The 71,826-nt window shown below is 46.8% G+C and overlaps 4 protein-coding genes, 1 long non-coding RNA gene and 2 pseudogenes across 7 annotated transcripts; 1 reads left to right on the plus strand and 6 right to left on the minus strand.

Moving 5' to 3' along the window:
* Positions 1–9,182: 9,182 nt before the first annotated feature.
* On the minus strand, positions 9,183–9,903 carry LOC125527820 (cation/calcium exchanger 1 pseudogene; annotated as a pseudogene).
* LOC125527821 (U-box domain-containing protein 75-like) lies at positions 9,709–10,848 on the minus strand (annotated as a pseudogene).
* A 2,094-nt stretch (positions 10,849–12,942) lies between these two features.
* On the minus strand, positions 12,943–14,007 carry LOC147973703 (putative glycosyltransferase 6). The gene has a single exon (XM_087522210.1). The coding sequence runs from the start codon at positions 14,005–14,007 to the stop codon at positions 13,063–13,065; it is 945 nt and encodes a 314-aa protein (XP_087378336.1). The 3' UTR covers positions 12,943–13,062.
* Positions 14,008–14,076: 69 nt separating this feature from the next.
* On the minus strand, positions 14,077–14,388 carry LOC147973704 (putative glycosyltransferase 6). Its single transcript, XM_087522211.1, has one exon. It carries the CDS (start codon positions 14,386–14,388, stop codon positions 14,077–14,079), a length of 312 nt encoding a protein of 103 aa, XP_087378337.1.
* A 9,158-nt stretch (positions 14,389–23,546) lies between these two features.
* On the minus strand, positions 23,547–25,809 carry LOC147973705 (uncharacterized). The gene is made up of 4 exons (XR_015603678.1): positions 25,619–25,809; positions 24,981–25,100; positions 24,317–24,885; positions 23,547–23,817 (listed from the first exon to the last, which is right to left on the minus strand). It is a non-coding gene; the product is annotated as an uncharacterized LOC147973705 (long non-coding RNA).
* Positions 25,810–29,201: 3,392 nt separating this feature from the next.
* LOC125511345 (butanoate--CoA ligase AAE1-like) lies at positions 29,202–31,468 on the plus strand. Of its 2 annotated transcripts, none has more exons than XM_087522212.1 (2): positions 29,202–29,800; positions 29,903–31,468. In XM_087522212.1, exons 1-2 carry the CDS (start codon positions 29,303–29,305, stop codon positions 31,367–31,369), a joined length of 1,965 nt encoding a protein of 654 aa, XP_087378338.1. In that variant the 5' UTR covers positions 29,202–29,302; the 3' UTR covers positions 31,370–31,468. The 2 variants fall into 2 exon arrangements, with proteins under 2 accessions (XP_087378338.1, XP_087378339.1); XM_087522213.1 differs by having other exon boundaries at positions 29,677–29,808.
* A 2,231-nt stretch (positions 31,469–33,699) lies between these two features.
* Positions 33,700–39,234, minus strand: ATSERAT3;1 (Trimeric LpxA-like enzymes superfamily protein). Of its 2 annotated transcripts, none has more exons than XR_015602999.1 (10): positions 38,708–39,234; positions 37,493–37,690; positions 37,328–37,387; positions 37,153–37,248; positions 37,053–37,077; positions 36,430–36,524; positions 35,415–35,598; positions 34,427–34,500; positions 34,162–34,221; positions 33,700–34,082 (listed from the first exon to the last, which is right to left on the minus strand). XR_015602999.1 is itself a non-coding variant. In XM_048692329.2 (10 exons), exons 1-10 carry the CDS (start codon positions 38,927–38,929, stop codon positions 34,066–34,068), a joined length of 1,014 nt encoding a protein of 337 aa, XP_048548286.2. In that variant the 5' UTR covers positions 38,930–39,225; the 3' UTR covers positions 33,700–34,065. The 2 variants fall into 2 exon arrangements, 1 of the variants encoding a protein (XP_048548286.2); XM_048692329.2 differs by having other exon boundaries at positions 35,415–35,581; positions 38,708–39,225.
* Positions 39,235–71,826: the final 32,592 nt, after the last annotated feature.

The following is a 71,826-nucleotide window of genomic DNA, read 5'->3' on the forward strand; positions in this document are numbered from 1 at the left end:
CCCAGAAGAGCAAGATGAGGACTTGGATATCTATGCCAAGAAAAAGATGGATCACAACTCCATGTCCAACATGTACAAGGAGATCCTGAATGAAGCGCTCGACACGTTCAAGTTTGGCTCAGTGCACTATCTGCTCTCAGGATTGCCTACGATCAATTGGATACTAAGGCACACTTTACTGCCCAAGTCTGGAGATCACAAGATGATCAGAGGTCACGCGATCAACCTGCTTCATGTCTTTGACGTGCCTCAGAAATTCAAGGTCATGAGTCTCATTGTGGAAACCATTAAGAGGACAGCTGCAGATCAGAAGAGGAGCTGTGGATATGCCCCTCAGATTCAGGAGCTCATCAACTCCAAGATGGGCACGGGCGTATATTTGTTGGATAAGGAACACCTGCCCATCCGTCCAGATTTTGAGAACAATGAAGTTGTGATGACAGAGAATGAGCCATTGTCTGCACAAGCTTATGCAAAGAAGGAGAAGGCAAGGAAGGAGAAAGCTGCCAGGATGCCTACTCAAGCAGAGGCATGTGAATACTTCTTGAAGACCAAACAAGAGCAACTTGGTTACTTGATTGCGTCCACTCTGCGGATTGAGCAGAGTCTAGCCACCCTGACTCAGAACCAGGCGAGTTTAGAGAGGGTCATGGAACTTGGACATCAAGGTAACAGAAGTTTAGTCTGCAGTGGAGCAGCTCCAGGAGGACATGAATGAGAGGAGAGGCAGGACCACGACTCATGCATTTGCAAGGGTGCCACGAGGTCCGAGGTCGTCTGCACTGCCAGTTGCTGACACCAGAGATACAACGTCTGCACCAGCCACAGCCTCAGCTCCAGCGTCTACCTCAGCTCCAACTCCAGCGACTACTTCAACATCTACAGAAGCCTTCGTCCTTGGAGTGATTCGGACTCCACCACCACCTGAAGATCAAGCCTGAGCGACGACTTAGCACTATGCATTTTCTAGGAACTTTTTGGTAACTTGTTGCCAAAGGGGGAGAAGATGTATAGATCATAGGCTTCGAGAGAGAGAGTGTTCTCTCTTGCTTTATTTGGTGGTCTTTCGAACCTTTTTCTGCTTTTGAGTGCTTGGTACTATGTCATTATTTGTGAGACATCGATGATCATGTGTTTGATCATAAGCTACACTTAATGTCTGCTTAATGCTTGCTTAAATATTATCATGCTATCTATCATTTGTGATCATTCACAATTCTTGGTGATGAGTGCATGTATTTCATTCTTATCATTTTGAGCGCTCCACCAAGATGTATGTGACATGGAAGAGTAACCCATGACTCTAACTCTTTGTGCATTTGCAGTCCAAAGCAAATTTTAAATATGCACAAATTTAGGGGGAGCTCTTACTTATCACATACTTCTCAAAGCGACGATATACTTCATGCTTATTATCATTTGTCGAAGCTTTGATCTATATGTTGTCATCAATTACCAAAAAGGGGGAGATTGAAAGTGCAACTATCCCTAGGTGGTTTTGGTAATTCATAACAACATATAGCTCATTGAGCTAATGCTATTCCAAGATGATTATTTCAGGAAAGCTCAATGATTGGCATGGCATGGATGTGAAAGTGGAACCCTCAAAATGCTAAGGACAAAGGATTGGCTCAAGCTCAAAAGCTCAAGACTCTTCGTTTTATATTTTTAGTGATCCAAGATCACATTGAGTCCATAGGAAAAGCCAATACTATCAAGGAGGGATGAGGTGTTGCTTAATGAGCCTCTTGCTTCATGTGCTTAATGATATGCTCCAAAACCCTCAACTACTTTCCCATATCCACATATGACCTAAACTCTAAGCCAAACTCGGTCCTACCGATTTTTCCTATCCGGCGCCACCGAGTTTCAATTGTCATTAGCCACTGCCAAACCCTAGCAATTCGGTCCTACCGATAAGGATCTCGGTCCCACCGAGATGGGGTTGCAAACTCTCTGTTTCCCTTTCGTAACTTTTCGGTCCCACCGAAAGAGCGAATCGGTCCCACCGAGATTGCAATGTAAACTCAGTGTTTCCCCTTTATAACTTTTTGGTCTCACCGAGTTCCACTCGGTCCCACCGAAAGAGCAAATCGGTCCCACCGAGTTTTCCTGACCAACTCTCTGGTTAGCTAATTACCAAACTCGGACTCACCGAGTTTGTGTAATCGGTCTCACCGAGATTACGTTATGCCCAAACCCTAACCGAATCGGTCCTACCGAGTTGCATGTCAGTCCCACCGAAATTCCTAACGGTCACTAGGTTTACTACTTCGGTCAGACCGAGTTTATTTATTCGGTCCCACCGAGATTGGAAAACTGTGTAATGGTTGGATTTTGTGTGGAGGCTATATATACCCCTCCACCTCCTTCTCATTCGATGAGAGAGCCATCAGAACACACACATCATTCCTACTCATATGTTCTGAGAGAAAACCACCTACTCATGTGTTGAGATCAAGACATTCCATTCCTACCATATGAATCTTGATTTCTAGCCTTCCCAAGTTGCTTTCCACTCAAATCTTCTTTCCACCAAATCCAAATCCTATGAGAGAGAGTTGAGTGTTGGGGAGACTATCATTTGAAGCACAAGAGCAAGGAGTTCATTACCTACACACCATTTGTTACTTCTTGGAGAGTGGTGTCTCCTAGATTGGCTAGGTGTCACTTGGGAGCCTCCGACAAGATTGTGGAGTTGAACCAAGGAGTTTGTAAGGGCAAGGAGATCGCCTACTTCGTGAAGATCTACCGCTAGTGAGGCAAGTCCTTCATGGGCGATGGCCATGGTGGGATAGACAAGGTTGCTTCTTCGTGGACCCTTTGTGGGTGGTTGCTTCTTCGTGGACCCTTCGTGGGTGGAGCCCTTCATGGACTCACGCAACCGTTGCCCTTGGGTGGAGCCCTGTGTGGACTCGCGCAACCGTTACCCTTCGTGGGTTGAAGTCTCCATCAACGTGGATGTAGGATAGCACCACCTATCCGAACCACGGGAAAAACATCTGTGTCTCCAATAGCGTTTGAATTCTCCAAACCCTTCCCTTTATATTCTTGCAAGTTGCATGCTTTACTTTCCGCTGCCAATATACTCTTTGCATGCTTGCTTGAATTGTGTGATGATTGCTTGACTTGTCCTAAAATAGCTAAAATCTGCCAAGAACTAAAATTGGGAAAAGGTTAAGTTTTTTATTTGGTCAAGTAGTCTAATCACCCCCCCTCTAGACATACTTCGATCCTACAGTAAGTTTCTCTAGTGTTTTGCTTAACAAATGCATAAAGACCTAGACTTAGCTTTATTTCCTCCAAAATGACTTAATAAGCTTACTGACCTCCAAAACCATCCATTTTACCTAAGTTAGCTCTAAAACAATCTATACTTAGCTTTGTTTCCTCCAAAACGACCAAAGTTAGATCTAATATGCTTAGTTAACTAGGTTTGCTCAATAATGACATGTACTTAGCTTACTTATGTCAAAAATGGCATAATTAGCTTAGTTAGCTCATAAACGATCCATTTTACCTAAGTTAGTTCTAAAATGATCCATTTTACCTTAGTTAGCTCATAAACGATCCATTTTACCTAAGTTAGCTCTAAAATGACCCATTTTACCTTAGCTCATAAATGATCCATTTTACCCAAGTTAGCTCTAAAATGACCCATTTTACCTAGGTTAGCTCCAAAATGATTCATCTTACCTAGGTTAGCTCTAAAATGATGCATTTACCTAAGTTAGCTCATAAGTGATCCATTTCACCTAGGTTAGCTCATAAACGATCCATTTCACCTAAGTTAGCTCACAAACGATCAATTTCACCTAAATTAGCTCATAAATGTCATATATTCTTCTTCTTCATCTTCTTCTTCTTCATCTTCTTCTTCTTCTTCTTCTAATCTTCTTCTTCTAACTTTCTTATTTCCCATTTTGCAGAATTCATTCGCTTCACGGAAGCTTGCATAGATGGAGTGCTTGTTTGGATGAACTATGTTTCTTTTGTATCAATGAACTATGCATGTATGGTAGGATAACACTATTGTAATATGTATGGTTGGATGCATGTATGTGGAACTTGCTATGTATGGTTGATGGAACTATGCATGTATGATGAAATTATATGTGTTGGATATCTCATATGTTTGCTGTGAACTTGCCATGTGAAAAATATATATGTATCATCTATTTGCTGTGAAAATGGTTGGGTATAAGAAAAAACAGAAAAAAAGAGGCAATGCAGGCTCTTTGTCGTCTGCCACCGACAGCAACGGGCTCTTTGCCGTCCGTGGCGGACGGCAAAGAAGCCACGTGGCAACCACCTGTGCTTCCTGGCAGCTGACCCATTTGGTCAGTTTGCCTAAAGGGGGTGACGACAAAGGCTTGATGCTCTTTGTCGTCAGCCACGGACGGCAAAGACTGATGTTAGCCACCTAACGGACTAACAGCGAATTTATTGCCGCCGGCTTTCTTTGCCGTCCGCCGCTGATGGCAAAGGCTCCTTTGCCGTCCGCGTCAGGAAGCAGATGGCAAAGAAGGTCTTTGCCGATCCTTTCTTTGCCGGCGCCTTTTGCCGTTTGCGGCAGACGGCAAAGGCCTTTGCCGTCCGCCTTCCATGCCTTTGCCGTCTGCCTTGGCAGACGGCAAAGTAGTTGATTCCTGTAGTGGAGTTGTCGGTGTCAAAACTGGCGGATCTCAGGTAGGGGGTCCCGAACTGTGCGTCAAGGCCGGATGGTAACAGGAGACAAGGGACACGATGTTTTTACCCAGGTTCGGGCCCTCTCGATGGAGGTAATACCCTACTCCTGCTTGATTAATATTGATGATATGGGTAGTACAAGAGTAGATCTACCACGAGATCAAGGAGGCTAAACCCTAGAAGCTAGCCTACGGTATGATTGTGTATGATGATTGTTCGTCCTACGGACTACAACCCTCCGGTTTATATAGACACCGGATAGGGTTAGGGTTACACAGAGTCGGTTACATAGGTAGGAGATCTTGAATATCCGCATCGCCAAGCTTGCCTTCCACGCCAAGGAAAGTCCCTTCCGGACACGGGACGAAGTCTTCAATCTTGTATCTTCATAGTCTAGGAGTCCGGCTGGAGGTATAGTCCGGCTACCCGAACACCCCCTAATCCAGGACTCCCTCAGTAGCCCCCGAACCAGGCTTCAATGACGACGAGTCCGGTGCGCGGATTGTTCGGCGTTGCAAGGCGGGTTCTTCTCCAAATCCTGTGTACCTATAGGAATAATGTCCGATTTTTGTAATGTAGCGCTTCTCGGCTTCCACGCCTAATAATGGCCGTCTTCCACGTGTCGAATGCGAAAAGCCGGGGTGTTTTTACATCCACACCCCTAGCCGTATAAACGAGCCGCCTATTTAACGGGATGGGGATTCAGATCCAAACCACATCTTCTCCTCTCCGCGAGTTATCATCAGAGCGCTCCCAGCAAAGGTCCATTCCAACATGGCCAGCCGTCGCAGCTCCTCCCCTCGCCCCTCCGGTCCTAAACCCGGGGACTGGGAGAGTTGCACCATCCCACATAGCGAGTTAGTGTCGCTTCAGGCCAAGGGATTTCTCCCTCAGGCATACATGGTCCCGGTCCGAGCCGGTCTCGCCACCTATAATGGCGGAAAACAAGCGGAGAGCACCCCCAATCCTTCTAAAGGAGAACGGGTGTGCCTTGTTCCCTATCTAATAAGGGGACTGGGATTTCCAATTCATCCATTTCTCCGCGGGCTTCTGGAGTTCTACGGCCTCCAGCTGCACAATCTCACGCCCGGCTCCGTGTTACATATTGCGGGCTTCGTTGCCCTTTGCGAGCTATTTTTAGGCGTCGAGGCTCATTTCGCGCTGTGGAAGAGGTTGTTCTGCTTGGTACCCCGTTCTCAAGAGGGGTCCATATATCAAGTGGGCGGAGCCGAAGTATGGCGCATCGCCGGGACCGGATACCTATCCAGAACCCCAAAAAAGGCGTCCGAGGACTGGCCTTCGGAATGGTTTTACATAGATGACGTCCCGCTGCCGGACCCTATCCGGGTCGGTCTCCCTGAGTTCAACAGTGCTCCATTGAAGAAACGCTTGAGCTGGCGTCCGCGGAGCTCTCAGAGAGAAAGCGACAGAGACGTCCTTTACCTGATGGGCCGGATAAGACTGTTGGCTCATTCCGGACTAACCATGATTGGAGTCATGGTCGCATGCATTATGCGGGGGGTGCAGCCGCTTCAATATAGAGGCCACCCCATGTGGTATTTCAACGGGGAGGATGACGCCACCCGTTACGGTCGTAAGGGGCCGGCCTCAGCTGCCGCTCTAGTAAAGATTTTAACATCTTTGTACAAGGGAGAAAAGGAGGACTTCCTTCACGTCAACCCGCCGGCCGGATTCACTATGTACGAACCTCCAAGTTGGGTAAGTGAACAATTGCGCTTGCCCGTTTGTTTAATACTCCCATGGTTAGATATGTAGTCTGACGACTTCAATGCAGGAACTGCGACAGGAAGTAAAGGATATCAACAGCCGCCCTCCACAGCCCGAGGACCCAGAACAGTCCCTCGATCCGGACTCCGAAGAGGATCCGGACATATCGGTGGAGCCTATCGATGGGGTGTTCCATCAGTTAAGCAGGGACAATACCTTGGTGGCCATTACGGCTGATTACCCCGGGTTAATCCCGGCCTCCCAGGTGACAAAAACCGGAGTGCTTATTCCCTCAAGAGAGATTCCATTCTCACATATTCCGGCGTTTCCAATGACAACCGTATTTTGCAGGGGAGATTTCCGAGGCGGGAGGCCGAACCTACGGCGGCTAGCCAACGAGGGGCCGCAGGGCCCCGTGGGGCGAAAAGAAATGTAGTCCGGACCGAGATGCCGGCGCAAAGGTATAGCGCGCCCTCCGTTCCCCTGGTGTTATTCTGTCAGGGCATATTAACGTTCGTGTTGTCTCCAGGACGAAGAGGCCTCGCCGGACTATATCCGGAGAGGTTGCCAATCGCGCCTCCACCAGCCAGGCTCCAACGTCTGGCCAGGAAGCGGAGGCGAGCACCAGGCGCGCACCGGACGCTCCTCCGACAGAGGATGCGGACAGGCTGTCTGCCACAAATTCAGAAGTGGAGAGTGCCATGAACCACAGGCGTCGCTGGACAGTTCTACACGACGCTTGTTTCTCCCGAGAGGCTTTAGATGCCTTTAATTCGGGAGATGCGTACCTCCGTGCCGCTCAAGATGGTTTAGCCAGAGCCACGGAGCAGTATGTAAAAGACATACGGGTAAGAAAATTTTGGTTAAATATATATATACCAGTAGCCCCCGAGACTTGAAACAGTTAAAGTAACTGATTTAAGGATCATATAATATGCAAGTTCTTACACAGAAGAACACCGTGCTGTCCCGGGAGCTGGAGAAGTGCAAGGCCCAACTAGAGGCCGCACTAGCCGCAGCGGGGGAGCCCAAAGGGACCCCCTCAGGTAAGATACACTTCGAAAGAGTAGTAATGTGCGGTTTGGGTGCAAATCTGACAATTCATGTTGCAGATGGTGCCGGACTTGATCCGGAAAAGAAACAACTCTTACGCCGGTTAAAGGCCGGTGAGAGTACGTTGACAAAGGTGAGGCGAGAGAAGAATGATCTTCAGGATGCCAACACCAAGCTGGACATTAAACTTAAAGACGTTTGTGGCCAGTTGTCGGACTCCACGAAGGAGAATCAGCGGCTTCGACGCGGCATATTTAGTAAGTGCTTGAACGAACTTTGAAAAATGAGTTCGGCGGGGAAGTCGACTAACAGAGTATTGTCTGTAGGTATGCTCACAGGTCGTCCTGCAGAGGAGATGCCCGGTTCTACGGGTGACCTTCTTCCCGAACTCCTGCAACTGCACGAGCGGATTCGGCAGGCGATGCGAGGCGTTGCCCAAGCCTTATGGCCTGCCCACTCCATGCCCGAGGGCCTTGGAGAGCTTGCGGAGAAACTGAAGGGAGCTCGGCGGCGCTTCCGGTTGTGGATGATATCAGCCTGCCGACAAGGCGCTAGGGAGGCCTGGGCCATGGTGAAGACCCGTTTTACGAAGTCTGACCCAAACCACATGGCCGAGGTCGGACCAGTGGGGCCGGACAGGAAGGAGATCCCTGTGAGCTTAGTATACGGCCAAGTAGAATTGGCCGCCAAGTATTCCCAGCAGGACTGTAAATTAGACAGCCTGTTAGATGGTATAGAGGAGGAATACAATTAGTCAAGATGACTATGCACTTTTGAATTGACATATGTAATGCCTTCTAGCCGGATTGTAGATCGTTTGTCGTTGCCGACCTTTTCACTTCAACCTCGGGACCTGACGGTCCGGAGTGTGTCTGAATACCATAGCGGTTATACAAGAACCGTGGTATGCGTGGAGACCAGGCGTAGGGGTCATTAGTGCTTTATCAGACAAGTGCCCAACTAGTTATGTTATATTACATGGTTAGTAAGAAACATCTTCCAGAGAGAATAGTTCCGTTAAGGGTTCCTTTCGCTGGGAGGCATGCCCTAAAGTGCATGTCCGAACTACGTAAAAAACGCAGAAAGAGCATCTGGGGGCGCATGGAAATTAAGAAAAAGATCATCTTTTATTTCACTGACCGAATATTCCCTTAAGAACGCTAGCTTTCGGCTTCACCCAGTCTGAGGTACACATCCGGCTGACCCGGCAGTAACAATCGCAGAGGTGCTCTCTTTACCGCCTAGCCGAACAATCGGGAACGTAGAGTAAGCACAGGAGCCAGGCAACCCAGCTTGGTCAAAACTTAAGTCATATCGATGCATATAATGGTGAAGAAAAAGGTACATGGGGAAGTTTGACACATGTGTTGGGCATAAAGCTCGTATAAATAAGCTTCTTTAAGAAGCCCCCAGGTTAAATGAACGCGAGTGGCGCGTCACGTAGTGAGCCTTTAAGGGCCATAAGGAAAAAAGAGGGGAAGGAGAGAAATATAGGACAGAAAAATGTAAAAAAATTGACAGGGGAAGGAGACGAGCACGGAGTCCGGCGCTAACTATCTGTTGATCAACGAGCTAGTCAACTAGAGGCTTACTAGGGACGTGTTGTGGTCTATGTATTCACACATGTATTACGATTTCCGGATAACACAATTACAGCATGAACAACAGACAATTATCATGAACAAAGAAATATAATAATAACCATTTTATTATTGCCTCTAGGGTATATTTCCAACAGACACCACCATCAGCGCCAACGCCAGAGCGGCGCACAAGAACCCCATCGTCTCGTACACCGCGGAGTCCGCCGGGAGCGTGAACGGCGCCGGGTACTGCGCGCCCACCGCCAGCTTGAGTGACAGCCCCAGCCCCACCACCGTGTTGAACAGCGGCCCGGCGTAGCAGGCGGAGACCGCCGTCTGCGCGCCGCCGGGGCCCCCGTGCGTCGCCATCGCCACGTTGGAGACCAGGTCGCCCAGCGAGTCCCCCACGACAGCACCGTCACGCCCAGCACGCTCGCCTTCACGCCCACATGTATCCGATCGCCACCAGCTTGCGCGCTAGGGTGTACGCCCAGAGCACGCTCATCAGGAACCCGGCGGCAAGCCACGGGACGCGGCGCCGGCGCCCGCGCGGTGGGGAGGTGGCGTCCGTTGTGACCGCCGCGAGGCCGGCCAACAGGAGGCCGAGGACGCCGCCTGCGAGCTGTCCAAACTCACAACAATTTGCATGGACATCCGGCCGCCGGCCTGCCACCAACTCAGGCGCTGCTTATGCCGCATTGCTGCTCGATGGAAGCTTCATGTCGATGGGCAGGGCGATGCATTCATCCACTCCCTCCCATGTCTTCAAATGACACAGCAAGTTCGGCTAATTGCTGAGTTTATCTACACAGAGGCCTTCATCTAGCAGCAATTTGCTTCTCTCATCCATTTCCCAATCCAGAATATGCGAGACTAACCACGGGGAACGGCATCATCGACTCAAATCACAACCAGAAGGGCTATGTCCTGGTCTCTTCTCACTGAATTGTCTTGGTGAGCTTGCATTTCGCGAGGAGGACGGTGGACGTGCAGTGCATGGTGCAAAGCTTGAGCAACTCCGAGGCTTGCTGCTTCAGCTCCGGCCCGCACCCGCTTTGGATCACCAGCAGAAGCTTGGCGGCCAGTCCGACCTCCAAGGCAGCGGGCGCAGACTCCTCAGGCACCATCCTGCACACCACCCACAGCATCGACAGGGCGCGCTGCGTGCAGGCCTCGGACACCCTCATCAGCAATCGGACGGCGTTGGGTATCGTCCTCGCAATCCTTGAGATCCGTCCTGCCCTCAGGGACTGAGGCGAGCGCGTCGAGGATGTCCAGGGCTGGCTCCACGCACTCCGTCGCCAGCTCCGGCAGCAGCTCCACCAGCTGCTGCGCCGCACCAATGGTGACAATCATACTCCTGGTCGGCTTGTGCACGGCGCAGATGGAATTGAGCAGCTCTGGCCCAGCGGCCACACCGTCCTGGACTCCTGGTGCCGCTTGTCCCGGACCAGGCGCATGGAGCCGGCTAAGAGGCTCAGGCTCGCCACCGTCTCCGGCCGGAAGCGAGGTCAAGAAGCGACACGCCGCCGGCCTCGGCTATGGCCTTGGTCACAGACTGGTGGGTGGAGGGGAGGGAGCGCAACTCCCGGAGCGCGGTGACGCGGGCCTGGCCCTTGAAGGGATGCCTCCTCGGGACGGCCGTGCCGTGGAGACCGTGGACAAGGTCGGCGGCGCGGCCGTGGTAGTCGGCCGAGCGCTTCTTGAAGCGGGTGTACCAACGGGAGAACCAGGTGGCGATGAGCTGCCGGAGCGCGGCGTTAGGGGTGAGCGCGTCGTCCCAGAGCTCCTGCATCGTGGTCGGGCAGGTCCGGTGGCCCAGCGCCAGCCACAGGGAGATATGCAGTTAACTGCATTTAACATCCAGTACTACGGGTTAATTAGAGAAGACGACATGGTGTTTCTTGCAAAAGTGCGGGTGACGACCGGTCCACCCACCTGGCTGCCACTTGTCGAGCTGTGATAGGCCGTGGACTAAATCATCACATCCAATACAAGTTGGGGTATGGTGGAGTTGCATTTTTCAAGTTTGGGACTAAATCTTCACATGTCATGCAAGTTAGGGTACCTGGGGTGCTATTACCTCTTTTAATTTCTACTAGGTAGCTACGGCGCCTAGACCGCGATTGAGTATATATCTTGCAGCTAGTTACTCCCTCCGTTCATGAATAAGTGTACATCTAGCTTTTGTCTTAAGTCAAAGTTTTAAAACTTTGACCAACTTTATAGAGAAAAATAACAGCATTTATGGCACTAAATTAGGTTCACTAGATTTGTTTTGAATGTAATTTCATAATATATCAATTTGATGTCATATATGTTATTACTCTTTTCTATAAAGTTGGTCAAAATTTTCAAACATTGACTTAGCACAAAAGGTAAAAATACACTTATTCGCGGACAGAGGGGGTAGAGAGTAGGAGTGTACTCTCCATTGTTTTGCATCTATTGTTTCACTAACTATCTCTGGTTGGGTGCACACGCACAGCCCGGAAAACACATACGCAGCCGGTCGCCGCCCCCTCGCTCGACCCGAATGGACAAAAAAAATGGACCAAATCCACATTTGTTAGCGTCTGCGCGTTGGAGACCTTGGTACTTGCTCTAGTTCTACTATTTCAACACGCATACAAGTACTACTGTACTAGTATTTTGTGAAACCATTTACGTGGGTATAAAACCTAGAACACATTCCAATTGGAATATGCAACTACTTGTGGACATCGAGCAAATGAATTGCATCGTGGGCTCAAGCTCAACAATTCCCAATAAATAATCTTGTACTCCCTCGGTTTCAAAATAGATGACTCATCTATTTTGAAACGGAGGGATTGTGTTTTATTTTTTGACCCAACTGGTCCGGTCTAGTCTTTAAAACTATGGAATGGGTTGATCCAGAAGCTGAAGGTGACGAGGCCATGGAGAAGAAGGACAATGTGGTGGCACCAAAGCCGCCGGAGAATGGGGATCTCCCGCGCCATGATCTGCAACCACATCACCATCACCGTCCCTCCTCCATTTGATTAGCTTAATTAATTTGTAATCGCGAGAAGAAGAGTGAACCAATGGTAGAGAGACGTGTGGTGAAGAGAAGGTAAGATAATAAGCATAGAATCTCCGTACCTTATTCAAATCAAAGGGAATACACGAATCTGATTTCCTTAAATGCCATCTGACATGTACGAATAGGATATCTTAGTCAACACGTGTTAGCCTACTACTCCTTAAATAAGGTATGTGAACACGATTTGATTCGTTGGCACGTACAAGTAGTAGTACTTCCTCTGGATCTGGATGTAGTAGTACACTTGTCAACACGCATCGTCAAAAACTACTCTTGGTAATCTTGATATCACTGTCATTTACATACCAGATTTGCTGTTACCCGACCCGAGCAACTATAAAATTTGTTCGATTCTCCACGGGGTAGGAGGGAGAAGAAAACAGTAGTGCGAGCATTGAAACAAGAATCTGGAGACAGTTAGATTTTGGATTTCAATCCAGCATTTGCGGCAAAATCGACCCCGTGCAAAACATTTTGGATTTGGTTTTTGATTGCAAACATCCCCGAGCGGTTAAGAGCCCTTATGCTATCTGACTGTAACACCTCTGTGTAACAATTTGGGTGGTCATTCAAAAAAAGAAAACAACTGAATTAGTTTACTCCCTTCGTCCAAAAGAAAACGAACGAGTGTATCTAGACATATTTTCAGGGCAGATGGAGTATTTCTTTTGAACAACTGAATTTATTGGTGCTCTCTGTATATATACTTGGATGAAGTATGAAAAAAAAAGTAGAAAAAAAAAGAGGAGAGGTTCACGCAAGGACCCAAAATGATGCACCGCCACATCCCGTGACAGTGACCCAGAGATGCAGAGCAAGCAAGACTGTCATGTCATCATCTTTTCATTTCACTAATAAAACAGTGTACAAAATAACAAAATGGTGATTCGATTTTGCTGTCTTTCTGTAACAACGAAACTGCACGCTCAGTTTGACTAGACTAGACTAGAGCGGGCGCACGTCGCCCTTGAGCGGCCCGGCGTGGCGGAAGCCGTAGGCGCGGAGCACCTGGTCGTCGGCGAGGTTGAGCGCGCGGCGCATCCCCTCGGCGCAGCTCTCGTTGGAGTAGATCTCGTTGGGCTTGCCGCCGCAGGGGTTGCAGCCGGTGAAGTGCGTCACGAAGGGCCGGCGCCAGGCGGACGCCTTCTGCCCGCCCCCGTCGGGCCCCGGGACGCCGCCGGCCTTCTTCCTCAGGGCCGCGTTCCTCGCCGCCGCGTACAGCGCGTGCTCCCCCTCGGCGTGCCGCCGCCGGAGCGCGGGCCCGAACCGCCGCGCCGCGACGCCGTCGAGCTTGTCCACGATCTCCGCCCAGTATCCCTGGAAGTAGTACTCGTGCTCCAGGTAGGTCCTGGCGCCCCGTTTTTTGGGGTTCTTGAGCAGCAGGTATGCCAGCGCGGACTGGTCGTCGGGCTTGTCGCTGAGCGTGGCCTTGAGGGTCTTGCCCCATCGCGCGTACTCCGGCGAGGCCGGGCCCATGCTGGCCCATGCGTCCATGAAGTCGAGCGACCACTGGCAGTTGCGGATGAGGAAGACGCCGGCGTTGAGGCCCACCCAGGACCTGGCCACACCTCCCTCCCTGTCCCAGCCGTGGACGACGAGGCTGTAATCCTTATACCTGGTGGCGAGCGGGGGCGCGAAGTCCATGTCGGTGATGACGGCGTCGGCGTCGAGCCACCAGACCCACTCAGCCTCCGGGTGGGCGAGCATGGCGGCGTGCACCACGGGGATCTTGGCCCAGTAGGCCACCATCCGGGGCTGCAGCAGCGCCGTGTTGTAGAGCAGCTCCATCCCGTGGAGCCGCGCGTAGTCCACCTTGTTCTTGAGGAAGCGGAGCAGCATGTGGTCGCCGCCGTCGCCGGCGCACGGGTAGGACTGGGACCCCGAGAGCATGACGACGCGCTCCCCGGGCCCGCGGGTAGTGCAGCCGCAGCCACTCGGCGCGCTTCGCGTCCCAGCCGGTCACCCGCCGGTCCACGGCGTAGGAGAGCTTCGGGTCGTCGTAGAACGTGCGCGGGCGTACAGGCCGTCCTCGGAGTCGTTATCCTGCTGCGGCTGCGGGAAGGAGGTGGGGAAGGGGAGGGAGGGACCGGCGACGAGGTTGGGCACGGGCGCGGGCGCGAGCAGGGAGGAGAAGCAGAGGAGGACGAGCACGGCCGCCACGGCGCCCGCGGCGAAGACGAGCACGACGCGGCCGTGCGGCCGGTGCGCCGCGGACGCGCCGCCCTTGCCCGCCGTCCCCGTGACGCAGAACGGCGCGGTCTCCGACGCCATGGTCAGTCGCCTCGAGGACCGCGCGGGCGTGGCGTGTCTTTAGGCTGGAAAAGCAAGGTCTGGGCTGGCCTCAGTGAGGAGTGAGGAGTGTGGAGTGTGAGCCGACGGGAAACGAGGGTGGCGGCAGGCGGGCAGCGGCGGGAAAGGTGATAGCGTGGGGGCTCGGGCTTGGGGTTGGACCGGGAAATGGCAGGGTGGAACGGGGGCGCAGGGCCGCGGATTCTGGTGTGGGGATCGATCTATTTCTCTCTCTCTCTTCTCCGTGTTCTGTCGGCCGCCGGCGCCGGGCGCGGTGAGCTGCCCGCGTGGGGCTTGCTTGCATGGGCCTTCCGTTCTTTCTTTGGGGTTTGTTTTCTTTCCGTTAATTTTTTTTGGAACACTCCCAACAGTGTATTTTTTGCTATATTCAATGTAGATAGATTGGAATTGCAGAGGCGTGCACACCTCCCCTCGGATCACGCCATTATTTAATGCGCATGCAGATCTGCGCCCTAATTGTAGCTTATGTGTATATTTTGGAGATGCATTTCTGATACGCATATGCCTTATTTATAAAGAGAGATTTTCTGATCTACACTATAAATGAAAACCAGGCATGTGTGACCTATACGATCTGGCAAATATATTAGCCGTCCGGCCAAATGAGCAAAGCTCAGATGGCTAGGTTCCGTGTGGTGGAACCAAACGACCAGGGTTCAAGTTTTAAACTTGACATTCAACAATCATGCATGTCAATTTGTTTCACTAATCTTTGTGTGGGCATAGATGTGACGCTTGGAGCAACTATATGCAGCTTATATTACACATTTTTATGACGCTTGGAGCAACTATTGGCATAATAATGAATACATATATAAAAATCAAGACTATCTTTGTGCTGTTTTTTCCAGTCCTTCATAGATGTAAAATAATTATTATTAGAGACATATTGTGACAAAGTCATTCTGCTGGAGAATCCTACAGATGAGTTATTCTTCATCTAACCAGTCCTAAGATCCGACAGGTCATATGAGACCAACTACATATATGATGTGTCACCTTCCAAATTAATCCACAGCTTGTAAATAAGAAAAAAGCAGCTTGGTGCACATATCTCCCACATGCGCAGGGTATGGGGAATGGCCCGACCACTTTAGGTCTTTTGTACGTAGCCTTTCATTGCATTTCTTCAAGGGGCTGTTTCCAGGACTCAGAACCGGTAACCTAATGGTTACAAGGCAAGCTTATGAGACCCTTTTTGTAGAGGAGGATGAAACCCCTGTACTCTGCAAGCTTATGAGACCCTGAGATGAAAAATAAGATATGGAATTTTCTCCATATACTTGGAGCGAGAATAAGCGAAGTCACAAAACATATGGACATCACACCATCCCACTCGCGTCGCCTCCCCTCCCCTCATCGCGTCGCCCCCCCTCGGGCGGCGCCAGGGGCCCCCGATCCCGCGCCGCCAGCCCCTCCCCACTCCTCCATCCCCAGCTGCCACTGCCGTCGGCAAAGGCCGCGGTGGCGGCGAGCCCTGCACCGCAGATCCAGGGCAGGTGGTTGCCGCGACAGATGCCGTGAGGTGGAGGCGGCGTCTCACATGGGGAGGCCGGGGGCGGCAAATAGGGCGGCGCCCCTACTGTGCGACAGCGATGGGAACCTACATGGCCAGCGGTGTGGTGGCCGCGAGCGCATGAGTGGCTCCGACGGCTGCGGATCTGGCGTCCTGTCCATATCCGTCTCGGTACGGTCTTGGCCGGCCGGTGGCGCGAGGAGGACCGGTGAAGGGTGGCTGGAGGCTCCCTGCCGGCGTGCCGACGGCGGCCCTCGTCTTCACGGCAAGGTTCCATTCGGTTCCAGCCAGCTGCGAGGTTGGGGGACGCGACTTCCGGTGAACATCGCGCTAACTTCGGTCATGGCGGACGATGGCGGCGTCTATGACGTCGTTCCCTTCTCGAGGCATCATTGTTGCAGGTCATGGCACCCCACTCGTGATGCTCTGGGGAAACCCTAGATCTGGATCTACCAGATCGGACGATGATGGTACCTGTGATGTCATTGTCCCTCTTGAGGGCATCATTTCGGAGCAAGTGCTGGTTGGACGGGAGAAGCGGAAGAGCGGTGTCTCATCCACCGCAAGGCTGACGGTGGATCCCGGTGGCATGGTGCCGCGGAGGTTCGACGACGGGCGCGTGTGTGGATGGATACGTGCAGGATGGTGGAGTTGTTTGGTGTTGTGGTGGTTTCGACGACAGGCCAGGTAAGGTCGATGGGTCAGTTTCTGCTCTGAAGATGGACTGGTGGAAGATGGTGGCAACAACCTCTGGGAGTGCGTCGGTCCGGTATGGGACCCAGTCCTAGTGTGTGGCTGGGCTGGGACATCCGGCTTTACATGTTAGGTTTTGGTGCGATGTCCATGCTTTGAAAAAGAAGTTAGCGGTTCCTCCTGTGAGTGAGCTTCATGAAACGTCCTTTGCCAAGGACAAAGATATCCAGACTCTTAAGCGCAAGTGTGCCTCCTTACCAAATGCAAGCGTAGGCACTTCATTCCCAAGTATATGGACAGCTCATAACAAACTTTTATTTCTGTATATGGACAGCTCATAACAAACATTGTACAAGTTATTTTTCGACACGCTAGCTTTGCCGAAAAATAGGGGGGCATGTGTTGATACTCGAAAATGGCATGATCGCAAAGAGTGACTTGAGGATGTAGCAAGATGAGATCAAATTCATGATTTCATGTCACCATTGGATGGCTCTCTTCAAGCCGATCGAAATAAATATAGAGATGATACAAAACAAAGCTCGGATGCAAAAGTTATGCCAATTTTAGAGATGCTCGTATTGACATCAGATGAAAGAATGGCATGAAACCTAATTAAGACAACCTCGGATGGAAACAGTTACAACTGCAAAGTTCTTCGTCTCGTCGACACGGACGATTTTGATATAAGAATCGTCCCCATCCGAGATCGTATGCAAAAGTTACATGCAACACCGTGCGCTGCAGTAATGTTTGGCCGGATCATCCGGGAAATTGAAGCACGAAGACAACAGAAGGTTTGTGATGAAGCCGGATGATTTGGGTCCAGTCCCGGATGATCCGGGTGGAGGCCGGACAATCCGGGTAGAAGTCCGGACGTCCGGACAAGTTTTTCTGCTACAGACTTTAGAAAACGGCCAAAAACACCCTCAAGATGGTTGATTTTCATATCAAAAAGCGTTCAACATGAAAGTTGTGCATCTCGTCGAGACGGTTGATTTTCATATAAATTTCATCCAAATCCGAGGTCATATGTGGATTCTAGAGTTAAAACAGTGAGCTGCTGTCAGAAAAATGGGCTAGGCCGGATCATCCGGGCCTTGAGCCGGACATCCGGGCCGGAGGTCGTGAATAGTCTGTGTTTTGTTAGGTTTTGATAATTTGGACGCATATGCAGGCCCTTTTCTTGTACGGAAAGTCCATCCGCCTCTTATATAGACAAGAGGTGACGGCCGATTGAACAACACACAATCGAACAAACACATCTACCACTTTTTATCTTTTATCTTTTATTTTTCTCCCTTGTTTTCTTCTTCCTCGTTCTTTGGCTATTCTTCTTGTTGCAGGGCGGCGAACCTCGAGGCCCTAGGGGCGATCAGGTCGACCTAAAGCAGCCCATAGCCGCCGCGCATCCAGACGGGGTCCCTCCCGGGCGTGTGAGGTTTCGGGTCTACAAAAGCGCCCGCCGAATTGCTTGCGTACCGCGCTTCCGGCGAGTCTCCTTCAATGTGAGCTGCGGTGCATCACCCCCGGCATCAAGGATACACGATGACGTGTTCGTGTGCGAACACCACACTTGCAAATAACGTTCACTCTGTGTATAGGTACTGCCGCCCCGAAAGTACTATTCTGAGCTAATTAATAGTAGATCTGAACAAGGCAGAAAAGAGGGATGTAAAAAAAAAGAGTTGTATTATTTTCACACCAAACAGGCACAGGTGTATGTGTTGGTTGAATCAGCATTCATGTAATGTACTAATATGTGTTTGTAGTACTTTCTACGAGGCCCTTTCCCCGGCCCCAAGTCATTCATGATCCATGTCTGCATTTCTGGATTCCACCATTTTTCTTCTTACCTTGTTTTCTTCAAACTGCTTCTGCTCCTTCATGTGAGCGGCGTTTCGGTGCCCGGGTGCATCTACACCCGGTAAAAAAAAAATTCGTAAAAAATTCAGACAAATTCAAAAAATTCCAAAGAAAATAGGGTGGTAGGCAATTTGATGCGTGAGGTACGCTCCAATTTTCAAAACATTTGGACTTCTGTGCAGCTCTCAGCAAAAAAGACAAATCAGACCAGAACAGTACACATTTTTACAGACCTCCGATTTGTCTTTTTTGCTGAGAGATGCACAGAAGTCCAAATGTTTTGAAAATTGGAGCGTACCTCACGAATCAAATTGTCTACCATCCTAATTTTTTTTGAAATTTTTTGAATTTTACTAGTATTTTTTTTTCGTAAGCGCAGGTGCAGATGAGCTCGGGCTCAGATTCGAATTTTCGACTTCTCTCATCCTTTACTACAAGTATATGGAGAAAATTCCTTATCTTATTTTTTTATCACAGAGTCTCATAAGCTTGCAGAGTCTGGGGGTTTCATCTTCCTCTACAAAAAGGGTCTCATAAGCTTGCTTTGCTTCAGTTTTCTTAGCTCTGCTCGTTAGTCTCTTGCCATGTTGTCCGGATCCTCATTGTTTCGACTAAGCTTTACACAATCTCTAGCTTCATTCGGTTGTACTCCCTTCATTCGGAATTACTCGTCCAAAAAATGAATGTATCTAGATGTATTTTAATTGTCGATACATCCATTTTTTTTTAGTGGTAAACCAAAACTTTATTGCGAAGTAGCAGCTCGGTTTACAGGAATAACAAATTGGTCATGGGGTAAACCCAGCCACAAATGGCGACCAACATCTAATGAAGTAGAAAATTTACCTAAATTGTGTGCATCAACATTCATAGAACGACTTTCAAAAATGAAATCACAGCTTGTGAGTTCTCTTGCCCGAGCATTAATCTCCTTAATGATTGCACTATACCTTCCTTCAGTTCCATTCTTTATCTCCGCCACCATTGATTTATTATCACATGCAATAACAATTTTGTCGAGGGACAAGTCCAGCGCAAGCGCCAGAGCTTCACGGCAAGCGAGTGCCTCCAATGTTGCCGGGTCTGAAATGTCGGTAAATACCATAGCCGATGAACCCAAGAAGAGGCCTGTGTGATCACGGCAAACCGTAGCGGATGCGCCACTATTACCATTTCTTGCAAGACCTCCGTCAACTTGTATCTTCGCCACCCCGGGGCTCGGCGCTGTCCATTTCATTGTACTTCTCACCCGCATCCCATCCGTAATTGGATGCGTTGCTTTGCAAGACTCAGTTTTCAAGGACTCCAATTCGGATATGAAGCTAGTGACGAAGCCATGAGTGGCATGTGGACTCTGAAGGATTTCCTCATGGATCGCTTTTCTTCTTGCTGCCCAAATAGCCCATAGAGTAACAACTAACTTGATCATGCTAGCATGTGGTAAGTCGTCGATAGTTGAAAATAGCCAAAGCTTGGCATTTGGCTCAGTCGACGCTTGAACATAGTCAGCCACATCATCATCGACCAGAGCCCAAACGCAGCGGGCAATAGAGCACTCCAAGAGTGAATGGCGCCAACTATCCCGCATCCCGCAAAGCTGACATTTGTCATCGTTGGCCATATTCCTTCCATGCCGAACATCTCCAGTGGGGATGGTGTGCTTAGCTAATCGCCACAAAAAATTACGAATCTTTCCCGGGACTTGGACTGACCAGAGCGAGGTCCAAGATTTAGCTTCAACTTCATAATCAGAAGAACCTATATTCCCTTCGAGCCAGTCTTCTCTACGCCTTTTTGTATCTGCCAACATACGATAGGCCGATCGCACTGTGAAGATTCCGTTCCTTTCAAAGTTCCAAGCCCAATAATCATCCATTCTCTGAGTACATAAAGGAATACTCAATATGGACTTGGTATCGAAAGCCAAAAATAACTCATCCAGTCTCCTTCTGTTCCAGGTGGCGGTAGTACTATCAATAAGATCACTCACCAGGTTTGGTGGGTTAGCCGAGAGACACACTATTGGCCTCATAGATGTCTAGGGATCCAATTATCTACCCAAATCCTGGTTGTAGCGCCATCACTGATTCGCCTAATAAGGCCTTGACACAGGACGTCGCGGCCTTCCAGAATGGCCCTCCACACCTGAGATGGATGATTCCCCAATTCTGCCGACAAAATTGTTCCAAGGGGGAAATAGACCGCCTTTAAAATCTTTGCACACAAAGAGTTAGGATGCTGCAAAATTCTCCATGACTGTCTTGCTAGTAGAGCTAAATTGAACAACTCAAAATCTCGAAAACCAAGACCTCCCATGAATTTAGGCTGAGTCATAACCTTCCATGAAACCCAAGCTGGCTTTCTTTTACCTTCTTTACTTTCCCACCAGAATTGCCGAATGAGTTTATTTATAGATGCTCACATAGTCCCCTTGGCAATTTAAAGCAGGACATAGAATATACTGGTACAGCCTGTGCAACTGATTTAACCAACACCTCCTTTCCAGCTGTAGATAGCGTTTTCTCAATCCATCCCTTCACCTTACTCCATAGCCTATCTTTCAGAAATTTGAATGCCCCAAACTTTGAAGTACCTACATCAGAAAGCATGCCTAGATACTTGTCATTCAGTGTTTCATTGGGCACATTCAAAATACATTTAATCTCTGTTTTGATGTTTGTTGGACACCCTTTGCTAAAGAAAATTGATGATTTAGCAGTATTAATTCTCTGCCCTGAAGCTTGACAATATGTTTCCAACAGGTTTGATACCTCGGTTGCCCCTCCACCAGATGCTTTGAAGAACAGCAGGCTATCATCTGCGAATAGAAGGTGATTAACAGGTGGTGCCATAGGCGCCACTTGGATCCCACCAAGCTGAGATGACTCACTTAATTTTTTCAAGAGGCCAGAAAGGCCCTCCGCTGCCAACAAAAACAGGTAAGGGGAGATTGGATCTCCCTGACGGATACCTCTACTGGGTCTAAATTCCTCCAACTTCTTCCCATTAAAAAAACAGAGTAAGAAACTGAGCTGACAAGATCCATAACAATATTTACCCATCTGTGAGAGAAGCCCAGTTTCAGCATAATGGCTCGTAGATAGTCCCATTCCACTCTGTCATACGCTTCCATCATATCCAGCTTTAGAGCGCAATGACGATGTTTGACTGCCCTATTCCTCTTCATAAAGTGCAAGCATTCGTACGCCACAATGATGTTATCTGTAATCAGACGACCAGGTACAAAAGCAGATTGTTCTATTGAAATAATCTCCGGAAGGACCAGTTTCAAACGGTTAGCAATCACTTTGGAAGCTATCTTATAGAACACATTACAAAGACTGATAGGGCGGAATTGTGAGAGCAACGACGGATTCTTTACCTTCGGTATCAGGACCAAGTAAGTCTGATTAATGCTTTTTGCACTCTCATGTCCTTCAATGATTTTAAGAACAGCCGTGGTGACTTCCGCACCGCATACCTCCCAATGCCTTTGGAAAAAATGCGCTGGAAACCCATCGGGCCCCGGTGATTTCATTGGAAACATTTGATACAGCGCCGTCTTGACCTCCTCTTCCGTGTACTTAGCGTCCAACATGGCTCGCATGTCATCTGTAACCTTTCGAGGGACTGAATCTAAAACTTCTTCCATGTTTGAAACTCCCTCTGACGTGTACAAGTTTGTATAGAACTGCGTCGTCATAGCTTCCAGCTCGGCTGCATCATCAGTCAATTGCCCGTCGGACCTGGCTAGAGATGTGATCTTGTTCTTCCTCGTGTTGCTGAAAGTATTTTGTATTTTTGTCTCCATGGGTGAGCCAGTCCACCCTCGATCTCTGTCTCTGAAGTATTTCTTCCCTCTTGTACAGTTCAACAAGACGATCTGTGACTTTAATTTCCAAGTGACTTGGCCCCGTCCGTCCCGGTACATTTTTTAGAATCTCCAACTGACGTACTAGTTGCTTGATCTCTTTTTTAACACTACCAAAAGTGTATCTGTCCCAAGTCTGCAGATGTTCGTCCAGATCCTTGAGTTACATCCATTTTTGTGACAAATAATTCTGAACGGAGAGAGTATGTATCTAGCAGTATTACCGGCCTGGCTGGGCTTACGTCGCCTCCTCTCCGGGATCCCATCGCCACCGCCAACGCCGCGCTTTCCGACAACCGGCCAGCCCAGTTGGTCTCGACTCTGCGATGGGCTAGGCCGCCATGTACACTTGTCATGTACTTTGGGCTCTATATATATAACTAACGTACGGGCCTTAACTAAACGGACCAACTTCTCTAAAAAAAACTAAACGGACCGACTAATGGGCCTTTCGTATGTGTTCATTTCTCCTCTTTTCTTGAAAGTTTGTATGTGTTCTACGAAACAACTCCATTTTTCACACACAAAAGAAACGGAAAAACTCCATTTTCCTGATACGATTCTGCATTTAGGGAGAACCCTCGTGATGTGGGCAAAGATTTTGCATACAGAGCTCCCTCAGGGATCTGAACCATCAAGGATACGATGCAGGTATGCCTTCATGGATTAGAAAGGAAATGCGAACCTGACAGACAAATTGAAGAACGAAACACGCATCTTTAATGCTCTGCGTGTCACAGATTACCTTACCGTCCCATGATCAAAAGGTCATCGGTGGTAAGCAGCGTATCAAAGTTGCCTTCGAATCGAAGAGGGGGATTTTCAATTTCTATCTAGGTAGCTACTCCTGGACCGCGATTGAGTATATATATATATATATATATATATATATATATATATATATATATATATATATATATATATATATATATATCTTGCAGCTAATTAGAGAGTAGGAGTGATCAGTGCTTATATAACTTGCTAGTGGGAATGCATATGCCTAATTTTGGTGGGGAAATCTGTGGCCCTGGATCAGCTTCATTGATCTGTGCCCTTGTGTTGCCCGCCAAACGTCAGCAACTAATTTTTAGACATAAAACCTTTTCTTAAAACCATAGTTATTTGTTCGATCCCTTTTTGAAAAAAAAAAGTTATTTGTTCGATCAGGCCACCTAAAAAGGATTTTGTACTAATTACAGCGCCAACATAAATAGACAATACAGGTAATGAAGACGGCCATCATCTCATCTCATTAGTTCCAGAAAGATTTTTCTGGAAAGATTGTGTCTGACGCATTGACCTCCAGATTGGAACATACAAGAATCGACCAAAAGGATCACGAAGACTTATGAGACAGCAGCGAGTTCCTTCCTCGACTCAGACAGCGGCTCAGCCCACATCGTCCTCCACCAACAGGGGGGGCGCCACCACGACCACCAGCAGCCTGCATCAATTTTTTTGGCAAGTTCAAATTTGCTACCCAACCCACCTAGTTAGACAACAAAGTAAACAAACTTGCTAGGGGAGGATTAGACATTAAATCAACATCAATGATAGAAGATTGTTGGGCTTTAAATGACACGGACAGCAATGCTCAATGTTCCAGACTGGGTTGAACTGTAAGCACCGTACAGTATTTTCCACAGAGCGATTTCAAGTTCGCTAGTTCCAACTATGGATAAAACGTTACAGGAAACCTAGGGTAGTGCTGAACATGGTCTCAGTTTTTGGCTTGTCATACTATGGATCCACATCTAAGGAAAAAGAAGCATGACGAGGTATAGCTACCCACCTAGACAACAAGACATAACGTAAATAGCTAGGGGAAGATTCAGCATCAACTAAACATGGAAGATGGAAGCTTTTCAGCCTTCAAAGTAACACTGAGTATAAGGTACAGTGTTCACAGCAAGAAGAAACAATGTAGAATAGGAGAGGAATACCTCAGAATGCCATCTGCGCGAGGAGTAGCTGGTTGATGGAACCCATCAGATGTGGGATATGCACTTGGAACTGTTCTACGGTCAAGCCGCCTCCCAAGACTTTGCCTGCTAAATCAATAGGATATCGCTGAAACTATTAAGTCGCTCTTGAAGCACTTTAGGCCTAAACCCAATGTCCTTTTTTGTATGCCGAAACTGAATTGCTTCATGCATGATGCGGGTAATCATGGGAAGAACACTCTGCTGGCCGTATAACACAGGGTTTGGAATGTGAACAGGCAGTAGCGGTTCAAGAACATCGTCGCGGACGCGTACCAGCCAGCCAGCTAGCCAGCTGTAGCCTCGCAGAACTTCCATCTGTGGACAGCTCCACTGTCTAGTTGTAGTTAGGAAGTGAAGGTGTTCAAACATATTGGGTGCCGTAGACAGTTCTCCGAGCGACGACAATATTACCTTCCGTTGATGACCGAGGACAGGGTTGTTGATAAAGAGCTTGAAGCTCGCCATTGGTGGCGATGTGGATCGTACCCATGGTGACGAGGCGTCGCGTTCACCCTCACGACGTGGTTCTGCAGTAGCCAAGCAAAACCAAGTTAATAAGCTCTCTGAACAACAGTCGAGCACCACACTAGAGAGAAAGATGGAGAGAAACATAGAAACATACCGGGATCCAGGGGTGGATAGGCCGGCGATCGTCTTGGGCCGGGGTCGCTGCTGCAGATGGCGGCGGCGGGGGAATAACTAGCTGAGGTTGCCAGAAAGAGGGAGTACTAACTAGCTGAGGCTGCAAGAACAAAAGAACAATTTTACCACTACCTTCTTCAAAAGATGAAGTGAGTCAGATAATGTCTACAGAGATGCAAGATGTCATAATAATGCCCAGCAGAGAAACGCGGAACAGGCCGCACCTTCGCACATCATTTGCACGCAAAAAGGGACTAAAATGAGCTAGACGGAGAACTTGAATCGCGGATTGCGGACTGTCCTTTTTTACGAAAACAAGGTTAAATTAACAGATGTGTGAGGTGTGGTAAGGTGAGAGCTGGCTGTACAACGACGAGCATGCTCTTTTCCCTATCATCGTATACATTTGTTATACTGAAAGGACCATGTGAGGTAGAATTTGCATCAACAGCATTACGACAACGTCTGCCACTCTAAAAACCACCAACTTTAACAGATCCACTTTGCCAGAACACCACTACTTGAAAAATTTCGCTGTCCAGACAGAACACCCACCAGGCATTATCATGTAAGTAGTACTGACCTACCGGAGAAACAGAAGAAGACGTCTGCCCTTACCTTCTTCAACGGCAGCAGTTGGGGCAGCCGAGCAGCCTGCGGTGGGGAGGCGGAGGGGGGGTGGAGGGGTCGAGCGCCGTCGCGCGCCGCTTCCGCGGCTCGCCGGCCCGGTGTTGAAGCGGATTCCGCACGCCGCCTCGCCTGTCGCCTCGCACGGTGGAGCTCGAGCGGAGTGGCGCCGCGGGTTTCTAGGGTTGCTGTCGCTGTGACTAAAGGGACCCAAGTTCAGCCTCGTACTACTCCCTCCGTTCACTGATACAAGGCCACTATATATTTTTATATTTTTATGTCTAATAATTTGGATCATTAATTTTACCGGAAAAGTGAGTCATATGTCACAAAAAGTATGCCATTGAACGCACATATCAAAGAAATTTTATTAACATATTTTTGATGACATATAATTCATACTTTGTTGACCAAAATTAGAAACCAAAGTTTGACAGAAAAAAAAACATGTGACCTTATATATAAAAATGGAGCACTACTAGAATTTCTATTTTTGCCGAGTTTCAATCTCGGCAAAAACTTCGCCGAGTGCCAAACTCGGTGCACCACACTTGACTGGACGGGCCCGTCAAGTCTTTCTATCACGAACTTAGTGAATGTTTTAAACAATATTTGTTGATTTCCTATCAGAAAAAACTCGGCGAACCACGCTGTCAGACGGGACGGGTCGTTATCAAGTCTCGTCTGGCCAAAACTCGACAAAGATGTGACCCCTGGAACGAAAAATAGAAAATGTCCGCCGAGTCTCTGTTAGACACAACTCGGCAAACAAAGGCCGTCGTCACGGCTCCGTTGCCTGTTGTACAACAGGGCCCACCTGTCAGACTTTATGGGTTTTTTCTGACCGGAACTTGACGAACTTGAGATTCTACCGAGTTTATTTAATTCGCCAAATTGTTTTTTGTTGGAACCAGGCAAAGTCATAGCTCTGCCGAGTTGCTTATCACTGTCGAGTCCAATTTTGAATCAAACTCGGCAGACAAAAGTTTGCCGAGTTCCCGATAGAATGAACTCAGCGCGGTTCTGGAACTCATGACAAAACTAGATTCTAGTAGTGAAGGGAGTACTACGTACCACTACCACTAATAATCTTGGTCTCTGAACGGTCCGTTTGATGAGCCGTACGTGTCCGTGCATCCCGATCGCGGCACGGGACGAAGCAGACCTTTGGGTTGCGTGTGGATTATGGCCAAAGTGCACCCTATAAATTTTTTGGTTATGATTCAAAGATTGATCTTCAAAGATTGATCTTTGTTTGGATGGTTGCCAAAAAAATTCATGCCGACGAAGTAATTCTGGTTGGCCAATGCTATGATAGGAAAACTTTGAGCCACTTTATGAAGCGATGATAAATCCCGCATGAAGCCATTCCGCAGACATTCATTTTTCATTATGCATGTCATTATCTTCGTTATCTCTTTATATACATGATGAATTGTCTTCATAAGTTGAAGAGGATCTCCACAAAGTAAAACCTGTCATGTGCATTTGCATTCAAAAGCAAACTACCTATATGTACATCTTCAGGGGGAGCCCTTTGCTATTTATGAAGACAATACCTCAATCCTTAAACTTTCACATACTTTTATCCGCGTGATCTGAAGACTTGTTACACTTGAGGACTGTGAATCCTCCGGCCGGTTAGGCGTCGCGTTCTGAGAGTCCAAGAGTCATTATGGATCGCCGGTGAACAAAGTCTGTGAAGGTTTGGGAGTCTACCTTGAAGACTTACCAGAGTGATTGGGCGAGGACTGTGTGTCCTTAGCTCAAGGGGAATAAGATGAAGACACGGTCTTCTGAGTTAAATCTCAGCCTCCCTAACCAGACGTACAGTTGTCACAGCAACTGGAACTAGTCTACCAAATCATTGTCTTTATCAAGCTACTGGTTCTATCCTCCACTTCCTTTTACTTTACAGCTTGTCTTCGTGGAGTCATTGCTTGCCTGTATGATCTGATTGACTTCACTGAGTGAAGACTGTCTACTTTTTGGCTTCATACTATCTTCCATCCTGATCCATACTACCTAGCTACTAATAGTCTTCGTGCTTTCACTTCATTGCTTACTTGACTATGGCTTGTCTGGTGTAGTCTACCTTCCGCTGCATATCAATAGGTTCATTTCTACTGTTTGTCTTCAAAACCCCCGTGTTTTGAAAACTTTCATAAAAATCGCCTATTCACCACCTCCCCCTTAGTCGATAACTAGCACTTTCAATATCACCTACCTCTGTAACCTTTTTTAGTCGCCACCTCAATAACCTTACCCACAAACGTCGCTAGCCCAATAGTCACAGACGAGTGAGTAACAACAACATCCAAACCACCACAGTCAACAAAGGCGGGCGGTTGGCTGGGCTCCAACAGTAATGGTGAGGGTGTCATGGGCACCGCCGAGGCCCCTAGTTAGCCCATCTCACTCAGAAGCGTCATCGAGAGAGGCAAAGTGAGCTCTTTAGCTCTTGCAGCGCATGCATAATTTGCGGTATTGGAGCCACAACCTGAATGATGACTTAACTCTTGGAAGAAGTTGGCATCACAGGCAGGGTCCAGCATAAGGAAGGGACCTCCATAGAATGTTGCCCCCCCCCCCCTCATCTGTATAACCAATGAAACTTGGGCAGCGGAGACACAACCGGCACGACCTGGAGTTCACCCAGAGTAGCCTCTGCTCTTGCGAAAACACTTCCAACATGCCTAAGGCAGTACCGAAGCTCGGTGTGACAACCTCCTTCGCGAGGACAAGATGCAAAGGCACGTCAACTAGGGTAGCATTGTCGTTGGGTGCAGACGGTGGGGGAGGTGATGAACTAGCTCGCCAAGGTGTCATAGTCTTGTCGGTACATGATTCTGCCCGACAGAATTGAGCGATATGACCGAACTAGAGGCAACACTTACACCGGATTGGTTGCATGCAATGGCATGGTGACCTTTGGAGAGTTAACGAAAGCAACGATCCCGCAGCCACCCCCGGGACGATCTGGTGACTTGAACTTTGATTTGTCTGGAACGGTGAGGTCTTGCATCCTTGGTGGTTTGAATTAGTGTAATCACGCCAATGCGAGCTGCATTTTCTCGTCTTCAAACAGTTATGTATTGATCGGCTCACAGCCATGTTACCCCGAATATACCAAATCACTATGTTCTCTAGAACTAGGGTTCAAAAGAGAAGTAACCAGGCGACGGCGAAGTAATTTTTGGATTTTGCTAACCACCGAACATCGGTTAAGCAATCCAAGAGAACACTCTTAGGATCGTCAAATCCGAATCAAACGCGTGACGATTTTTCTACGCAATGTTTTCTGCAATTTTTTTATAATACACGGCAATTTTCGCTTTAGGGCATGGTAAACCCTTACGAACAACATGACAATTTTTTTTATCTATTTTCGCATGTCAATTCTGTGCGTCCGCTGAGAAATTTTAAAAATCCGACGTCAGTTTTGAAACATTTCTCCTAAATTTTTTCTTGATGTGCGTACCTCCGTAGCAAGCACGCAAGTAATCCAACAACCCATCCCATCCCATCCCATCAGTGCCTGTTGTTGTTATCCAGAGGGCAGCTTGAAGATGCAAGTTGGTTGTCTGCATCCCACACAGCCGCGTGGCCTGCGTGATCCTCCTCCTGACACCATCACTCCCACTCTCACTCTCACTCTCAGAGCAGGCCCCCGCCATGAGCAGCAGCAGAGCCGCGCTGCTCCGTAGACTAATAGCCCATCGCCGCCGCAGCATCGTCAGCGTCAGCGACGGCATCGGGTCAGTCCAGCGCCAGCTGATCCGCCACCATTATTCTAATCCCCACCATGGTTATTCTAATCCCATCCCCGATCTCGCCGGGGCGCGCGCGTTTACTTCTTTATCCACGCCATGGCCATGCCGCCCGCCCGCGCCGTTCGCCTCCCTGTCACCGTCGTCCTTCTTCTCCAGCCTGCTTGGAAGGGGTGCGGAGGCGGAGGTGCTGGACATGGACACCGGCACGGTGCGGTGCGCGGCCAACTACGCGCCGCTCACGCCGCTCAGCTTCATCGAGCGCGCCGCGGCGGTGTACGGCGACCGCGCCGCGGTGGTGTACGGGGAGGCCCGGCGGCGCACGTGGAGGGAGGTGCGGGAGCGCTGCGTCCGCGTGGCCGCCGCGCTCGCCGCACGTTTCGGCGTCGCCCGCGGTGACGTGGTGAGTATGTATGGAACTGCCGTCACGCTCCCTCTGCTTTTTGCTTTGCTTGCTCTCTGCCAGTAAGAACTTGTCTGTTTTTTCACTATTCGGAATGTGCAGGTGGCTGTCCTCAGCCCCAACGTGCCGGCGATGTACGAGCTACACTTCGCCGTGCCCATGGCCGGCGCCGTCCTCTGCACGTTCAACACGCGCCACGACGCGCCCATGGTGTCCGCCCTGCTCAAGCACTCCGGCGCCAAGGTGTTCCTCGTCGAGTCCAGCCTCCTCGACGTCGGGAGAGCCGCCCTCAAGCGCCTCTCCGACTCAGAGCCCGGCGCCGCCAGCATTCCGGTCCTCGTAACCATCTCGGACGACGCCGGCCAAGACTCCGGCCGGGCGGCGGACTACGACTACGAGGGTCTCATAAAGAGCGCTCCGTCTGAGTTTGACATCCGGTGGCCCGCGGACGAGCTGGACCCGATCACGCTCAACTACACGTCCGGCACGACGTCGCGGCCCAAGGGCGTGGTGTACAACCACCGCGGCGCCTACCTCAACACCATCGGCACCGTCCTCGCCTACGACATCACCCCGATGCCGACCTACCTGTGGATGGTGCCCATGTTCCACTGCAACGGCTGGCACCTGCCGTGGGGCGTGGCCATGCAGGGCGGCACCAACGTCTGCCTCCGCCACTTCACCGCCGCCCTCATCTTCGACAGCATCGCGCGCCACGGGGTGACGCACATGGGCGGCGCGCCCACGGTGCTCAACATGATCGTCAACGCGCCGGCCGCGGACCGGAGGCCGCTGCCGGGGACCGTGCGCGTCATGACGGGCGGCGCGCCGCCGCCGCCCCGGGTCCTGGCCGAGATGGAGGAGCTCGGCTTCGCGGTGTACCACATCTACGGCCTCACGGAGACGTACGGCCCGGCCACCGTGTGCGCGTGGATGCCGGAGTGGGACGCGCTGCCGGCCGAGGAGCGAGCGCGGCTCAAGGCGCGGCAGGGGTTCCAGCACGTCGCGATGGAGGAAGTCGACGTCAAGGACCCGACGACCATGGAGAGCGTGCCGCGCGACGGCGAGGCGGTGGGCGAGGTTATGTTCCGCGGCAACACCGTCATGAGCGGATACTACAAGGACATCACCGCCACCAAGGAGTCCATGGCCGGCGGGTGGCTGCACACGGGGGACCTCGCCGTGCGGCACCGGGACGGGTACATCCAGCTCAAGGACCGGGCCAAGGACATCATCATATCAGGCGGCGAGAACATCAGCTCCATCGAGGTGGAGTCGGTGATCTTCAGCCACCCGGCGGTGCTGGAGGCAGCGGTCGTGGCGAGGCCCGACGACCACTGGGGGGAGACGCCATGCGCTTTCGTCAAGCTGAAGGACGGTACTATTGCCACGGAGGCAGAGATCATCGGCTTCTGCCGGGAGAGGCTGCCGCACTTCATGGCGCCCAAGACGGTGGTGTTTGAGGATCTGCCCAAGACTTCGACGGGGAAGACGCAGAAGTTTGTTCTCCGGGAGAAGGCCCGGGCAATGGGCAGCCTTACCAAGATAGGAAACAGCAGCAAACTGTAATATTTGTTTGAAAATGATGTGACATGTCGATTAGAATTGAAGCCATTCAGTTGTTAACTAGCACCCCGTTTTAGTAAGACCATGTCGACTAAAACCCAAGTCATTCTACTTGATCGAGTTGAAGCAAATTCTAAATTGTGATGAACTTATACACGATAGCTAAATGTCAATAGACTGACTTTAGCTATTGTGGTCAGTCGATTTCGAATGAAGGGAGGAGAAGGAAGGAGAAGGGGCTCGCCGGAGGGCTACCCCATTATCTATCTTAGGGTTTAGAGTGAGGGCGGTGGTAGGGCTTCACGGGAGAAAAAAATTGAACGTGGGCGGGGTTAGAGGGATGGCCGGGGCGGCGGCAATTCCCGCGGTGGGGGTGGTTCAGGGGAGGGCGGTGCAACGAGGCGGTCACGGGAGCGGTGCTGGGTGCGGGCGGATGGCCGGCGGTTCGGCCGGTGGTATGTTTGGCACGTCTAAGAAGAAGAAGAAGTCTGGAGATAGAAGAAGCAATCTGCACCGTTTATTTTTCATCCAACGGCTGAAATGAAATCAACTGACCCGTATTCATTTTTCAGGCGACTTATGTCAAGCCATTCCCTTATTGCACATCTAAATGACTCATCAAACTAGAAAGAACAAGAAAAAAGACCAAAAAAATGCTTGCACTAATCTTAATGTAAAATCAATGACAAAGGAATTAGATGTACAATACTTGGAGCATATCTAGATGTTCTTTAGCAAAACTGAAAATATTGTAGAAAAATTGTCACGCTGCGCGGTTGTATTTGGGGAGCTGTTTCACCACCTCCGCCCACCGTCTGCACCCACCAACGATGCTACCCCAACTGACGTGCCTTGCAGCTTGTCCTCACGAAGGAGGTTGAGGTGTTTCGCACTGAGCTTCGATAGTGCCTTTGGAGTGTTTTTGCGAGAGTAGAGGTTGCTCTCGGCGAACTCCAGGTCGTGTTGATTGTGTCTCTGATGCCTGGGCTTCAAGTTGGTTTTACAGATGGGGTGGGGGCAACCCTCTATGAAGGTTTCTTTCCTCGTGCTAGACCCTTCCTGTGTTGCCAACCACTTGTAGGAGTGGAGTCACCGCTGAGGTTGTGGCTCCAATATTGCCGTTTATGCCTGGGCTGCAAAAGCTATGTAGGGAGCCCATTTGCCTCTATCGATGGTGCTTCCGAGTGAGATGGGCTCGCTAGGGGCCTCTGCGGTGCCCACGACACCCTCACCACCACCGTTGGAGCCCAGACAGTCACTCACCTTTGTGGACCATGGTGGTTCTATGACCATTTGGCAGGCGGTGTTTGTGTGTGACAATATTACTGAGGTAGGTAAGTTGGCACAAAATTCCAAGGATCTATTCACGGAAGAGCTTTGTGACTTGTTCATCCGGCTTTAAATGTGGTAGGTCTTGTAGGAGTATTTGTCAAGTCGATTGCTTGCCTACTGACGAGAAAGGGGGCAAAATCAAGAAGGTTGAGGTCTTTCAGGAGCCAGAAGTGTGGCGTCATTGTGTAGGCGTTTGTGGTTGTTTAATGGATAGTCCTCAGTTTCTTTGCTTAATGGATAGTCCTCGGTTTCTTCGATCATCCTCATGGTTTGGCTTGTCATTGTGGATTTAGTGATGTTCGTTCTCTTCAACCGAGGTACTCTTGTTGGGGTTTATTTTGAGATGTACTTCCTCCGTTTCTAAATATAAGCCTTTTTAGATATTGCAATACAGACTGCATACAGATGCATATAAATATTTTAAGTATGGATTCACTCATTTTGCTCTGTATGTAGTACGTATTGGAATATTTTTAGGCTTATATTTAGGAACGGAGGGAGAACAAGTGTGGAGGCTTGTGGTCGATAGTTGTGTGTTGAGAATGTTTGTCAGACTAACCTTTCAATCATGGGGCTTTATACTTTGTGAGTAGTCCACATGTGATCTACATGTAAGAGTTTTCATCCAGTTTTCCATCAATTAACCGGGAAACTATCTTCTGCTTAATCAACGAGACAAAAAATTTGCCTCCGTTCCAGGAAAAAATTTGGCTTGACTTGGCCTGTTTACTTGGGGATCTGATCAAGGCCCAGTTCTTTTGGCCGAATCTCCCATAGTCATGAGAATCAAACCTCCACCCAGCTTCTCCTAGAATCTTGAATGCATATTATTTTGACAATCCTAGTTGTTTTGAACTATCTAGGATTGTAAAAAAAATATGAATTCAAGATTCTAGAAGAAGCTAAGGGAGGTCCAATTCTCAAGATTCTAGGAGAATCGGCCGAAAGAACTAGGCCCGAGTACGCCAACATATCGCAAAATAGAAATTTAAATGCAGAGATGACCAGGCCACGCATAACTACTTTCTTTTGATGCTGATCCAGAAAAGTGTAGCTGGCTCACATAGTTGAGGCCACACGCACTGATCTGAGGTATCTACAGCTTGCTGCTGGAGATCTCTACAGATTATATCTGTACCATTCCTTCCAGTTTTTACAGAAAACATCTTCACATTATTGCATCAGTAAGGGCACATGATAAATACATCTGGGGAGCTTTCGGAGACCCTTGGCGGGCTCGCCTGCATGGTCTCACAAGAGGGTTGCTGGGCAGGGGGAAGCACCACTCATGCGTCGCCAAATATCCAGCGCCCTATGTCCTCCAGGATGTAGAAATGTCCAAAATTCCATTCATCCTTGCAAGTTTTTTACTTCACGACACTCCCTGCGAATCACGGGTATGTTGTCGTAAAAGAAACGCATAGCTGAAGTGTACACTTGTTACAGATATATCGGTAACTCACCATTGGATCTACCGTCTGGAAAACTACCGGCAACATGCTCGAAATAATCTCTCCTTGCATCTGCATTGAAAAAAAAAATGAATGAGGAAACACAGCTCATAAAAATATATGCACAAGGAACGAGCGCCCACCGGCTGGCACCACAGGCTAGTCGGCCTGGGATTGAATCCTTACACTGCTATATTATTAGGCTGGCTAGTTACTCCTAGCCACCCATTCATTGAACTCGTTTGAAAATAAAAGCAACAACTATGCACACACTTACCATGCTTCATAGTTAACGAAGGGTCTTCTTTCTCTGTATAGCCAACTACCTTCGCAGGATTTCCTACCGCCATGCTTTCAAACACAAAACAAGTGTCAAAACAATGATGATCAACATAAAGCAGATAATAATCACGGTGCAAGACTAGTTATGAAAGACATAGGGAAATGAAAACTTAACAAACAATAACAATGGAGGCAAATGTTAAGAAACTAAATGTTCACAAAAACAGACTGAGCCATTATTAGTATATCTAAAGGTGTACTGGATCGCAGGCTTTAAGCTTCAGTGTATGTGTATCCATTCAAAAATTAATGCATATATTCCTTCCTACTTTAAAACCACTAGTGAACTTCTTTAACTCAGAGAATATTATAGACCCTTGTCAGGCCCACCAGGCTACAAGTGAATATGTTCAAATTGAAAAGGGAATAAAATCGACTATTTACTAATGATGAGCATAATTAGACCTCTCTATCCTACTTGAAGGGAAACCGGACGACCATGAAAAAACAGTATCCTAAAGGGCGCTCCTTTAAAAACTACAAATACTTACAATGCCGCATTCGTTGGAAATATTCAAGGCGTAGCATTCAGTAGCTCAATTAGTAAAGCAAATACAGTATTCTACACTAAGCAACAGTATTCAGATTGTTAGAGTACGTAATGGGCCTAATGGGGGGAGTCAAGTAAACCTCTCTATATAAGGGGAGGAGATGTATCAATCTAATCAAGTAAGAATTAAGAAGGAAATCCCTTCCCTCTTGCCCGGCCGTGGGCAAAAAGGCCCCCGGCCGGCCCTCTCGCGCCCTCCTTCTAGCAGCCACATAACACAGATCATGTATTCTTCTTGTTTTCTGTCTTTCTAAGGAAATCGCATTGCAAGAACGAGAATATATATCATATCTACTGATGCTCATTACTAACAAAATTTGGCATTGCAGCATCATTACTTAAGAATTTAAATTAAGTCTAACTTCTTTCTAACCTGTGAGGCGGTACATGCTTTAAAACAAGGGAACCAGCGGCAATCATGGCACCTTCGCCTACAGTTATGTTGCCAAGGATAGTAGCACCAGCTCCAAGAAGAGCTCCCTGACCGATCTTGGGGTGCCTATCTCCGTGTTCCTTTCCAGTACCTCCAAGTGTAACACCCTGTAGCAAAGGCCTACCTGGTAAGCTGGTGAACAATTAGGAACCTTCTATAATTAAATTTTGACCAAAAAGGAAACACCACGGGAACACACATATGAAGGCCATACTTAGGCTATATATTTAGTTCGAACCAAGGGAGGACTACATTCGTCACAAAAGATTTTACAAAACTGAAAATAAGCATGCATGGTAAGAAAGCGCAAAACAAGCACCCCTTATGTTTTGCTACCTTCTCTTATATTATCTCATACAGCAAAAATTGAAATATTTCCTCAAGCCTAGCATTTGGTTCCGCTCGGGTATCATTTCTCCTGAATATGTGTTTGTTTGGTCTGGGACGCGAACGAATACGGAACAGAGGGGATTCCGTATCAGGTCGGGAACGGACGTTTTTGGGGATGTGATGTGTTGTATCCGATAGCATCGTAACAAAAACAGAATGGACGAACTAAACGGCTGCTACTGTTTCCTAAAGCATTGCAATCAAAGTGGGATTTTTCAGCCCTTCCAAACACGTCGTAAGATATTCACCTGATGTGAATTGAATGATTCATAGTTGTACAAAAACAAAAATATTCAACAAAAGAATTTAAATTGATGTGCACGTAGATATTTCGTTATCTGAATCATATTATCCATTTTTTATAGTATGATAAAAGCAAATGAAAGAAATATTTAATTATTTGCACAAGGACAATTTAAAACTATAGCAAACAAGATATGTGACAGAGCTAACAACCAGAGAAGAAGAAAAATAAGTTAAATTCTGGATGGAATTAAAAATTATATTGAAAAGTAATGCTTTATGTTAAAATCAGAAATAGCAAGAACAGGGTGATGCATGTCACCTGCATTAATGAAACCCAGTTGCCAACAACAGCAGTTTCACCAATGACTAGACCTGTTCCATGATCCAACAATATTCCTTCTCCAATTTTGGCAGCTGCAGATTTAGCATTAAAGAATGTTAAGAGAACAGACTAAAATACCATATCATACCACAATAGAACAAAGACACCAGTTAAGATCACAGGTTTACTTTTAAAAACTCAAAAGCAAATATCATCAGTATGAGGATATATTTAAGGATTTGATGCTTATAAATTCATAAATTGGTAAATAACTGCAGACTCATACATAAGCAAGCTTTAGAAAATGATTAAAACATGAGCAATGCTTCTATGCTCCCAAAAAGTGAACACAATTACAAAGACAAACCTTGGTTCAGGTTAAGATATTTACTAGGATAACATAAACATACATACATATTCCCAAGCAGCAGATCCATATGCACTAGTAAAGGCAACAAAACACATTTCCGCGAAGGTAATAGAAGAAGCTAAACATCAAGTAGCTATTTTTTGAGTGGAAAAGCCAAACATCATATAGCTCAAGAGCAACCCCAGTATTAAACACATAGCAGGAAATATAAGACAATTTTGTACAGATATATGATACACCAATGATATACCTGGGTGTATATCCACTGCAAAAACCTGAAAAGAGAAGGATAGCACATGTTAAACATAAATGTATGCTAAAAACCTGCTTCTTAAGAAATCAAGGTTCACCTCACTGATACGGCTTTGCAGCGCCAACGCCAGAACCTTACGCCCTTGATTCCATAAAACATGAGCTATCCTATAGGACTGCAAGGAATGGTAACCCTGTAGCAGTTTGCAAGCAACATGAGTCTTGTTACCTTTTCCGGATATGAACGATATGATAGCATGATTTTGTAGTCACCTTTAGGTATAATAGGGCCCAGCTATATTGTGCACAGGAAGGATCTCTTCCTTTGAAGGCCTAAATTTAGACAAGGAGACCATTAATGCAACGATAGCGTGATACAGAACAAATTAACATGCACACACAAAACACGACACCTCAATAGGACAATGATACACTCACCTGAGCATCAAGGCGAATGGAACGGCGTATATCTACGTCATTCATCATGACGTCATTGAAAATGTCGATTAGCTGAGTCGCAAGTAAGGTTGGATCTTCAAGCCTGTTTGCAAGGACGAAGCTCAACGCCCGCTCCAGACAGTCGTGAGATAATACGCTCGCATATAAGAAGCTACTTAAAATAGGCTCCTTCTCTGCCTGCGAAATGCGGATACTGCCGTCAGTCATCATGTAAAACTAACAGTAAACATGATGCAAAGTTTTGCAATAAGACAAGAAGAGTATAAGAGTCAACGACACTCAAAAGCATAGCTTCGCGACAATAAAGCTCGGATGTCGGACGTGAGTCATGCATGCCTAAGGCTTGATTGGGCACAAAATGTTTCCGGTTCCTGCATCTTATTGGCATTGGCACTTCACACACCTTTACAAGACAGTCAGATTTCAGCATCATCAGATGTGAGTTGCCTGAAATGTTTTCCTTTCCCAGAGTTGACCTCTGAGCAGTGACAACATATAAACGCACTGAGGCTTCTAGCTCACACCGCATAGTTTGAATTGATTGCACTTTTGCCTCCATAAATTACTTTGGCTGAACTGAACTATCAACTAGTACTATTACACAATATCTAGTTCAGAAGAACAATAAGTCCAAGCACTAAAGAGGAAGTAGCACTTTTACCACATCAACTAGCTATATTTAAACAATAAAATTATCAAGACCATATGTGTAAATGTAATACACCACTATCGAACTGAACTTCACTCACTCAGTCACTCGATATATATGTGCAAGCAAATTCGAAGGCTAGAAAAAGCTAGCTCAAGAGAGAAAGAAAATCCAGTTGCAGTTGTTCATTAAATTCGAAGTCTAGAAATAGCTAATGACGCAGAAGAAGAGATAAAATTAAGTCCAGTTGCAGTATTTTGACCATTAAATTCGAAGGCTGGAAAAAATATAGTAGTGACTTGAAAGAACTGGATTCTTGCCGCCTGGGATCAAAATTCAGTCAACTGAACCTCGGGAAACACGAGAAAGGTCACGAGACCAGGAAATCGCCGCCCAAAAAACGCAGCTTTTCCTCCTCGCTCCAGCCCCAAATTCACCACCAGGGTGCAACCAGAGAAAAAATTACAGCGATCGAATAAAAATAAGAACGGCGCAACGCGAGCGAATCTGCGATGGAGCGGCGGGATGGCATGGACGGCGCTCACCTCGGACCTGGCCTCGGCCTTGACGGCCTCCCATATGGGGTCCCCGGTGGCGGAGGGGTCGAGGAGCACGGCCCGCGCCCGCGAGCTCCCCATGACGTAGATGGGGAACATGGCCTCGGAGCGCGGGGCCCGGCCGCCGCCCCGCCGCTCCCCCGTCGCCTCGCCGCCGCCGGCGTGGTCCTCCGACACCTTCTCGACCACGAGGCACTCGCACGACGACATGGGCGCGCCGGGCGCCGGCGCTCCCGACGGCGGGGTACGTATCTAGGTTTTCGCCGCCGGCGGTCCGGCGCCGGGGCCGGGCGGGGAGGCGCGGGGGTGTGGGGCGAGCGGCAAAAGGAAGGAAAGGAGCGGTTGGGAGCAGAGGAGAGCGGCGAGGCGGGACCGGCAGCAAGGGACGGTGGTGGAGAGGTGAGGGCCGGGCGTGCGCGCGTGGGTGGCTGGGCGGTGTGGCGCGGCGCGGCGGGGCGGGCGTTTGTAGGCTTGCGCTTTTGGTCGGGGTCCGTCGTGGGAATTTTGCGGCGCGTGGGGGAGAGGATGGGATCACGGGGCCCGCCCGACCCCCGGACCTGTGCCGGAACGGCGGCCACGAGCCCGCTGGGGTTTGGCTCGCGTGTGGGACCGTGGATGCGCACCGCGCCGCACAACCAACGGTGGAAAATAGCAGAACGGTGGCGTTGTGGGTGTGCAACGCCCGCGGCGCCTCTCTCCTGCTCGGCTCGGGCGTGCCGTTGCAGCTCGTTTGGAGGTGTTTCATTCTATTTTCAAACTTTCGATCTATCCATCAACTAACATCAGGAGTAAAAATTACATCCAGACGACTACAAGTACTACGGCGAGCCTAAGCCACGCCGGCATCATCGCTCCTCCCTCATCAGAGCCGGAAACAAATTGTTGCAGTAGACAGTCGAAAAGTCGTCTTGCTAATGACTCATAGGACCAAGGCGTCAGAACAACAGCCACCGTCAATGAAGAAAAGCGTGGATTGAAAGGATCCAACCCGCAGACACACTTACGTAGGTGAATGAGGACCGGATCCCAGCGGATCCACCGAAGACAAACGCCGACCAGATCTCACGAGATCCGCCAGAGACACAGCTCCGCACGTCTTCCGACGAAGCTAGAAGCACCGCCGGGACGGACGCTGGGCGAGGGCAATCTTATTCCATCTTTAGAAAACGGGTCATACGAGACGAGGCGGACTGGCAGAGGCGCCGGCCAGAGGCAGGGAAACCCTAGCGAAGAGCCTTGGTCGGAGGAGGCACGAGCGAAGGGGTCTTCACTCCGCCCCTTGTAAGTTGGTTTTCCCTCTACAACCTTCTTGGTTTGGAATATTCCAAACCAAATTGATACTTTTTTTCTTATCTTTATGAAAACCAAGCAATGCATTAACTCAATCAAATCTTACCAAAACAATATCCTGCATCAACTCAATCAAATCAAATCTTACAAAAACTCAATTAAATCATAACTTTCCTTGCATTCCCCTATATATGCACATAACAAATTAAACCTTACTAAAACTCAACTAATCAAAACTTTCATCGCCTTTCTCTACACATACTCGAATCAAATCTTATCAAAACCTAGAATATGGTGGGCGTAAGGTATATGTCAAACACGATTAGTACTGAACCACTAGAATATATATGTCCCCGCTACAACGCACCAGCAATTAGCTACTTACAGTAGTTGTTCGGTCATAAACCCACACACAGACAAAAAAAAGATTAAATGGCTTTAGATTTTGAGGTGAGTTCAATTCAAATTGACCATGGTACGGTTTCCAAAAAAATATGTATGTCACATGCTATAAAGGAGGAGAGATGCTCCACTCTGAATCGAATATAATAACATAGCCATAATTTCCAAGTATGTCTTAGTTTTGGCACCACTAATTTTAAGATGTAGTGCACAAAATTCCATTTCAAGCAAAAAGAATCACCATGTGATGAGGTGTTTCTAACATTATGTAACATTATGGCTCCGCTCGCCACGGTGATGTGGCGCTTGCTCAACACATCACATGCTAACGCAAGCATTCAATACATGAGAATACTCCTAATATATTTTTATAGGAGCCATTGGGAGGAATATATATAGAGAGAGAAATGTTTGCTTGGATATGATCTCAATTCAAAATAGATTGAATTGGTTTACAATGATGGAGTGAAAACATTAACTATCTGAGGGTAATAGGTCTTGCCTAGGCAAATACACAAAAAAACAAGTGCAAGATTACAAACCCATACAAAATAAACATAACACACGAGGACGAACGCCGCAAGACAACATGAGAGCTCCAACAATGGCAACGTTGAGACAACTGGTGGGGAATAACCACATGTAGTTACCAATAGGAAGTTGTGCCATTACCGACCCCACGTCATCCATCACTCGCATGAAGGGTGGTCATTGGTTAGGGCAGAGGGTAAAATGACATGGGAAAGACTTTTCCTTGTTAAGCATGCAAAAATAAGGCTGCGAGAAATCTCCACTGAAGGAGTCGCTGTAGAGCGTGTCATCTAATGTTGCGGGGGCTACTTGGAGGTCGTCCAACACATTAGTATCCCAATCATCACTTCCTTGGAAGGAAGCTAGTCACCGTTAGATAGGTGGATGCTACCACGAAAGCTCACCCTATTCTCCCTTTGAGACAACACCACGAAGGCATTTCTCAACCACTATAGGTAGACCCTGAGGCGGCCTCCAAACCTTCACAAACTTTCCAGGGGCAAATCACAAGTTGATTCCTCACCAGAGCACTCCTACCGTCTAGGAGTCTCCAACCTCCAAGAGTAACAAGATGAAGGGGGAAATGCTCAAGACTTGTTCAAATCACAAATTTCTTTGGTCACAAGAGGTAGAGGGAGTGGATCACTTACTTGATTGAAAAATTGATGTCTACTACACAACCTCTTCTTGTAGACGTTGTTGGGCCTCCAAGTGCAGAGGTTTGTAGGACAGCAGCAAATTTCCCTCAAGTGGATGACCTAAGGTTTATCAATCCGTGGGAGGCGTAGGATGAAGATGGTCTCTCTCAAGCAACCCCGCAACCAAATAACAAAGAGTCTCTTGTGTCCCCAACACACCCAATACAATGGTAAATTGTATAGGTGCACTAGTTTGGTGAAGAGATGGTGATACAAGTGCAATATGGATGGTAGATATAGGTTTTTGTAATCCAAAAATGTAAAAATCGCAAGGTAGCAAGTGGTAAAAGTGAGCGTAAACAGCATTGCAATGCTAGGAAACAAGGTCTGGGGTTCATACTTTCACTAGTGCAAGGTCTCTCAACAATAATAACATAATTGGATCATATAACAATCCCTCAACATGCAACAAAGAGTCACTCCAAAGTCATTAATATCAGAGAACAAACGAAGAGATTATTGTAGGGTACGAAACCACCTCAAAGTTATTCTTTCTGATCGATCTATTCAAGAGTCTGTAGTAAAATAACACGAAGCTATTCTTTCCGTTCAATCTATCCTAGAGTTCGTACTAGAATAACACCTTAAAACACAAAACAACCAAAACCCTAATGTCACCTAGATACTCCAATGTCACCTCAAGTATCCGTGGGTATGATTATACGATATGCATCACACAATCTCAGATTCATCTATTCAACCAACACAAAGAACTTCAAAGAGTGCCCCAAAGTTTCTACCGAAGAGTCAAGACGAAAACGTGTGCCAAACCCTATGCATAAGTTCACAAGGTCACTGAACCCGCAAGTTGATCACCAAAACATACATCAAGTAGATCACGTGATATCCCATTGTCACCACAGATAAGCACATGCAAGACATACATCAAGTGTTCTCAAATCCTTAAAGACTCAATCTGATAAGATAACCTCAAAGGGAAAACTCAATCCATTACAAGAGAGTAGAGGGGGAGAAACATCATAAGATCCAACTATAATAGCAAAGCTCGCTATACATCAAGATCGTGCTGATCAAGAACACGAGAGAGAGAGAGAGATCAAACACATAGCTACTGGTACATACCCTCAGCCCCGAGGGTGAACTACTCCCTCTTCATCATGGAGAGCACCGGGATGATGAAGATGGCCACCGGAGAGGGACTCCCCCCTCCGGCAGGGTGCCGGAATGGGTCTAGGTTGGTTTTCGGTAGTTATGGAGGCTTGCAGCGGCGGAACTCCCGATCTAGGTTATGCTCTGGAAGTTTGGGTATATATAAGAGGTGTTGGCGTCGGGAACAAGTCAGGGGGGTCTCCGAGGCGGCCATGAGGTAGGGGGCGCCCAGGGGGGTAGGGCGCGCCCCCACCCTCGTGGGTGCCTCGGGACTCTTCTGGCCCATCTCCGATACTCCGTAGGCTTCTTCTGGTCCAAAAATAATCTACGTGAAATTTCAGGTCAATTGGATTCCGTTTGGTTTTTCTTTTCTGCGATACTCAAAAATAAGGAAAAAAACAGAAACTGGCACTGGGCTCTAGGTTAATAGGTTAGTCCCAAAAATCATATAAAATAGCATATAAATGCATATGAAACATCCTAAATGGATAATATAATAGCATGGAACAATAAAAAATTATAGATACGTTGGAGACGTATCAAAAATCTCTAAAGAACTATCATGAATCTCTCCGGGATCTAAGATTTGGTGTAGGAGAAGTGAGAGGGAGCCACTTGGGTGTTCTAGGGTTCTTTTGGATGAAGTGATAAACCCTCTACCGGATTAGTAAAGGGGTATATATAGCAGGCCTGGAAAACTAGCCGGTTTTTAGTATCTGGTTGTGACGGGCCGGACATATCTGGGCGGTGGCTGGACATCCGACGACTGTCAAGTGTGCACACAAACACATAAAAGGGGCAATGTATAGGGCCCGGACATCTGGCCAATCTTGGGGCCCCAGACATCCGGCCAAGTGGACATCCAGCGGGCATAACCAGCATTCTCAACATGGTTTTCGGGCATATACGGTCAGATTCCGGGAGGATTCTGTGTTGGAAATATGCCCTAGAGGCAATAATAAATTAGTTATTATTATATTTCCTTTTTCATGATAATCGTTTATTATCCATGCTAGAATTGTATTGATAGGAAACTCAGACACATGTGTGGATACATAGACAACACCATGTCCCTAGTAAGCCTCTAGTTGACTAGCTCGTTGATCAATAGATGGTTACGGTTTCCTGACCATGGACATTGGATGTCGTTGATAACGGGATCACATCATTAGGAGAATGATGTGATGGACAAGACCCAATCCTAAGCCCAGCACAAGATCGTGTAGTTCGTTTTGCTAGAGCTTTTCCAAATGTCAAGTATCATTTCCTTAGACCATGAGATTGTGCAACTCCCGGATACCGTAGGAATACTTTGGGTGTGCCAAACGTCACAACGTAACTGGGTGGCTATAAAGGTACACTACAGGTATCTCCGAAAGTGTCTGTTGGGTTGGCACGAATCGAGACTGGGATTTGTCACTCCGTGTGACGGAGAGGTATCTCTGGGCCCACTCGGTAGGACATCATCATAATGTGCACAATGTGACCAAGGAGTTGATCGTGGGATGATGTGTTACGGAACGAGTAAAGAGACTTGCCGGTAACGAGATTGAACAAAGTATCGAGATACCGACGATCGAATCTCGGGCAAGTACAATACCGCTAGACAAAGGGAATTGTATACGGGATTGATCGAATCCTCGACATCGTGGTTCATCCGATGAGATCATCATGGAACATGTGGGAGCCAACATGGGTATCCAGATCCCGCTGTTGGTTATTGACCGGAGAACATCTCGGTCATGTCTGCATGCTTCCCGAACCCGTAGGGTCTACACACTTAAGGTTCGATGACGCTAGGGTTATAAAGGAAGTTTGTATGTGGTTACCGAATGTTGTTCGGAGTCCCGTATGAGATCCCGGACGTCACGGGGAGTTCCGAAATGATCCGGAGGTAAAGATTTATATATAGGAAGTCATCATACGGTCACCGGAATAATTCGGGGGTTTGCCGGTATTGTACCGGGACCACCGGAGGGGTTCCGGGGGTCCACCGGGAGGGTCCACCTGCCACGGAGGGCCCTATGGGCTGTATGTGGAGAGGCACCAGCCCCTTAGTGGGCTGGGCGCCTCCCCCCCTAAGGCCCATGCGCTTAGGGTTTGGGGGAACCCTAAAGGGGGGGCGCCCCCTTGCCTTGGGGGGCAAGGCAACCCCCCTTGGCCGCTGCCCCCTCCTCGGATGGGATCTGAGGGGGCCGGCCCCCCTCTCCCTTGCCCCTATATATATGTGGGGGGTGGGAGGGCAGCCGCACCAATGTTCTGGCGCAGCCCTCCCCCTCTCCCAAGTCCTTCTCCTCTCCCGCGGTGCTTGGCGAAGCCCTGCAGGATTGCCACGCTCCTCCACCACCACCACGCTGTCGTGCTGCTGCTGGATGGAGTCTTCCCCAACCTCTCCCTCTCTCCTTGCTGGATCAAGGCATGGGAGACGTCACCGGGCTGCATGTGTGTTGAACGCGGAGGTGCCGTCCGTTCGGCACTAGGATCTCCGGTGATTTGGATCACGACGAGTACGACTCCTTCAACCCCGTTCTCTTGAACGCTTCCGCTTAGCGATCTACAAGGGTATGTAGATGCACTCTCCTTCCCCTCGTTGCTGGTTTCTCCATAGATTGATCTTGGTGATGCGTAGAAAATTTTGAATTTCTGCTACGTTCCCCAACATTCTGGACATGCGGGGCGTCGTGGGAGCCTGGCCATCCGGCCATCACAAAAACTGCAGGCGCCCCAATAGCAAAGCATGCATAACTTTCTCATACGAAATCCGATTTTAATGATCTTTGGCTCGTTTTGAAGCTACTAAAAATCCAGGCCCTCCCATAGAGAACCGCCCAAGATCAACCAAAATGGAGGATGCAAAATGGGCAAAGGTTTAATCATAGAATTTGGGGGACCCTTTTGGCTTTGGAGATATATATACACATGATCAGAGGAATTGTGTGTAGGAAATATTAACTTGAGCAAGCCCATCACGGAACCCTTTGATCTCCTCTTAATAGTGTGGGATCCCTATAACTCAAGTCATTAAATAGCTACACTAGATAGTCTCTGGAGATCCATTCTTTGGTATATATCTTTTTTGATGGTCGTTGACGCGTGCAACTTCAACCAAATGAACTAATACCTTTGACTTGAGCATTCCCTTGAGCTTGATGTCCACATTTATTTTTGGCTCAAGATGAAAGCATAACCTTGATCACGACATTTGGTGAAGACTTTAAATAGCTCCCCCCACAAGTCATGCGAGGATCACTCCATTGCATTATATATTCACATGTCCATCATGTGATCATCCACAAGTATCAAACATGTAATCCTTCGAGATGCTTATCTTGAGCTTTCCCTTGTAAACCATGATCATCATCACTTGATGTCATACTCTTATAGACACTTGGAATCTTTCTATTGTTGCAAACCCATGAAAATCACCTAACCCATGTAGATATAGAAAACACATAGTATTGCATTATATACCAGAAGATCCCATATGTGCTACATCATTTGCGCTTGTTTGATGACCATATTTGAGTTCAATCTTTGATTTTCATCTTGGTCACATTTATCTTTGCTCCATGATCAATCTTGATGTCTTGAAGGCCCCTATCGATATCTTCCCTATGCTTTATTGCTTCAAGACATGATCACACCATGACCATATCAAGTTTTTCCATGAATCTCAAATTGGCCATAACTTGCTCGTTTTCATGCTCCAACATAGTCTCTTGAGAGGCACAATGTATTCTTCACTTGACTTACTTATTTCAAGACATAATCATCCATAACTCAACATATGAGCTCATCATGATCCTATCTTCAAGCCATATGTAGAATTCTTCTCTTTAATCATTCTCTCAAGATCTTGACCCATCATGGTTCAGCCCATAAGCCTAAGCATGAGAACATTTGAGATCCTCAACGAACTCCATATAGATCACATCTTGTTCATCAAATGGAATTCATCTTGGTCGTATTTGATTCAATCATTGAGCTCAACCATGATGCACAACAATATGTATATGGCATTCATTCCAAATCCATTCGATCTCCTTCTTACATCACCATGGAACGAACATCCTTCAATTCATCCAATCTTCTTCATGCATTGCAAATGAAACTTTCCTTCAATTGTATTAATCAATGCAAACATTAGTCCATTTGGATTGCCATTAATTATCAAAACCACACATGGTAAGTACATGTACTTTCAGTTGTACACTCCAACCTATTAAGGATCGAACCCCAAGTTTGAAGTCGTGTATGAAAACACGGAAGGAAAAAACTAACATGTGCATGATTGACCACAAGGTATGAGTATGTTTTGAAGTGCATTGTTTATACTCCACCGCTTGTTGTAATTGCATATTTTGAATTGATGTTTTTGACAATGATGCTCTTGACAGTGCTTGTCATTGAGATGGCTATAGTTGAATGGACAATAATGTTGTCGAACTAGTGCGGTTGACAAATAATGCAATATGAAATGTTGCAAACGACAATGGTGGAGTTGATAGCGATGCAGCTAACAAACATGTTTGAACTGCATCATGGGCGTCAAATGCCTAGTCTCAACTGCATCACGGGTCCTAGATATAACGTTTCCACGACATCGGGTGTTTCAGTTGCTTTGTTTCTACGGTACCTTTTTCACTCTTATAGTGCATTTACTAATTGAGATATTGGTACTGTTTACTCTAGAGCCCCAATATTTTTCAAATGGGCCAAAATTTTGTTGAGAGCAAGGTACATACAGTGATATCATGGATTTTGCAACCCCATGTCTCCGATCTTCAACGCCATCGGAGTACATTTGTGTGCCCATGAGCATGAGTATGTGTGTCATGTGGCTATGTTCTACTCAGTGTTAACAAGGTGGTGATTTACCTTGTGGTGTATCTTCGAGGTTTGAGTCTGCTCATCTTCAGCCCATGAAAACTTTAAAAATGTGTATTTTTAAAGGGCATTTCAAGTTTTATGCATAATGCAGCATAAGTGTATCTCCCCAATGCTATCAACCGTGAACTCACCTTAGTAGAGCACGTTGTTGCCACACGCATGTTGAATGCATGTTTCATGCTTGATCATACCCTCTTCGTTCTATAATGTAGAGCATATATATTTTTATCAGGTTTAATTATACAAACTTTGACCAGGTTTGTAAAAAGCAATATCTACATCTAGAATACCAAATACACATGATTAGATATTTGCTATCATACGGCATACTTTCATATTGTATATATTTGCTACCATAAATATAAATAGTTTTATCTACAAGCTTTGTCAAAGTTCATTAAATTTGACTTTATAAGATATTTATATGCATTACATAATTGAATGGAGGTTTCGTGCGTCCGGTTTCTATTATTTGGTTCATACGTTTTTTTATATTTATATGGTAAATATGTTATGGAATTAAAATACAGCATGGTTTCGGTATAATCAAATTATTTCGGTATGGTTTCGATATTTACCATAATAATCAAAGTCAATTCAAATTTGAAAATGAGATAATAATATTTTACAAATTTATGACTCAAAACACATAATTTTTATACATACATCGTATAACTATATGTGCATACATGGATTCATGCCTTGATGGTTGGTCGTGCATGCAAATGTGCAATGCATACTTTGCTTTTGTTTACGGACGTGGTTAGCATTTCTTTTTTTTTAGAAAAAAAGACTACATTGCAAGAAAAATGAATGTGCTCAGTAGGAAATCTGGCTCATGTACAAGAAAAATGACAATGTTACAAAATCTTTTGAGTCTCAGTATACTTGTTTGCTCAACAATATAAATATATATTTTACTTCGGTTAATTTGGCAGAACGTAAGGAAATTTCGTATTGTATCGGAAATCAAAAATCTTAAAAATAGTTTGGCTGGTTTATTGTTTGTATATGATATTTCGGTTTGGTTCAAAAATGTGGAGAGTGAGGTTGGCATACCCAAAGTTAGGGAGAATATCAGGTGACACCATCACTTAGGTGCTATCATGATACCAAATTTGAAAAGAAATATTTTAGATGGGTCAAAAAAATCCGATTTTTTTTGTGAATGTTACTCACATATATGTGTACACCACTAAAAAAATTCAGATCAAAATTCAAAATACACAAAGAGAAACAAAAAAAAGAGAAATCCAGATCGGAATAGTGTCGTTTTGACACTATTCATCCTTTTGTCTTTATTGACACTTTTCATGTTGGATTTCTCTTTGTGTATTTCGAATTTTGATCTAATTTTTTTTAGAGATTGTAGACACATACGTGAATGAACATAAAAAAAATTCAATTTTTTGACACATCCAAAATTAAAATTTTCTAACTGATGTATGTATCCGATGCCGCGGCCCGCGGGGATGCATGTTCAACTAGAGTCTCACCCACGCACGCTATTTTGGATGTACTATGCGCGTGGGGATAATGTGCAGCCGCCAGCATAGCTGAGTCACAAGTCACTGTAGCAACGTGTCCAGGTGCAGTGAACCCAGTGGTACAACACTCCATGCCGCACACTGCAATCATCCTACTCCTACCTGCGTGTATGACTTTAAAAATAACGCACATGCGTCCAGCAAGCCAGCCAACTCGCGTCTGAAAAATGATCACGGCAAACAAAGGCAAACTAATACTGTAGTACGTACTAGAAAAAGACATTTGATTTGCGGCGAACATGCACATTTTTTCCCCATTTCCCAGATAAAAAAAAAGAATCAACATGCTTGTCTGCACAACGGAGGTTGGCTTCCTTATCACAGGATTTTCTAACAAAACCTGCCATTTTCATGCGGTCTTCCGTGCACGGAGCTGATGATTGTTTTTCTAATACACGATACACGATTACGTTAATCTCCTCTCCTAAAAAGGTACATGTCCGCAAATCACCTGCTCGCCCCCACTTGTCAGTCGCCATATCTACCATTTTGTGAGGTTCTCTCTACTAATTCAGTCAATTGCCATGAATTCGGTTACAAGCTCGAGCTATAGGAGGAAGAGAGAGGGAGATTACAGAAAGGGGAGGAAGAAGATGAAGCCAAGCCTCGGCCGAAGCCGCCGTCCTGATCCAAGCCTGGTCGCTCTTCTGGCCATCTCTCTGTATATATAGTGATCTCCTGCTTCGGTCCAAGCCCAGGAGCAGCTCGTAATTCGGCCCATGTAATAGGATAGGTCCAGCCCATGTGATAGGATAGGGGAGGATGCTGACAATCCCCCATTCATAACTTTCGGCTTGCCCTCAAGCCAATTCCATGTCAAACCTCCAGGATCCCAAGGTGTGTGTATTGCAAACTGAACTATAAGAAGCATCTCACCCGGATCCCAAGTCATTTGCAAAGCTTGGAAAGTTAGCACACCAGGAACCACAGTTGGAAGCAATGCATGTGGTTGACCCAATGTAGACCAAAGAGTTACTCTTGGAAATATTGAATATTGGGAATTGTAGGCCTCATCGTTACTGAACAGAGCACCCGAACAATCTTCCATACCATCCAGTCAGAAGCACTGGCAGGTAAAAATTTATAGCTGACCCTCTCAATAGCAGAGCATTTGACATTAACTGACCATGCAATTGTTCATTGAAATTTTTCAGAGCTCGAGAAACTGAGGCATGAGCTAACACTATCTTGCAAGAAGCCATCAATCATCAGCTCAGGACCACGGACTAAGATGCATATTGGGATTCCGTCAGTAGATGTCAATTTGAGCAACAAAGCAATATGATCGACGATAACTGGGATGAGTACACAACAGCATTCAACAATAGAAAAAGAAGCAAGACCACGTGTGAAGCTTACTGCCTGGTTGCAGTGCAGACTATCATGCACATTTTGTGAGAAAACCAGAGTCATTAAGCACAACATCCAAGGGGGCCAGGGCTTGAGCTCCTCCATGGCAACTATAACTTTCTGCAACCTTATATCAGCTCCAGTCAACTTGCTCATGAAATTAATGCCAGTGCAATGTCCCACAGAAGTATCATCTGAAACGACAGACAAACAAAAGATCCACTGGACAATAGTCCACTGCAATGGTTGAGAAATAGAGATTGGGGCATCTTCAGTAATGCAAAACTGAAACTCATACTGCAAGTATGCATCACAGAAATGCATAGACCATGTAGTTTTCCATTGGACAGGCTCATAACAACACTGATACTTTCGTGAGTTCACTCCACTGATAGTAAAAATTCCACTCCTGTCAAGATCTGATATAGCACAAAATGAGTCCCCTAACAGCCATCCAATTTCCCACAAAAGAAAATAAGGATAATAATGTGTATCTCTTTCAGACTTAAGCTTGCAGCTACAGTAGTGCCATTGTTGTAAACTGAACTGAATACTGTGGAAGTTTGGCGCCGACGACAAAATATGCTGGACATGAATCATATATTGGCTATCGTTGCTCTGTGTAAACAGGAAACATCCCCTCATAGCCAGGAATTTGCACTTGTTATTATGCCCGTATAATTGATCAGGTGGCTACGGAGTTTGACTTAACTCAAAACTGGCTACCACATCCAGAGAAAATGAGGGTGGCCACACATGTTTCTCATCCCATTGAAATGGTGGCACAGAAACTAGTGTAGCAGTAGGTTGTAGTGATTCACAGAGAATAAACCGATGAGATTGAGATGAAGAAAACTCACTAACTGCAATAGCATGCCACAACGAGGAAGTATCCATCTTCAAAGCAAAGTTGTCCTTCTCCTCGGGGTTGTCCTGTTGCTCGGCCATGGCTGTATCAACGATCTCCAACACAGGGGCGATTGCAAGCACCAACGAGGAAGTGTCAAGGTTGTGACCCATCGGCAAACATGTTGGAGAGGCGACGGTGAGCTCGATGCTGCACAATGTCGGGGCAACCAAAATAGGTGCTGATGAGAGATTCCGCAACACAGTGCCACATCTAGGCGACACCACATAGCCTGCTATGCTGCCGTTGGGACTGTTGAGCACCAGTGTCCACATGATGGGTGGTGAAGTGAGGATGACAACCATGATTGCCGTGGAAGCCGTTGCCACGCTGCTGATCTCCGAGTGCACCTCACACATAGCAGGAACGACACTGGCCGAGCATGCCAGTAGTGCTCTTGTACGAGTGGGTGTGTCCCTCGTTGCTTCGTTGTCTTCTCTTGAGCACTCGGCCGAGCACTTGATGGGCATGGCGAGGGCAAGTTCTGAAGCATCTGAGATGGACACGGCTGCCATGCAGGTGGAGGTGGAGTAGGATCGTGATGGGGACACAACGAGGTTGGATAGGGGCACCTTGTTGACATGGGTGGTGCTGGCGACGGGGTAGAGGCCCAACGTCGAACAGGTGACGGGCGTCTCAAGCACCTGGTCTGCCTCGCTCTGCATGGTGGACGCAGGCACGCCGATGGGACCCGTGGACACTGGAGGAGTGGTATCTGGTGCCGCACCACTGTCTCCTCTTGGGCTAGTCGAGCAGTTGGAGGCCGACGTGACGAGGGAGGTGACGCCGCATGATGCGGGGGCAGCGGAAGTCGCGGTCGACACGGGGATGCCCCTGGCCGCTGCCGCTGCTGCTAGAGCAGGGTTAGTGGAGGAGGCGGCAACCTCCGATTCATGGGAACCGTCGGTTGTGATGCCGCTGCTCGAGACGCACAGAGGCTTGGCCGAGCGCGTTGTTGACGAAGTCGAAAACGCCAGGTCGGGGCCGTGCTTGGCGTCGGGGAAGACATGGCCCAGATCACGGGCTAGTTGGGCCCTGAGTACCTCATACGTCGCCCGACCTTCCGGCGAGAGGCTCGCCAGGAGCTCGGCGCGCCACCGTGAGTCCATGGAATTGATTGCGAAATTTTTTGAGTGGATTTTTGGTGCAGAATCGAATGGCTCTGATACCAGTTGTGAGGTTCTCTCTACTAATTCAGTCAATTGCCATGAATTCGGTTACAAGCTCGAGCTACAGGAGGAAGAGAGAGGGAGATTACAGAAAGGGGAGGAAGAAGATGAAGCCAAGCCTCGGCCGAAGCCGCCGTCCTGATCCAAGCCTGGCCACTCTTCTGGCCATCTCTCTATATATATGGTGATCTCCTGCTTCGGTCCAAGCCCAGGAGCAGCTCGTAATCCGGCCCATGTAATAGGATAGGTCCAACCCATGTGATAGGATAGGGGAGGATGCTGACACATTTCCTTAGCTGTATCTGTATCCGTGCAGTGCAGGCATTTGACGATGGCTATTTGGTCCTGCCACGCATATTTTCTCTTTTTGAAAAGTTTACCATTTTATTTTATTATTCACCTCAAGCTCACATGAGCTCGAACTCAGTTTGATATTGTCCCTATTTTGTGCCCTAGCACATAGTCATATTTTTTTCAGAATTTTTTCAATCTATTCATCTTCAAGTACAACGAATACGAAATAATAAAAATTACATCCAGATCAGTATACCACCTAGCGATGACTACAAACACTGAAGCGAGCCGAAGGCGTGCCGCTGTCATCGCCCCTCCCTCACTGGAGCCGGACAAACCTTATTGTAGTAGACAGTCGGGAAGTCGTTGTGCTAAGGTCACATAGAACCAACGCACCAGAACAGCAACCGCTGTGGATGAAGAGCGTAAATCAAAAGGATCCAACCTGAAGACACACGAACGAAGACGAGCGACGAACAGATCCAAGCAAATCCACTAAAGACAGATCCGCCAAAGACACACCTTCACACACCACCGATGATGCTACACGCATCACCAAAACGGGGACTAGACGGGGAGACCTTTATTCCATCTTCAGGGAGCCGCCGCCGTCTCGCCTTCCTGAGCAGGACACAAACCCTAACAAACCTTGAAGAAAGGTATGAAAACGGAGCCCTCCCACCAGCAAGGACCGAGATCCACTCCGCCTCCATGGCCCTAAGGCCACCGGAGACGGGACGGACCGACGCCGTCGCCGGTGGGAGGCAAAGAACCATAATTTTTGGGAGGCGGCAACTGGCTACGTTGGACGTGGCGGCTGGGTACGGGGACAGGAATAAATCTGGGGAAAAGGTAGGCAGGCTGCTCTCCTTTTTCTTGTCTTGGTGTTCCTCTTTTACTATTGTTCGGAGCACACAGTCGTGCTTATTTCCGTCTTCGCCCTAATAATAAAAGAGAAAATGCTCACATTGTGATCATGAAGTACAGTCTTGGTAACTTAATGTAAGACATTTGTAGAGCTTACATTAAGTTCCAAAGGGAGCTTCTCGCCAAAAAAAAGGTTACAAAGGGAGCATCTAATAACGAGGTAATGTTTATAGCTTTCTATCTGAAAAAAAACATATATGCAACCCCGTTTCTAACTTTACCATGAATGCATCAGTCTTACAAAAATCGTGATTCTGTATATCATTTAAAAAGATCAATTCTGTTACGACATGCTATTTTTACCTTCGAGGACCAACAGTGGGCTTCTACACCTGGTTATCATATTTTTAACTGTAAAACAAAAGCAAGGGTCAATAGTCCGAAAGTTTTTCATAAGCACAAGGCATTTTTTCAGGTAACCACGTGTATCATTAAACACAAGAAGAATACAAAGCATGCATGCGAAACCGACCACAAGGGGTGAGAGTAAATACTTGCACGAAGAATTTTGCAGAAAACCACTACAAGAAAAGAAAAATACAACGAAGTCTTTAGATAATCCTGCAATCGCCGTCGTCTTCACTAACCATTATCGGACTTGGACTTAGAGGAGAGACATAGCCCAGAAGGATGTTGTGAGTTGATGTAGAAGCCTGCCGCCGGCAAGGCCTTTGTCCCTGTGGTGTGTCAACCTAGGATCATCCCCACTCACCTTGAGTCCCAAAACCACCGTCAGCCATCAACGTGGTTGAGGGCTCAAGGCCAAGTGTCACGCCACCTGGGAAGGCCGCACCGAACCAGAAGGATCTGGAGGGTTAGTGGGTCCTGAAGTCAGAGACACGGCGAAGGGCTGGAAGACTGGGAAGCGAATTAGCAGACCGAACCGCCTGTCGACAGCTGTGGTGCGTGTGAGTGGGCTGTATAAGTAAACAGTGCGTGTGGTGTGAGAGGGGTATCGAATATTGTATTGCTTGGACCGGAAGATGATCTTCCTGACCTTTCCGCTATCTATACAATTCCCCTTCTCTCGCCGTTCCCCTCTCATCCCCTCCTCCTACCTCCCAGATCCAAATCCCTATGTACGTTACACTTGGTATCAGAGGTCACTTCGATCCTCGGCGACCTGGAGTTGCCAGACTACCTACGGAAGCCACGCTACCTCACCAAACAAGCCCAGCGGGTGACGGCCATGGAGGAACTGAAGGAAATATGCCCTAGAGGCAATAATAATGTTATTATTTTATTTCCTTATATCATGATAAATGTTTATTATTCATGCTAGAATTGTATTATCCGGAAACATAATACTTGTGTGAATACATAGACAAACTAAACGTCACTAGTATGCCTCTACTTGACTAGCTCGTTAGTCAACGATGGTTATGTTTCCTAACCATAGACATGTGTTGTCATTTGATTAACGGGATCACATTATTAGAAGAATGATGTGATTGACATGACCCATTCCATTAGCTTAGCACCCGATCATTTAGTATGTTGCTATTGCTTTCTTCATGACTTATACATGTTCCTATGACTATGAGATTATGCAACTCCCGTTTGCCAGAGGAACACTTTGTGTGCTACCAAACGTCACAACGTAACTGGGTGATTATAAAGGAGCTCTACAGGTGTCTCCAAAGGTAAATGTTGGGTTGGCGTATTTCGAGATTAGGATTTGTCACTCCGATTGTCGGAGAGGTATCTCTGGGCCCTCTCGGTAATGACATAACATAAGCCTTGCAAGCATTGCAACTAATGAGTTGGTTGCGAGATGATGTATTACGAAACGAGTAAAGAGACTTGCCGGTAACGAGATTGAACTAGGTATTGAGATACCGACGATCGAATCTCGGGCAAGTAACATACCGATGACAAAGGGAACAACGTATGTTGTCATGCGGTCTGACCGATAAAGATCTTCGTAGAATATGTAGGAGCCGATATGAGCATCCAGGTTCCGCTATTGGTTATTGACCGGAGACGTGTCTCGGTCATGTCTACATTGTTCTCGAACCCGTAGGGTCCGCACGCTTAAGGTTTCGATGACAGTTATATTATGAGTTTATGAGTTTTGATGTACCGAAGGAGTTCGGAGTCCCGGATGAGATCAGGGACATGACGAGGAGTCTCGAAATGGTCGAGACATAAATATTGATATGTTAGACGGCTATATTCGGACACCGGAAGTGTTCCGAGTGATTTCGGAGAAAACCGGAGAGCCGGAGGGTTACCGGAACCCTAGCGGGAGAAGTAATGGGCCATATGGGCCTTAGTGGAGAGAGAGAGGGGCAGCCAGGGTGGGCCGCGCGCATCCTCCCCCCTGGTCCGAATTGGACTAGGAGAGGGGGGGCGGCGCCCCCCTTTCCTTCTCCCTCCCCACTTCCTTCCTACTAGGAGGAGGACTCCTCCTGGCGCGCCAATAAGGGCCGGCCGGCCTCCTCCCCTTGCTTCTTTATATACGGGGGCAGGGGGCACCCCTAGACACACAAGTTGATCCTCGTGATCGTTTTCTTAGCCGTGTGCGGTGCCCCCTTCCACCATACTCCTCGATAATATTGTAGCGGTGCTTTGGCGAAGCCCTGCGATGGTAGTACATCAAGATCGTCACCACGCCGTCGTGCTGACGGAATTCTACCCCGACACTTTGCTGGATCGGAGTCCGGGGATCGTCATCGAGCTGAACGTGCGCTAAAACTCGGAGGTGTCGTAGTTTCGATGCTTGATCGGTCGGGCCGTGAAGACGTACGACTACATCAACTGCGTTGTGCTAATGCTTCCGCGGTCAGTCTACAAGGGTACGTAGATCACACTCTCCCCTCTCGTTGCTATGCATCACCATGATCTTGCGTGTGCGTAGGAAAATTTTGAAATTACTACGTTCCCCAACAGTGGCATCCGAGCCTAGGTTTTATGTGTTGATGTTATATGCACGAGTAGAACACAAGTGAGTTGTGGGCGATATAAGTCATACTGCTTACCAGCATGTCATACTTTGGTTCGGCGGTATTGTTGGATGAAGCGGCCCGGACCGACATTACGCGTACGCTTACGCGAGACTGGTTCTACCGACGTGCTTTGCACACAGGTGGCTGGTGGGTGTCAGTTTCTCCAACTTTAGTTGAACCGAGTGTGGCTACGCCCGATCCTTGTGAAGGTTAAAACAACACCAACTTGACAAACTATCGTTGTGGTTTTGATGCGTAGGTAAGATTGGTTCTTGCTAAGCCCGTAGCAGCCACGTAAAACTTGCAACAACAAAGTAGAGGACGTCTAACTTGTTTTTGCAGGGCATGTTGTGATGTGATATGGTCAAGACGTGATGAGATATAAGTTGTTGTATGAGATGATCATGTTTTGTTGAAGTTATCGGCAACTGGCAAAATCCTTATGGTTGTCTCTCTATTGCATAAGATGCAAGCGCCCAATAATTGCTTTACTTTATCGCTATGCGATTGCAATAGTTGCAAGAGCAATTGTTAGCGAGACGACCACGTGACGACACATTGATATAGATCTAGATGATGGAGATCATGGTGTCATGCCGGTGACGATAGAGATCATGACAGTACTTTGGAGATGGAGATCAAAGGCGCAAGATGATGATGGCCATATCATGTCACATATTTTGATTGCATATGATGTTTATCTTTTATACATCTTATTTTGCTTAGTTTGACGATAGCATTTTAAGATGATCTCTCACTAATTATCAAGAAGTGTTCTCCGTGAGTATGCACCGTTGCAAAAGTTCTTCGTGCTGAGACACCACGTGATGATCGGGTGTGATAGGCTCTACGTTCAAATACAACGGGTGCAAAACAGTTGCACACGCAGAATACTCAGGTTATACTTGACGAGCCAAGCATATACAGATATGGCCTCAGAACACGGAGACCGAAAGGTCGAGCGTGAATCATATAGTAGATATGATCAACATAGTGATGTTCACCAATGAAACTACTCCATCTCACGTGATGATCGGACATGGTTTAGTTGATTTGGATCACGTGATCACTTAGAGGATTAGAGGGATGTCTGTCTAAGTGGGAGTTCTTAAGTAATATGATTAATTGAACTTAAATTTATCATGAACTTAGTCCTGGTAGTATTTTTCAAATCATGTTGTAGATCAATAGCTCGTGTTGTTGCTTCCCTGTGTTTATTTTGATATGTTCCTAGAGAAAATTGTGTTGAAAATGTTAGTAGCAATGATGCAGATTGGATCCGTGATCTGAGGTTCATCCTCATTGCTGCACAGAAGAATTATGTCCTTGATGCACCGCTAGGTGATGGACCTATTGCAGGAGCAGATGCAGACATTATGAACGTTTGTCTAGCTCAATATGATGACTACTTGATAGTTTAGTGCACCATGCTTAATGGCTTAGAATCGGGACTTCAAAGACGTTTTGAACGTCATGGAGCATATGAGATGTTCCAGGAGTTGAAGTTAATATTTCAAGCAAATACCCGAGTTGAGAGATATGAAGTCTCCAACAAGTTCTATAGCTAAAAGATGGAGGAGAATCGCTCAACTAGTGAGCATGTGCTCAGATTGTCTGAGTACTACAATCGCTTGAATCAAGTGGGAGTTAATCTTTCAGATAAGATAGTGATTGACAGAATTCTCTAGTCACCATCACCAAGTTAGTAGAACTTCGTGATGAACTATAGTATGCAAGGGATGACAAAAACGACTCCCGAGCTTTTCATGATGACGAAGTCGATGAAGGTAGAAATCAAGAAAGAGCATCAAGTGTTGATGGTTGACAAGATCACTAGTTTCAAGAAAAGGGCAAAGGGAAAAAGGGGAACTTTAAGAAAAACAGCAGGCAAGTTGCTGCTCAAGTGAAGAAGCCCAAGTCTGGTCCTAAGCCTAAGACTAAGTGCTTCTACTGCAAAGGGACTGGTCACTGGAAGCGGAACTACCCCAAGTGATTGGCGGATAAGAAGGATGGCAAAGTGAACATAAGTATATTTGATATACATGTTATTGATGTGTACTTTAATAGTGCTTATAGCAACCCCTCAGTATTAGATACTAGTTCAGTTGCTAAGATTAGTAACTAGAAATGGGAGTTGCAGAATAAACAGAGACTAGTTAAGGGTGAAGTGACGATGTGTGTTGGAAGTGGTTCCAAGATTGATATGATCATCATCGCACACTCCCTATACTTTCGGGATTAGTGTTGAACCTAAATAAGTTTTATTTGGTGTTTGCGTTGAGCATGAATATGATTTGATCATGTTTATTGTAATACGGTTATTCATTTAAGTAAGAGAATAAATTGTTGTTCCGTTTACATGAATAAAACCTTATATGGTTACACACCCAATGAAAATGGTTCATTGGATCTCGATCGTAGTGATACACATATTCATAATATTGAAACCAAAAGATGCAAAGTTAATAATGATAGTGCAACTTATTTGTGGCACTACCGTTTAGGTCATATTGGTGTAAAGTGCATGAAGAAACTCCATGCTGATGGGATTTTGGAATCACTTGATTATGAATCACTTGGTGCTTGCGAACCATGCCTTATGGGCAAGATGACTAAAGACTCCGTTCTCCGGAACAATGGAGCGAGCAACAGATTTGTTAGAAATCATACATACTGATGTATGTGGTCTGATGAATATTAAAACTCGCGACAAGTATCATTATTTTCTGACCTTCACAGATGATTTAAGCAGATATGAGTATATCTACTTGATGAAACATAAGTCTGAAAAGTTCAAAGTATTTCAGAGTGAAGTGGAAAATCATCGTGACAAGAAAATAAAGTTTCTACGATCTGATCGCAGAGACGAATATTTGAGTTACGAGTTTGGTCTTCAATTAAAACAATGTGGAATAGTTTCACAAACTCATGCCACCTGAAACACCACAGCATAATGGTGTGTCCGAACGTCATAACCGTACTTTATTGGATATAGTACAATCTATGATGTTTCTTACCGATTTACCAATATCGTTTTGGGATCATGCATTAGAGACAGCTGCATTCACGTTAAAAAGGGGCACCATCTAAGTCCATTGAGACGACATAATCTGAACTATGGTTTGGCAAGAAACCAAAGTTGTCGTTTCTTAAAGTTTGGGGTTGTGATGCTTATATGAAAAGGTTTCATCTTGATAAGCTCAAACCCAAATCGGAGAAATATGTCTTCATAGGATACCCAAAGGAGACTGTTGGGTACACCTTCTATCACAGATCCGAAGGCAAGACATTCATTGCTAAGAATGGATCCTTTCTTGAGAAGGAGTTTCTCTTGAAAGAAGTGAGTGGGAGGAAAGTAGATCTTGATAAGGTAATTGTACCTTCTCCCTTATTGGAAAGTAGTTCATCACAGAAAATTGTTCCTGTGACTACTACACCAATTAGTGAGGAAGCTAATGATGATGATCATGTAACTTCAGATCAAGTTACTACTGAATCTCGTAGGTTAACCAGAGTGAGATCCGCACCAGAGTAGTACGGTAATGTTATTCTGGAGGTCATTCTACTTGACCATGACGAACCTACGAACTATGAGGAAGCGATGATGAGCCCAGATTCCGCAAAATGGCTTGAAGCCATGAAATCTGAGATGGGATCCATGTATGAAAAACAAAGTATGGACTTTGGTTGACTTGCCTGATGATCAGCAAGCAATTGAAAACAAATGGATCTTCAAGAGGAAGACGGACGCTGATAGTAGTGTTACTATCTACAAAGCTAGAATTGTCGCAAAAAGGTTTTCGACAAGTTCAAGATGTTGACTACGATGAGAGTTTCTCACTCGTATCCATGCTTAAGTCTGTCCGAATCATGTTAGCAATTGCCGCATTTTATGAAATCTGGCAAATGGATAAACAAAACTGCATTCCTTAATAGGATTTATTAGAGAAGAGTTGTATATGATGCAACCAAAAGGTTTTGTCGATCCTAAAGGTACTAACAAAATATGCAAGCTCCAGCGATCCATCTATGGACTGGTGCAAGCATCTCGGAGTTGGAATATACGCTTTGATAAGTTGATCAAAGCATATAGTTTTATTCAGACTTGCGGTGAAGCCTGTATTTACAAGAAAGTGAGTGGGAGCACTACAACATTCCTGATAAGCATATGTGAATGACATATTGTTGATCGGAAATAATGTAGAATTATTCTGCAAAGCATAAAGGAGTGTTTGAAAGGATTTTTTTCAAAGAAAACCTCGGTGAAGCTGCTTACATGTTGAGCATCAAGATCTATAGAGATAGATCAAGACGCTTGATAAGTTTTTTCAATGAGTACATACCTTGACAAGATTTTGAAGTAGTTCAAAAATGGAACAGTCAAAGAAAGAGTTCTTGGCTGTGTTACAAGGTGTGAAATTGAGTAAGACTCAAAGCCCGACCACGGCAGAAGATAGAAAGAGAATGAAAGTCATTCCCTATGCCTCAGCTATAGGTTCTATAAAGTATGCCATGCTGTGTACCAGATCTATTGTATACCCTACACTGATGTTGGCAAGGAAGTACAATAGTGATCTAGGAGTAGATCACTGGACATCGGTCAAATTTATCCTTAGTGGAATAAGGATATGTTTCTCGATTATGGAGGTGACAAAAGGTTCGTCGTAAAAGGTTACGTCGATGCAAACTTTGACACTGATCCAGATGATTCTAAGTCTCAATCTGGATGCATATTGAAAGTGGGAGCAATTAGCTAGAGTAGCTCCGTGCAGAGCATTGTTGACATAGAAATTTGTAAAATACATACGAATCTGAATATGGCAGACCCGTTGACTAAACTTCTCTCACAGGCAAAACATGATCACACCTTAGTACTCTTTGGGTGTTAATCACATAGCGATGTGAGCTAGATTATTGACTCTAGTAAACCCTTTGAGTGTTGGTCACATAATGATGTGAACTATTGGTGTTAAATCACATGGCAATGTGAACTAGATTATTGACTCTAGTGCAAGTGGGAGACTGAAGGAAATATGCCCTAGAGGCAATAATAATGTTATTATTTTATTTCCGTATATCATGATAAATGTTTATTATTCATGCTAGAATTGTATTATCCGGAAACATAATACTTGTGTGAATACATAGACAAACTAAACGTCACTAGTATGCCTCTACTTGACTAGCTCGTTAATCAAAGATTGTTATGTTTCCTAACCATAGACATGTGTTGTCATTTGATTAACGGGATCACATTATTAGAAGAATGATGTGATTGACATGACCCATTCCATTAGCTTAGCACCCGATCGTTTAGTATGTTGCTATTGCTTTCTTCATGACTTATACATGTTCCTATGACTATGAGATTATGCAACTCCCGTTTGCCAGAGGAACACTTTGTGTGCTACCAAACGTCACAACGTAACTGGGTGATTATAAAGGAGCTCTACAGGTGTCTCCAAAGGTAAATGTTGGGTTGGCGTATTTCGAGATTAGGATTTGTCACTCCGATTGTCGGAGAGGTATCTCTGGGCCCTCTCGGTAATGCACATCACATAAGCCTTGCAAGCATTGCAACCAATGAGTTGGTTGCATGTATTACGAAACGAGTAAAGAGACTTGCCGGTAACGAGATTGAACTAGGTATTGAGATACCGACGATCGAATCTCGGGCAAGTAACATACCGATGACAAAGGGAACAACGTATGTTGTTATGCGGTCTGACCGATAAAGATCTTCGTAGAATATGTAGGAGCCAATATGAGCATCCAGGTTCCGCTATTGGTTATTGACCGGAGACGTGTCTCGGTCATGTCTACATTGTTCTCGAACCCGTAGGGTCCGCACGCTTAAGGTTTCGATGACAGTTATATTATGAGTTTATGAGTTTTGATGTACCGAAGGAGTTCGGAGTCCCGGATGAGATCAGGGACATGGCGAGGAGTCTCGAAATGATCGAGACATAAAGATTGGTATATTAGACGGCTATATTCGGACACCGGAAGTGTTCCGAGTGATTTCGGAGAAAACGGGAGAGCCGGAGGGTTACCGGAACCCTACCGGGAGAAGTAATGGGCCATATGGGCCTTAGTGGAGAGAGAGAGGGGCAGCTAGGGTGGGCCGCCGCCTCCTCCCCCTGGTCCGAATTGGACTAGGAGAGGGGGGGGGGCCCCCTTTCCTTCTCCCTGCCCACTTCCTTCCCCCTCCTAGTAGGAGTCCTACTCCTACTAGGAGGAGGACTCCTCCTGGCGCGCCAATAAGGGCCGGCCGGCCTCCTCCCCTTGCTTCTTTATATACGGGGCAGGGGGCACCCCTAGACACACAAGTTGATCCTCGTGATCGTTTTCTTAGCCGTGTGCGGTGCCCCCTTCCACCATACTCCTCGATAATATTGTAGCGGTGCTTTGGCGAAGCCCTGCGATGGTAGTACATCAAGATCGTCACCACGCCGTCGTGCTGACGGAATTCTACCCCGACACTTTGCTGGATCGGAGTCCGGGGATCGTCATCGAGCTGAACGTGTGCTAAAACTCGGAGGTGTTGTAGTTTCGATGCTTGATCGGTCGGGCCGTGAAGACGTACGACTACATCAACCGCGTTGTGCTAACGCTTCCGCTGTCGGTCTACAAGGGTACGCAGATCACACTCTCCCCTCTCGTTGCTATGCATCACCATGATCTTGCGTGTGCGTAGGAAAATTTTGAAATTACTACGTTCCCCAACAGGAACAACTTGCGGCTCTGATCCAGTCCGTCAAGGAGAGCCGCACGGCCACCGACGCCATATTGGAGGCCATCCAGACATCGCTCGAGCTGTGGAGGCCGGCGGTGTCCAATCTCCAAGGCCAACTTGATGAGCTGCGTACCCAGGTGGGCCGCATCGTGCTCCATCCAGCGCTTGCGGATCCGGCGGGGGCGACAGATCCGGCGGCCGCCGTGTCAGATCCAGTGGTGGGAACAGTCGCGCCGCCACCAGCGGTCGACCCGGGGCACCACGGGCCAAGTGGCCACAGCGACATCCACGATCTCGGGGGTCTGGCTCATGGGGTGGTCACCACCCTAGTGCCGCCTCCGGCCAACGGTGCGTCCAGATCTCCACCCTTCTCTCTTGTTCCAAGCAGCATACCTGGGGAAGGGGGCGTGAGTTTGACCAGCGGCAGCACGTCCAGCATAACTGGGCTTTGCCGAAACTGGATTTTCCGTCCTTTGATGGGGATAATCTGCAATTCTGGAAGAGCAGGTGTGAAAAGTACTTCGATGTCTATGGGGTTCAACCTGAGCTTTTGGGTGCGGGTAGCAACTCTGCATTTCACGGGGAATGTGGCTCGCTGGCTGCAGTTGCAGGAGTCGCAGAGCGCATCCTTAAATTGGGAGGCCCTATGCACAGCGCTGTGTAGCAAGTTCGGCAGAGAACAATACGAGACACACTTGCGGCAATTCCACAGTCTTAGACAAACTAGTTCAGTCCACGAGTACATGAGTAGATTTGAGGAACTGATGCACCAGATGTTAGCACATAACCCTGGCTTTGATTCATTGTACTTCACCACACACTTCCTAGAAGGGCTTCGCACTGATATTCGTGTAGGTGTTATGTTACACCAGCCAAAAGATTTGGATACTGCTTTTTCCTTGGCTACTATGCAGGAGGAGCTGCTAGAGGCGCTGCCTCGGAAGGAATTTCGGTGACAAGATGTGCCACAACAAAGAGCTCCACCGCGTCCATTGTTGGCCCTGGGCGCACCTCCAGCTCGTCAGCTGCTGCCAGCACCACCGGCTGCAGCAGAGGACCGTCGGGCCCTGGATGCAGCGCGCGGCGCAGATCAGGGTGAGCGTGCCGACAGAGGGGCGCGCGGCGAAGACCGAGTCGCGGCTCTGCGCAATTACCGGCGCGAGCGAGGGCTGTGCTTCAAGTGTGGCGAGCGTTGGGGCCAAGGCCACCAATGCGCAGCCACGGTTCAGCTGCACGTGGTAGAGGAGCTACTCGAACTCTTGCAAGCAGAGAACCAAGCACCCCAGATGCAAGATGGCGAGTCTGACGACGAATTTCTGATGTGCATCTCCAAGGTGGCAACAATAGGTCAGACCTCGCCACACACCATCAGGTTGTTGGGCAGGATCGCGGGCAAGTCAGTGCTCATCTTGGTGGACTCGGGGAGCTCACACTCATTTGTTAGCGAGGCTGTGGCTGATCATCTGCAAGAGCGAGTGCAGCGGGTTGATCCTATCACAGTGAAAATCGCAGATGAGGGAGTCTTGCAGTGTGCAGGCATCATTCCGATCTGCGAATGGACGACACAGGAACATACATTCGAGACAGACTTGTTGGAAATATGCCCTAGAGGCAATAATAAATTGATTATTATTATATTTCCTTGTTCATGATAATCGTTTATTATCCATGCTAGAATTGTATTGATAGGAAACTCAGATACATGTGTGGATACATAGACAACACCATGTCCCTAGTAAGCCTCTAGTTGACTAGCTCGTTGATCAATAGATGGTTACGGTTTCCTGACCATGGACATTGGATGTCGTTGATAACGGGATCACATCATTAGGAGAATGATGTGATGGACAAGACCCAATCCTAAGCATAGCACTAGATAGTGTAGTTCGTATGCTAAAGCTTTTCTAATGTCAAGTATCATTTCCTTAGACCATGAGATTGTGCAACTCCCGGATACTGTAGGAATGCTTTGGGTGTGCCAAACGTCACAACGTAACTGGGTGGCTATAAAGGTACACTACGGGTATCTCCGAAAGTGTCTGTTGGGTTGGCACGAATCGAGACTGGGATTTGTCACTCCATGTGACGGAGAGGTATCTCTGGGCCCACTCGGTAGGACATCATCATAATGTGCACAATGTGATCAAAGAGTTGATCACGGGATGATGTGTTACGGAACGAGTAAAGAGACTTGCCGGTAACGAGATTGAACAAGGTATCGGGATACCGACGATCGAATCTCGGGCAAGTATCGTACCGCTAGACAAAGGGAATTGTATACGGGATTGATTAAGTCCTTGACATCGTGGTTCATCCGATGAGATCATCGTGGAACATGTGGGAGACAACATGGGTATCCAGATCCCGCTGTTGGTTATTGACCGGAGAGTCATCTCGGTCATGTCTGCATGTCTCCCGAACCCGTAGGGTCTACACACTTAAGGTTCGGTGACGCTAGGGTTATAGAGATATTAGTATGCGGTAACCCGAAAGTTGTTCGGAGTCCCGGATGAGATCTCGGACGTCATGAGGAGTTCCGGAATGGTCCGGAGGTAAAGAATTATATATAGGAAGTGCTATTTCGGCCATCGGGACAAGTTTCGGGGTCACCGGTATTGTACCGGGACCACCGGAAGGGTCCCGGGGGTCCACCGGGTGGGGCCACCTGCCCCGGGGGGCCACATGGGCTGTAGGGGGTGCGCCTTGGCCTATATGGGCCAAGGGCACCAGCCCCTAGAGGCCCATGCGCCAAAGGGACAAGAGGAGGGGAGAGTCCTAAAGGGGGAAGGCACCTCCGAGGTGCCTTGGGGAGGATGGACTCCTCCCCCCCTTGGCCGCACCCTTCCTTGGAGGAAGGGGCAAGGCTGCGCCCTCCCCCTCTCCCTTGGCCCTATATATAGTGGGGGGGAAGGGAGGGCAACCCAACCTAAGCCCTGGCGCCTCCCTCTCCCTCCCATGACACATCTCCCTCCTCCCGCAGCGCTTGGCGAAGCCCTGTTGGAATCCCGCTACTTCCACCACGCCGTCGTGCTGCTGGATCTCCATCAACCTCTCCCTCCTCCTTGCTGGATCAAGGCGTGGGAGACGTCTCCATTCCGTACGTGTGTTGAACGCGGAGGTGCCGTCCGTTCGGCGTTAGGATCATCGGTGATTTGAATCACGACGAGTACGACTCCATCAACCCCGTTCTCTTGAACGCTTCCACTTAGCGATCTACAAGGGTATGTAGATGCACTCTCCTTCCCTTCATTGCTGGTCTCTCCATAGATAGATCTTGGTGACACGTAGGAAAATTTTGAATTTATGCTACGTTCCCCAACAGTGGCATCATGAGCTAGGTCTATTGCGTAGTTACTATGCACGAGTAGAACACAAAGTAGTTGTGGGCGTTGATTTTGTTCAATATGCTTGCCGTTACTAGTCTTATCTTGATTCGGCGGCATCGTGGGATGAAGCGGCCCGGACCGACCTTACACGTACTCTTACGTGAGACAGGTTCCACCGACTGACATGCACTAGTTGCATAAGGTGGCTAGCGGGTGTCTGTCTCTCCTACTTTAGTCGGATCGGATTCGATGAAAAGGGTCCTTATGAAGGGTAAATAGCAATTGGCATATCACGTTGTGGTTTTGCGTAGGTAAGAAACGTTCTTGCTAGAAACCCATAGCAGCCACGTAAAACATGCAAACAACAATTAGAGGACGTCTAACTTGTTTTTGCAGGGTATGCTATGTGATGTGATATGGCCAAAAGGATGTGATGAATGATATATGTGATGTATGAGATTGATCATGTTCTTGTAATAGATGATCATGGAGCCCCAAGATGGAGATCAAAGGAGCTATATGATATTGGCCATATCATGTCACTATTATTTGATTGCATGTGATGTTTATCATGTTTATACATCTTATTTGCTTAGAACGACGGTAGTAAATAAGATGATCCCTCGTTACAATTTCAAGAATGTGTTCTCCCCTAACTGTGCACCGTTGCTAAAGTTCGTCGTTTTGAAGCACCACGTGATGATCGGGTGTGATAGATCCTTACGTTCACATACAACGGGTGTAAGACAGTTTTACACATGCAAAACACTTAGGGTTGACTTGACGAGCCTAGCATGTGCATAGACATGGCCTCGGAACACAGAAGACCGAAAGGTCGAGCATGAGTCGTATAGAAGATACGATCAACATGAAGATGTTCACCGATGTTGACTAGTCCGTCTCACGTGATGATCGGACACGGCCTAGTTGACTCGGATCATGTAATCACTTAGATGACTAGAGGGATGTCTATCTGAGTGGGAGTTCATAAGATGAACTTAATTATCCTGAACATAGTCAAAAGGTCTTCGCAAATTATGTCATAGCTCGCGCTTCAGTTCTACTGTTTAGATATGTTCTTAGAGAAAATTTAGTTGAAAGTTGATAGTAGCAATTATGCGGACTAGGTCCGTAAACTGAGGATTGTCCTCATTGCTTCATAGAAGGCTTATGTCCTTAATGCACCACTCAGTGTGCTGAACCTCGAACGTCGTCTGTGGATGTTGCGAACATCTGACATACACATTTTGATAACTACGTGATAGTTCAGTTAAACGGCTTAGAGTTGAGGCACCGAAGACATTTTGAAACATCGCGAAACATATGAGATGTTTCGAGGGATGAAATTGGGATTTCAGGCTCGTGCCCACGTCAAGAGGTATAAGACCTCCGACGATTTTCTTAGCCTGCAAACTAAGGAGAAAAGCTCAATTGTTGTGCTTGTGCTCAGATTGTCTGAGTACAACAATCGCTTGAATCGAGTGGGAGTTGATCTTCCAGATGAAATAGTGATGGTTCTCCGAAGTCATTATCACCAAGCTGCTAGAGCTTCGTGATGAACTATGATATATCAGGGACATATATGATGATCCTTGAGATATTCGCGATGTTTGACACCGCGAAAGTAGAAATCAAGAAGGAGCATCAATTGTTGATGGTTGGTGAAACCACTAGTTTCAAGAAGGGCAAGGGAACAAAGGGATACTTCATGAAACGGCAATTCAACTGCTGCTCTAGTGAAGAAACCCAAGGTTGAACCCAAACCCGAGACTAAGTGCTTCTGTAATAAGGGGAACGGTCACTTAAGCAGAACTACCCTAGATACTTGGTAGATGAGAAGGCAGGCAAGGTCGACAGAAGTATATTGGATATACATTATATTAATGTGTACTTTACTAGTACTCCTAGTAGCACCAGGGTATTAGATACCGGTTCGGTTGCTAAGTGTTGGTAACTCGAAATAAAAGCTACGGAATAAACGGAGACTAGCTAAAGGTGAGATGACGATGTGTGTTGGAAGTATTTCCAAGGTTGATCAAATATCGTACGCTCCCTCTACCATCGAGATTGGTATTAAAACCTAAATAATTGTTATTTGGTGTTTGCGTTGAGCATAGACATGACTGGATTATGTCTATCGCAATACGGTTATTCATTTAAGGAGAATAATGGTTACTCTGTCTATTTGAATAATACCTTCAATGGTCTTGCACCTAAAATGAATGGTTCATTGAATCTCGATCGTAGTGATACACATGTTCATGCCAAAAGATATAAGATAGTAATGATAGTACCACCTACTTGTGGCACTGCCACTTAAGTCATATCGGTATAAAACGCATGAAGAAGCTCCATGTTGATGGATCTTTGGGCTCACTCATTTTTGAAAAGTTTGAGACATGCGAACCATGTCTATTGGTGTATATGCATGAAGAAACTCCATGCAAATGGACCGTTTGAACTCACTTGATCTTGAATCACTTGAGACATGCAAACCATACCACATGGGCAAGATGACTGAAATCCTCGGTTTCAGTAAAATGGAACTAGAAAGCAACTTGTTGGAAGAAATACATTTTGATGTGTGTAGTCCAATGAGTGCTGAGGCGTGTAGTGGATATCGTTATGTTCTTACTTCACAGATGATTTGAGTAGATGTTGAGTACATTTACTTAATAAATCACGAGTCTGAATTATTGAAAGGTTCAAGTAATTTCAGGGTGAAGTTGAAAGATCGTCGTGACAAGAGGATAAAATATCTATGATATGATCATAGAGATGAATATCTGAATTACAAGTTTGGCACAGAATTAAGACATTGTGGAAATTGTTTCACAACTAATACAGCCTGGAACACCATAGTGTAATGGTGTGTCCGAACATCATAACTGCACCCTATTGGATATGATGCATACCATGATGTCTCTTATCGAATTACCACGATAGTTTATGGGTTAGGCATTAAAGACAACCACATTCACTTTAAATAGGGCACCACGCAATTCCGATGAGATGACACCATATGAACTATGGTTTAGAGAAACCTAAGCTGTCATTTCTTAGAAGTTTGGGGCTGCGACGCTTATGTGAAAAAGTTTCAGGCTGATAAGCTCGAACCCAAAGCGGATAAATGCATCTTTATAGGACACCCAAAACAGTTGGGTATACCTCCTGTCTCAGATCCGAAAGCAATAAGGGATTGTTTCTAGAATCGGGTCCTTTCTCGAGGAAAAGTTTCTCTCGAAAGAATTGAGTGGGAGGATGGTGGAGACTTGATGAGGTTATTGAACCATCTCTTCAACTAGTGTGTGGCAGGGCACAGGAAGTTGTTCCTGTGGCACCTACACCAATTGAAGTGGAAGCTTATGATAGTGATCATGAAACTTCAGATCAAGTCACTACCAAACCTCGTGGGATGACAATGATGCGTACCACTTCAGAGTGGTACGTAATCCTGTCTTGGAAGTCATGTTGCTAGACAACAATGAACCTACAAGCTATGGAGAAGCGATGGTGGGCCCGGATTCCGATAAATGGCTCGAGGCCATAAAATCCGAGAGAGGATCCATGTATGAAAACAAAGTGTAGACTTTGGAAGAACTACTTGATGGTCGTAAGGTTGTTAGGTACATATGGATTTTAAAAGGAAGACGGACAATGATGGTAAGTATCACCATTAAGAAAGCTCGACTTGTCGTTAAGATATTTTCCGACAAGTTCAAGGAGTTGACTACGATGAGACTTTCTCACTCGTAGCGAAGCTAAGAGTCTATTGGAATTATATTAGTGATTACTGCATTATTTATGAAATCTTGCAGATAGGATGTCAAAACATTGTTTCCTCGACGATTTTCTTGAGGAAAGGTTGTATGTGATACAACCGGAAGGTTTTGTCAATCCTGAAAGATGCTAATAAGTATGCAAAGCTCCAGCAATCCTTCTGAGGACTGGAGTAGGCATCTCGGAGTTGGAATGTATGCTTTGATGAGATGATCAAAGATTTTGGGTGTATACAAAGTTTATGAGAAACTTGTATTTCCAAAGAAGTGAGTGGGAGCACTATAGAATTTCTGATGAGTATATGTTGTTGACATATTATGGATCAGAAATGACGTAGGATTTCTGGAAAGCATATAGGGTTATTTGGAAAGTGTTTTTCAATGGAAAGCCTGGATTAAGCTACTTGAACATCGAGCATCAAGATCTATAAGGATAGATCAAAACGCTTAATGGTACTTTCAAATGAGCACATACCTTGACATGATCTTGAAGGTGTTCAAGATGGATCAGTCAAAGAGGGAGTTCTTGCCTGAGTGGTAAGATATGAAGTTAAGACTTAAAGCTCGACCACGGCAGAATAGAGAGAAAGGACGAAGGTCGTCCCCTATGCTTAAGACATAGGCTCTACAGTATGCTATGCTGTGTACCGCACCTGAAGTGTGACTTGCCATGAGTCAGTCAAGGGGTACAAGAGTGATCCAAGAATGGATCACAGGACAACGGTCAAAGTTATCCTTAGTAACTAGTGGACTAAGGAATTTTTCTCGATTATGGAGGTGGTAAAAGAGTTCGTCGTAAAGGGTTACGTCGATGCAAGCTTAACACCTATCCGGATAGCTCTGAGTAGAGATACCGGATACGTATAATGGAGCAACAATTTAGAATAGCTCCAAGTAGAACAGTTATTTGGAATGGCTCCAAATGTAGCGTAGTAGTTGCATCTACAAGATGACATAGAAATTTATGAAGTACATACGGATCTGAATGTTGCAGACCCGTTGACTAAAACCTCTCTCACAAGCAAAACATGATCAAACCCAGAACTCATTGAGTCTTAATCACATGATGATGTGAACTAGTTTAGTGACACTAGTAAACTCTTTGGATGTTGGTCACATGGCGATGTGACCTGTGAGTGTTAATCACATGGCGATGTGAACTAGATTATTGACTCTAGTGCAAGTGGGAGACTGTTGGAAATA

This window comes from Triticum urartu, chromosome 5A, assembly GCF_056163025.1.
Source record: "Triticum urartu cultivar PI428250 chromosome 5A, HENAU_Tu73, whole genome shotgun sequence".
NCBI classification, from domain to species: domain Eukaryota; kingdom Viridiplantae; phylum Streptophyta; class Magnoliopsida; order Poales; family Poaceae; genus Triticum; species Triticum urartu.

Bases quoted from the DNA above. Each gene is read 5' to 3' on its own strand.
- LOC147973703 (XM_087522210.1), bottom strand. From the start codon at position 14,007: ATGCTCTCGGGGTCCCAGTCCTACCCGTGCGCCGGCGACGGCGGCGAC.
- LOC147973704 (XM_087522211.1), bottom strand. From the start codon at position 14,388: ATGGCGTCGGAGACCGCGCCGTTCTGCGTCACGGGGACGGCGGGCAAG.
- LOC125511345 (XM_087522212.1), top strand. From the start codon at position 29,303: ATGAGCAGCAGCAGAGCCGCGCTGCTCCGTAGACTAATAGCCCATCGC. The intron at 29,801-29,902 runs GTGAGTATGTAT...CGGAATGTGCAG, and splicing joins GCGTCGCCCGCGGTGACGTG to GTGGCTGTCCTCAGCCCCAA.